At 40.2% G+C, this 72,089-nt stretch overlaps 2 protein-coding genes and 1 long non-coding RNA gene across 4 annotated transcripts; 1 reads left to right on the top strand and 2 right to left on the bottom strand.

Annotated features, from left to right (window-relative positions):
• Positions 1 to 27,173: 27,173 nt before the first annotated feature.
• On the bottom strand, positions 27,174 to 32,376 carry LOC103474362 (pou2af1). The gene is made up of 5 exons (XM_081614858.1): positions 32,277 to 32,376; positions 30,589 to 30,686; positions 30,159 to 30,201; positions 29,418 to 29,701; positions 27,174 to 28,122 (listed from the first exon to the last, which is right to left on the bottom strand). Exons 1-5 carry the CDS (start codon positions 32,281 to 32,283, stop codon positions 27,775 to 27,777), a joined length of 780 nt encoding a protein of 259 aa, XP_081470984.1. The 5' UTR covers positions 32,284 to 32,376; the 3' UTR covers positions 27,174 to 27,774.
• LOC145554665 (uncharacterized) lies at positions 28,117 to 33,183 on the top strand. Its single transcript, XR_014090648.1, has 3 exons — positions 28,117 to 28,591; positions 30,999 to 31,123; positions 32,234 to 33,183. It is a non-coding gene; the product is annotated as an uncharacterized LOC145554665 (long non-coding RNA).
• A 4,384-nt stretch (positions 33,184 to 37,567) lies between these two features.
• Positions 37,568 to 57,897, bottom strand: pou2af2a (POU class 2 homeobox associating factor 2a). 2 transcript variants are annotated; one of them, XM_081614806.1, is made up of 5 exons: positions 57,276 to 57,897; positions 56,192 to 56,292; positions 45,177 to 45,216; positions 44,764 to 45,044; positions 37,568 to 40,593 (listed from the first exon to the last, which is right to left on the bottom strand). In XM_081614806.1, the coding sequence occupies exons 1-5, from the start codon at positions 57,283 to 57,285 to the stop codon at positions 40,159 to 40,161; spliced, it is 867 nt and encodes a 288-aa protein (XP_081470932.1). In that variant the 5' UTR covers positions 57,286 to 57,897; the 3' UTR covers positions 37,568 to 40,158. The 2 variants fall into 2 exon arrangements, with proteins under 2 accessions (XP_081470932.1, XP_081470931.1); XM_081614805.1 differs by lacking the exon at positions 57,276 to 57,897 and having other exon boundaries at positions 56,192 to 57,264.
• Between the last annotated feature and the right edge of the window lie 14,192 nt (positions 57,898 to 72,089).

The following is a 72,089-nucleotide window of genomic DNA, read 5'->3' as shown; positions in this document are numbered from 1 at the left end:
TCCAACTCCGGTGGATTCCCCTTCGGGACGTTCCGGGTCAGGAGACACAAGCCCGAACCCAACCGGAGAAAGAATACAACTGGACCAAAGTCGAAAGCTGCTCTTCCAGCCGTTTACAAACCTGTCCGCTCTCCAACAAAACCTAACCACCCAGTGGTCTGCTCAAGTTTTCCTCATCTTTGAACCAAGTAAGAAGTTACCTGATTAATTCCTGGAAAGTTCTCATCTTCCTACTCTAATCCTGTTTCTCCTGTTGGCAGTAAGACGACCCGGTCATCCGTTCCAGTATTCATCCCCTTATCCCTTTCCCTGGCTTCAATAAACTTATCATTGTTCATTTTATCTGTCTCTTCTGGTTGTGTTCTTGCATGTGGGTTCGAAAATTGAATACCACCATGACAGGTAGCTGTTTTTTTATTACAAATGTGCACAAAACTATGTCAATAATTCACAAATGTAAAAAATCAAAACAGTTTCTCTAATGCTGTTTCCATTAATTCAGAAACGTAACTAATGATTTTGAAGAAAGTAATAAAAACTATCTCTAATAAATGTTCCTGCTATGTTGTCTGGCTATTAGCAAATGGAGATAATTATGATCATTCAAGCTAATCTAAAACCAAAGGAACTTGATCTGATCTAACTTCACACTTATTCAATATATGCAAATATCTGGTTCCAGTTGTGTATATACAACTACAAGTCTTTGATTGTGCTTATGAGACAGACTCGGGGAATAAACTCTCAATTTTTTACAACCTGAAGGTAACAGTCCAGCATGTGTGGTGACTGCAGACATGTTGGTTGCCCTTCCTGAGCCGAGATCTACAAGTTTTTGATGGAGGGAATGTCAGCCTTGATGATCCTCTCTGCAGACCTGACTGTTTGGGTCTGCCCTGTTTAGTGGATGTGCTAAGCCACACAGTGCACTGGACAGACAGTGTAAATGATCATCAGCAGCTGATGTGCTGCTGGGCGCTCTTTAGAACACTGACTATGTGTGAGGACAAGCCAAGATCCTGAAATACAGTGGTTCCTAACCAGTAGTAATCCACAATAGACATGTCTATTATGGATTACTGCAACAACACTGCAGTGTTGTTCAGCATGGCAACACCTTCAGTTTGTAAAAATTTGCTCTCACAACTTCATTCAAGCTTTCTGCAAATTGCCCTCAGTGAAATCTGTTGAATTATTATTTATTTCAGACTCTTCAACTGATTACAGAGTGGGCTGTTATTGAAAGTATCCAATGCAAATTCTCTGTGGGGTCGAGCCTAAGCCACATGCCCTCACAATGACTCCCACCAGTTGAAACTAATTAATCTTGATGCTGTCCTCCCATGGCGATTGGTTCTTAACAGAACAGTTGAAAGTTTAGGGAATTGAAAGTTTGTGTTAAACAATAGTAAGTATCCAGGTGGAACACATTTATCGTCCTGACGCATGTGATGGTCTTTTCAGTTTGTGAAACAAAATCTGGATATTGTCATTTTATTGGCCTGGAACTGAACTTCAGGAACAGCTTCAACAGCCTTCTAGTTTTGTAATTCCTGCCAGATCTAATTAGTGACCAGATATTCTGAAGTGTTCATCTGTTGAATGTTTTGATCATGTCTGGTATCACAGTCTGTGTAAACAAAATGCAGGTTTCCAACTGAAAGCTCATCAATATTACAGCTGTTTCCATCTATGGGTAATTCTTCTATTATAAAAGTCGTTTCCAGATGAAAAAAGATTGTCTTTAATTTGTTTATATTCTCCTCCAACCACTGCTGAATTTTCAGTGAATTATGGAATGTTTAGAAAGGTTTTGAAAGAATCATATTGCTGCTTGAAGAACTGAGCCATAATGACAACCAAAGGTGTCATTATGGCTCAGTTCTAGTTCAAGTATACTTTATTGTTCTCAAGGAGCAAATTACTGCACAGGCAGCACAACAACATCAAAAACATACATACATACATACATACATACATACATACATACATACATACACGCGCAAACACACACACACACAATGACTGTCCATATCAGTCCTTACAATGATGCTGATATTAACCAGGCTAATACCAGCAGTCTCTTGGTCTGACAGTATTGCATTGTGTATCTGTCCAGAAAGCAAAAGGAATAACTCTGGTCACAAAGGATGGCAAGGATGAGCCAAGCTAATTCTTTAATGACCTGGAATTAAAGAGATTACTCAAATAATTGAGAGATAAGACAGGAAATTTACAGCAAAACTTGACAATACTTTACAAACAGATCTTTTGATGGGAAGTGACTGTGCCAACAGATAAAAGGAAATAAGAATGAATTCAATAAAATCAGAATAAAAACTGACATTAAAGGTACATAGGTACATGATAAAACTTGCGCACATTTGTAATGGAAATGCAGTTAGTAATGTATTAAGAGGTGCTATGCGAAGGGATTTATAAGCCTCTTTAACCCTTTATGGCAGTGGATCAGATGTCTTTGGAAAGTTTCTTTGCAAAGGAGAAAAGGCCCAGAGAAGAGACAGGAGAATGGATTTATCCCGGACCGGTAGGTGAGTCCCACATTACAAGCCGCTCTGCGTAACATGCGGCGACCGACTGCTAAGGAGGCAATGAAGCTTTAAACTGTTTCACAACATAGAGACCAAGCAGGCTGTGGATATAAGCAACACTTCGGGTGTTATTGTCTCTCACCACTCCCAGATGGGACCGTCTTGTTGCAGAGAAACAAGCTCAGGGCTCCGTTAGTCATTATCGTGAGTTAAAGTTCTCACCAAAGTAAAATGTTCATTTCTGTGACGCATCTGTATCTTATTTTGAAGGGATATATAAACGTTACCATAGCGACCAGAGGCAGAGCGTTTGGGCAGTGGTCGAGAGGAGATGAGTAGAGCTTGTGAGTCTTCAGTCTGGTTTAGACGGAAAGATTTAAGAATTGTCGGCCGATTCTCCAAACCTCTGTGACCACAGAGCTGATAAAAGTCCAACAGGTTCGATCGGTTCGTGTGTCCAAGGCAGGAGCAACACGAACCGATTCCAGTCACGAACATCCCGATTCCAGAGGATAATCCACAAAACTCCCAACATAGCGGGAATTTAGAATAACCAAACACGGATGATGATGTAGAAACAATAGTGATAGTTTGTGGAGTCATTTTAAGAGATAAAAGATGTAACAAAAAGAAAAGGTGATGGATAAAAGACGACGGGAGCAGCCGCTCTATTTGCTGCACTATGATTTGGAGGTGAATATGTTTTTTCATAGTTAACATTTTTAACTGAATAAACATAATAATGACCTTTAAATTTAATAATAAACATTTCCACATATCATCTCTGATATCCACCGGACTCTCAGTTGCACGATATGTCAGCTGTTTGGGATTCCCCTCTGTTCTTACGTCACCGCACTTTCTGATTGGCTACCTGTCACATTCAGCAGGTTGTTCTCGTTCCCAGACAAGAAAAACCCCACAGGCTGCGATAAAAACTCCAAGACAACCCAAATTGGGTATATTGAGGATTTTGTGGGAACACCAACACCGACCCTCCTCCTGATTCTGATTGGTTGTTTATGGTTGGAATGTTGCGCTACTTTAGCTAGCAATAGTAGCTCAGGGTCGAGGTGGAGGAGATAAATTTTTTCACAGATTATCTGTCTCATACATTGTCACACCATGGTGACAGCTTTAACAAATATGGAAAAACATATTTTTAAAATTAAAGTCATGTACAACAGTTTGAACAAAATGCAACTACATAGGATTTTTGAGAAGTCTGGATTGCTTTGTGTATTTTTCACGTTGTTGGTAGGGAGAGACATTTCACGTTCACCTTCATTGTTCCTCCTGTTCTACCTGTCCATATTCTCTGGCTCATAGGCTCATCGTCATCACTGTCTCATTGAAAAGTTGAAAGCTGCTTGTTTTCTTCTTCTCTAAAACCTAATTCATCCTCACTACCATAAAAAGGAGCTGTTGTTTGGTTTTCTTCCTAACCCTAACCCTAATGGAAGAAAAGAGAATCAAATGCACAAAATGCGTTATTATAGCAGACTAGATCAACATGCTGGGCTAGCAATACAATTGTAATCTTAATGGTACAGATTTGCCATATGGCAACATCAATATTTTAACAGTTTATCATTATTAAATTATTAAACACAGCGTAATAAATGACAGAATAGTGAACTTGCCTCATTTATTGTTGAGTATGTATTTTTTTCCCAGTAAAAAAATGTCAAAAATCCTTTTTTTCATTGTTTCTGAGGAGTGAACCGGCGAGGCGCTTCCCTGTAAAGAGGTCTGTAGAAAACAGTGTCAAATTTCCCTCCAGAAAGTTATGTGACAAATTTAAACACTGCTTTGCTTCTCTTAGGGTCTTATCACTCTTTCAGTGCACTACATTGTAAAATTGGAGGTACTGTCTGTATGTGGAGGAGCTTCAAGTGATTTGTTGCCAAATGGGAACATTATACCATTCCAAAACAAAGATCCCAAATGTGTGGAATGACAAGTTGAGTGAGTGGCATTGATAAAAATTGCAGAGACTTAACTGGCTTATATTGATTAAAATCACCATTGACCAATCCCGGAGCATCTGCCCCAATCCCCTGTAGCCGTTGCACCAATTGCCATATCAACATTTGCTTCAAGGAGAATGTAGACAAGGCACACAAATAGTTGGAAAAATTCCCTCAGGAGATAAAACAGGCAAAAGGACACTGATCAAAGTTCAATAATTATTGTATCATTGTATAACAACCAGAGTTGGGTAGTAACTAGTTGCATTTACAACTGCTTGAGCAACTTTTTTTAAAATGTACTTTTAGGAGTAATTTTACTAACTTGTACTTTTTACTTTTACTTGAGTCATTTTTGTTATGAAGTATCACTACTCTTAAGTAAAATTTCTTGGAATATCCACCCACTGTGAATAACTTCACTGAATGAAAAACAAACATTTTAACAAACAATTCACCAGACACAGACACACACCTGCAGTTTTTGTCAAAGCTTTACAAGTTTTTTTTATTGAAAGAAACTAATTTGGAAAAAATTTTCTTTGGTCTGATCTTGTCATGTTTTGTTACTTATATTAATTATTGTTGTTTTTGTCCTTAAAATTGCAAAGTGTCTACTTATTTAGGTCCATGTGATGTGCAATTTTTAAATATTAAATTATAAAATTGATCAGTTATTCAGTACTTGAGTAGACTTTTTCCCAACTACTTTTTTACTTGAGTCATTTATTGGATGGCTACTAATTAATTTTACTTGAGTAAAATATGTTGAAGTAGTGCTACTCTTACTTGGATACAATTTTAATGATAGCTACTGCAGTGTACGCAGAGCATTACAAGAACAAAGAACAGCTCTCAGTGACACTCCAGTCTTATCTTCTTAGTAAAGAAGATATCTTCTTAGTAAAGAAGATAAGTACTCTTATCCCACAAGTGGGATTTTTCTGATAACAATCAGAAAAATCTAGGCATTCAAAATGATTAAAACATATTTTTTTCTGATTCATTTGGTTCATATTTATCACCCAGCCCTTTATTTCCTAGTTGGGATAATGTCCTCAGGTTTTCAAGCTTTCCTCTTTTTTCCTCAAACCGTAATAATGGTGATAATGACCAACCATTCTATTGTAGTTTCATCAAACCTCTGACTTTATTTTCAAACTGCAGTCTGAGTTTTCATATTGGTTTTTCCTTGCTGAATGGCCTTTCTGCCCATGATTATTTGGAATTATCTCTGTTATCAGAAAGCATCTTCACAAGATCTTTTGCTTTTGTTCTGTAGTTTCCACAAAAACACACTGAGATACCTTTCTGAATGGTGTGATTGGCATTCTTGCGCTCCGTAAAGTTGTTTATAGATGTTTAAAAAAGTTCAGTGTTTCACCCTCAGGAATGAGGATGAACCAGACAAGAGGAATAGGCAAAGTATTGTTCCACCAGGTGTTGGCTAATTGTTTTTGGCTAGTATAGCATCTGTGTAAACAGTATACTATATTTCTAAATAAAAATGGATCATGACCAACAAGGTCAATGGACTAGTTCTCAGGACAAGTCTAGATACGACTCAAGAAGGAGTAGACAGACTAGAAGTTGCAGATGTGAGTGCCTTGTATTCACAGTGATTAATTATTTACATTACAATAAGGGGAAAAAAAAGAAACATTCAAATGGCCATATTAAAATAAAAGGAAATACACAAAGAAAGAAATAATTAACAAATCAAAAGAAAACAAATCAGTTCCACAGTTCCAGCAACAAGCCACACTATTCAGTTCATACACCCCCCTGATCTGGGGCGGTTCAACAGGATCGGGTGAGTTGTTTAGACGGCTTACTGCAGTTCATATGCTAACAAAAGTCAGATCAGAGTGGGAACAGTTTTGTTCATGGGCTGCAGGAAGTTTCCCACCAGCCTGGTGGGGAAACCAAATCTTAACACCTCAGGTGAAATATCCTTTTAGGCTCTTGAACCTGATTCTTCAGCTCGCCATCGAACCTGGCCTGTCCAATAAAGCAGGAAGAGTCTCAAATATATATTGTGCGGAGGTATTGACTAACGTGTCATATATATGGGACAACACTGTGACCAAACGTCTGGAATATAGTGATGTGACATATACAAATGATCTGATTCTTCTGAATGGTTCTTTACTAAGAAGATAAGACTGGAGTGTCACTGAGAGCTGTTCTTAGTTCTTGTAATGCTCTGTGTACACTGCAGTAGCTATCATTATTTTATTTGATTATATACATTAATATTTATTTAATTAGCAAATAAATAAAACACAAGAACGAAAGAGCCTGAGCTCTTTGATTGTTTTCGTTCAAAGTGGCAGCTGTAATGTCTGCCATGGTGTCAGACTACCTGTTTTCATGTAGCGGGAGAGAGGTGAGAACAGTCAAGGTGAGCGCCTGTGCTTGGTTACTTCTTGCTCCTTGGTCAGTGATCATAGTTGAGTATTATCTACCGTCAGGGCATTGCCTCAATTGCTATGTTTAATGGTGCAGAGAGGGGTGGTTTCTGAAATGAGCAATATGGGCAAATGGTAAATGGACTGAACTTATATAGCACTTTATCCAGTCATTTTGACCACTCAAAGTGCTTTACACTAGTCACATTCACCCATTCGCACTCACAAACGCTCACACATTTATACACCGATACGCAGATTGGTAGGCAATTTGGGGTTAAGTCCCTTGCCCAGGGGCACATCGACACGTGGCAGGAGGAAGATGGAATCAAACCTACAACCTTCCGATCGCAAGATAACTACTCTACCCACAGAGCCACAGTCGCCAAACACCCAGGGCGTTATCTTTTTAGGGATGGCACGAGACCACCGCGAATAGTAGCACAGAGATGGAATATTTTTTATTGGTTAAATTTATTTCATCTGTAAGTATTTAATATTTAGGTGTGTTTTTATGGGAATGTGGATCTTTCAGATCAATTTGAGAAGCAATTTTGATCATATTTCACATTTTTATCGTGTCATGTAGCGTGGGGCGCTGGTCTTGGCCTTGACTTGATTTCTGACCCTAAAAATCTTGGTCTTGTCTGGGTCTCAGGTTAGGTGGTCTTGACTACAACACTGGGAGCTAAGTCCAACAGGCATTTTGCACAGCTGAATGGTTGCCATACACATTAAAGGATTTCTCAAAAATGCATTAAAAAAATTAAGGCAACATTCCAGGTATGTTTTTGATGAGGGAATAACATGAGCTCAAAATAGTCGACTATACATCATACGGCCCTTTAATAAACATCTAAAAGCAGCATTTGGAATGTTTTTTTTTAAGAATATCTTGTTTTTTCACTTTAGCTTTGAAATAAGTCTTTGAAACAAGATGTTTTTCAAACATTTTAATACAAACAATGTTTACTGGTTGAACTCATTCAGGATGGTTTCTAAATGCAGCAGTTTGGGGATTTCTGCAGAATGTAAAATAAATCAGAATCTTTTCTTCTGAGGTCAGCATGCTTAAAGGTATTCATATGAAAATGAAATGGAATATGGAGCTTGTCACAGATTTGAAGGTGTATATACTCCTTTCACTGAATGAGAGAAAAAAATGATGGGATGAAAAATGCTGAAGTTCTTGCCTTCATTGTCTTCCCTTAAGAGCTGTCCATGTTAGTTTTCCACCATCTGTTCATCATTATTGCATTTGTGTATTTGTCAGTCTTCTACTTTTTGCCAGATTGTGAAACAGTTCTCCAAGTGGTTCCCTGGACTCAGCAAAGTCTGTCGCTGTACACAAGGATTCCACTTGATCTGCTTTTTTTTCAAAGTTCAAGAAAGTCAAAAAAGCAGACAGCTGATATGTCTCTTTTAACTGAACAAAGATTTTACCCAAACAACTTGTTATAAAGAGAAATGAAACCGATATAGATCTTGTCGTTGTTCATGGGTGGAAATAAAGATGCACTGTTATTACAGAAAACATGTTTTCTCTTGTCACTTTGTGTATTCTCGCTCACCTCTTTCTTGCTTTTGCACAGAGATTATCTCAGGTTTAATCTATAATAATAATAAAAAAATCACCCTTCGCAGGAGATGCACCGTCAGCAGCCAGTACAGCACTGAAACCAGAGAAGTCAAGCTCAGGCCTGTTTCTTCAGTTCAACACCCAGAAGAAAAAAAATTAAGGTGAAGTTTATTCTCAAACAGAAAAAAGACAGCTGAGATCAAGATAACAAGCCGCATCGGCGTAGCCAAAATAAGCGCAAGTGTTTTTTAACGTTCTCACATCATGGATATCGCTACAGTTATCACATTGGAGCGCCAAGACAGCTGCTGTGAAATTAAAGGGCAGGGACCTTGGCAATCTGATCCTCAGCTACAGAAGCTGGCTCTAGGGTCGTGGAATGCCCCTTTCTGGAGGGATGGGAGCCTGAGCTGGTATGTGAGATTGAGAGGTTTCAGCTAGAAATAGTCGGTCTCACCTCAATGCAAGGCTCTGGTTCTGGAATCAGTCTCCTTGAGAGGAGTTGGACACTCTTCCACTCTGGAGTTGCCCATGGAGAGAGGCTCTACTGTGCTCATCACATATTGTCCATAACAAACACCATGTTCAAGCATAAGGATGTCCATATGTGCTCTTGGTAACAGGACACCTTGGGCCACGATTCAGTGATCAACTTTGTCATTTCATCGGATCTGTGACCACCTGTTTTGGACACTCGGGTGAAGAGAGGTGCGGAGCTGTACACTGACCACTAGCTGGTGGTGACTTGGCTCTAGTGGTGGGTGAGGATGCCGGTCAGAGCTGGCAGGCCCAAATGTGTTATGGGCCTGTCAGCTCCCATCTGGGAACATCTGGCAGAGCCTCTCAAGAGACGGAGCTTTAACTCCCATCTGGGGATGGGATGCTGTCAGCCTGAAGAACTCCAGAAGCAGCTGATGGGTACAAGCAGTTCAAGCGGCCTGCGGCTCGGGTGGTTGCTGAGGTGTCTGAAGTGTAGAGAGATAAAAGAAATGGAGAGAGTACAGGGCCCTGTGGTGCTTTTGTGCTGCTGACCACCTGGTTAGACGCACAGTTATTCGTCTCACAAGCTATGATCCAGGTGATTGTTGAGGCCTCCACCTGTGTCTTCTGATGACAGTGAGATTGTTGGAGCAGGTGTATGATGGAATCATCAACTCCAGGGTGATAAGCAAACTGCAGGGGGTCTTGATATGGGCTTGTCTGCTTATCCGGGTAGGCCACAGGAGTCATTCCAGGACCTTCATGATGCACAGAGTTCCTCAAGGGTCTTGATGTTGTTAGGGCTGTGTTGGTTGGCACGACTCTGCAATATTGCATGGACATTGGGGGCATTTCCCCTGGATTGGAAGACAAGAGTGCTGGTGCCTCTATTCAAAAAGGAGGACTGCAGAGTGTGTTTCAATTACAGAGGGGTCACACTCATAATCCTCCCTGGCAAGGTCTACTCAGAGGTCCTGGAGAGCAGGGATCCATTGGATAGTTGAACCTCGGATTCAGGAAGAGCATTGTGGTTCTCATCCTGGTCGTGGAACTCTGGACCAGCTCTACACCCTCAGATGGGTTCTGGAGGGTGCATGGGACTTTGCTGAACCAGTCTACATGTGTTTTGTGGACTTGGAGAAGGTTGAGGTGATAGAACTCATGACAGTAAAATGTTGGCTGTAGTTATCTGAGTTATCTGACTCGGGTGTTTACTGTGGTGTTCATCACTATTGTTTACATCCCGCCGGATGCTACTGGCAGCGAAGCATCGAAGGAGCTGAATGACACCATTAGCTCAGTGCACATGAAGCACCCGGAGGCGTTTTACATGATTGCGATGGAATTTAACCATGTGAAACTGATGGACACTCTGCCCAGTTTTTACCACCATGTCACCTTTCCCACACGCGGAGACAACACTCTGAACTGTGTGTACACCAACATTCACGGTGCAAACAAAGCTCTTCCTCGTCCCCATCTTGGCCTCTCCGACTGCATCTCCATCCTGCTGGCACCAGGGCTGATGAGACAGATCAGAACAATGAAGGTGTTTAAACTTTAAAAATTAGATAACTTTATGTTATTAAAGGTAAAGTGCAATCAGTAATACATTTATAACAAATTTATATCAGTAATGATTTATTGGTTAATGTCAAGTTGTCATAACAAAGACATTTTGAATAATGTCAACTTTGTATTAAAAGTGTCATGATTTACCGAATGACGCTTTATGACAACAGTCATAAATATTCATGAAGGCTCATTCATGTTCATGACAGGTGTTATGTCATGTTTATGACAGTGTCATGTCAGTCTTATTCACCCCCTTCAAATAAAGTGTTACCATGTAGGGCAAACCCCAACTTTATATACCACACTGCAAAAAGAAAAAAAAGATGAATGGAACTTGTTGCTCCACTGAGATTAACAGAGCAGTGCTATCTAAAATCAAACTGATTCATCCTTCACTTGAACAGTTTGACATGTAAATAGAACTTTCCTGTCACTTACTGCGACACACTGCAGTGTGTGTACGACTTGATAAGCTGCTCTTTCCATCATCAGTCTTGGGTGTGTATTGACCCCACATGCTGAAAACTGCCAAGAGTATAAACAACCCCTGATTTACTCAATGAAGGAACACTTTGGGATATGACAACACAAACCTGTCGGTGGTGCACCTATCAGTTGGAATTTACAGTGTGCTAATATGTTTACTTCTAAACAAAGAGCTATTGTGAGGTTGTGATAAAAGTTGGATACCAAGCATCCCAGGCTTGGTATCCAACAACTGGAACTGTTGAAGGAGGGGAAATTCAGAGAATTGTTGATCTTCTTGTTTAAAAATTAACGAGTTCAAAAAAGGCTTTGCGTCTAGACTCAAAGGACATAGCTTCATAAATCTGATAATGAACTTCAAAGGAGTGTCATAAATTTGTGTCCATATCCTTGTGTGCTTTCTTATCATTACCTTTTTACAGTGTATGCTTCAAAGAAACCTGTACAAGAGCTGCAATAAACACTTCTAGTCTTAAAAGGATCCACAACTAGTTGAACATGTTGGCCTGAATATGTTGCAATTTTCTTATTACCTAAAACAATTGCTGCTTGTGACATGCCAATACTCATAATTACTTCAAAAATGTATATCTTTTGTTATTTTTCACCCATGAAGGTCGCCATTTTTTCACCGATGGGTTGATGACGTCATTATGTCCATTCTGTACCGGAGTCTACAGAGTAAACACAGCAAGGCTAACTTTTCCAGAGTAGTTGTTTATTGACTGGTGCCATTTTAGATAATGCCACTGTGACACTGTCAGCTGTGATAAAAAAGAAAAAATAATAAAAATAAAAATTGAGGTGAATCTGGATAATTTTCCAAATGAAAGAAAGGAAAATGCAGCGCGAGAGCCGGAGTGGAAAACGACTTCCAAAGGACCTAATCTGGACCCTGGACATTTCTCCAGAACACTTTGAGTCATTTATACCAGAGGAACTTATGAAGGCTCTAACAGGTGATCGTTACCTTAACGAGCTAAAAATAAATGCCTTGCTGAGACGGGCAGAGCCGGTGTTCTGACTATCAGTCCTACCTTGTCAGATTTTCCTACCATAGCACAGATAGATAGCTAAGTCTATCTGTCAGCGCTACGCTTCCAAAACTGCTACTGTCATGTTTACAAACAGAAAACTATAGTGGGTTGTTAATGTTAAATATATTGGATAACATTATTTGAGTGTCGGGACTGAAGTGGAAGCTTAGGAGTTATGCTTAGCTTAGCATTGGAACAATTTATATACACAACAAAATCACAAGAAGATCACTTCCTCATCTGAATATCCTAACCGTTTAAAATAAAAAGCTGTAGATGTACACTAATCCTTTCACTACAATAGCCTACCTTTTAAAAAATATTTTAAATATATAGGTATTTGTAATAATATAACTGTTGGAAACTGGAGTCTTGGCCTTGTGGGGTGTGTTTCTGCTTTTTTCCACCAGGAGGAGCCAGCAGGATGCTGCCCAGAGGGCCCAAACTGACCTAGCTGAAGCACTCAGGAGAACCATAGCTGAACAACACACTCTCATTCAATCCCATGAATCAACATTAAGAATTCTGGGTAACCAACAAAAAGAAACTAGCCAGCGTTTGGATAAATTGGCTAACCTCTTCCAAAGGACCCTTCAACAGGCTATTGCTGGCATCATCCGTCCTTCCTCTTCTCACTTAGGGGCAGGGTTCTTTTTTGTGGGGAAGAAAGATGGTTCCCTCAGACCTTGTTTGATTATAAAGGTCTAAATCAAATAACCATTAAGAATAAATATCCCTTACCTCTTCTTTCTTCAGCATTAGAACTTGTTCATAGTGCAACTGTTTTTTCCAAGCTTGACTTATCAAAGAGAAGTGGAGTTTTGAAGACTACTGAGTCCTTTGTGACGATGGAGGATCTTCACATCCCAGAGGACCATCTTCTCTTTCCAGGGGATGAGAATGTACCCAACTCCGGAACTGGACCAACCAATCGACTTTATGTTCCTCCCTCTGTCCGAGCCCGTCTCATCCATTGGATTCACACTGCCAAGTTTTCTGCTCGTCCTGGTACAAGTCGCATCATAACCTTTATCAATCGTCATTTCTGGTGGCCCTCTCTTCACAGGGATGTAAAAGAATACGTACTCATCTGTCCTACCTGCACTCTTAACAAATCATCTCATCAACCTCTGGCTGGTCTTCTTCAACCACAACCCACACCAAAGCACCCCTGGTCACATATCACTATCGACTTCAGTACCGGACTTCCCGTCTCAAGAGGTATGACCACTATTTTCACAATCACTGACCGTTTTTCCAAAACCTATCATCTGATCCCTCTCGGGAAACTCCCCACAGCCTTTCAAACAGCACCACTACTCATCAAACATGTTTTCCACTTACATGGAATCCCTCAAGAAATCCTTTCTGACCGAGGTCCTCAGTTCACGTCACAGGTTTGGAGACATTTCTGTTCAGCCCTAGAAGCAAAGGTTACATTAATTTCTGGTTATCACCCTCAGTCAAACGGCTAAACAGAAAGGATGAATCAAGAACTTTTTAGGCTACCAACCTCCACTACTTCTATCTGATGAAAGAAAAATCACAGTCACTTCAGTTCAACATCACATTCGCCCCTGCAGAAACATCTGGAATAAGACCATCTCTGCACTCAACCGAACTGCTGAACAGAACAAACACTATGCTGATCGGAAGAGAACATGCGCTCCACAATACGCTCCTGGACAAAAGCTTTCTGCTTGAGATATCCCTTTGAAATCCATGTCAAGGAAACTTTCTCCCAGGTTCATCGGCCCTTATGGAATAGAATCAGTTATCAATCCATCTGCAGTCCTACTCCACCTTCCATCTTCTCTCTGCATCTATCCCACATTCCATGTTTCCCAAATAAAACCAGTCCAGACCAGAACAGACCTTGTGAAGGTAAGGTAATTTTATTTATATAGCACATTTTCAGCAACAAGGCATTTACCCTTGAGATTAGGGTAAATGGTAACATTTACCCTAATCTCAAGAGGTATGACCACCTCATACCTCACAAAGACATGAGTGAAGGCGGTGACATCTCAGGGCCATGAAACTACGTTGCTCAGCCTCCCGGCAGAAGTCTGATAGAGGTGTTGTTTATCGAGGAATGATGTCCTTGGGAGCGCTCAGTTACACAGCTCCATGAAAACAGGAGGGGGTGAGGTGGGAAGAGCGTTGTGTTTACATATCTAAGTATCTAAGAGGAGAATATGCAGCCCTTCCAAGGCCACAAGGGGAAAGCCAATTCAGAGACAGAATGTCTTAGATCGGGAAGATTATAAATTTCAATCTTCCCTAAAGTCTCACCGATACATCTCAGTTCCCAATCATCCAAATTAGTTTGATCGTTCCACTGAGCCGAAACTAGCAACTTCTCCAAGATCGATTCCATCCCATTAGTGAGTTTTAGAGTTGTCAGCTGGGCTGCGAGTCTCAGCAAGACTCACATCCAACTTGCGTCTCTGTCCACACCAACAGTCTGAGTGTTTGCTAGTTCGGCCAAGTCCGTCACAAATTTGTGGACAAGCCAGGAATCCACAAGCTCCAAACAGCAGAAATCCTGTTATCATGAATAAAACCAGGGTGAATCCTGCCAGGTGTGTCCCTGCAGGACAAGAGGGCTCTCCTGTGCCCAGACTTCTCGTCGAAAATTTGACCAATTGCATTGAGAGACTGTTTGACCAGATCCATAATTTGTAAATCTGAAGGATGTGCAAAGAGAGGCTCCAAAAATATAGAAAAAGACGGGACAAAAACAGAGCAAGCAGGGCAGGCATGGGCAGGGAGGGAGCAGAGGTGTCCGCCTTCAACGAGAGCAAGAGAGAAGCCTTGCCTGTGGGGTGTGTTTCTGCTTTTTTCCACCAGGAGGAGCCAGCAGGATGCTGCCCAGAGGGCCCAAACTGACCTAGCTGAAGCACTCAGGAGAACCATAGCTGAACAACTCACTCATTCAATCCCATGAATCAACATTAAGAATTCTGGGTAACCAACAAAAAGAAACTAACCAGCGTTTGGATAAATTGGCTAACCTCTTCCAAAGAACCCTTCAACAGGCTCCTGCTCCAGCTCCAGCTTACCTGCATGTAATCGGCATCATCTACTTGAGAATAAGAGGAGAGGGCAGCCAGAACTCCAGCGCTTGAGTGTTTACCTGTAATGGTACTCAGAGCCCCTCTAAGCTTAGCTTTTTGATCTGTTCTCAGTGTTCTGAATCTGACCTTTCCTCTGACCTCCTTGCAGGATTCCCTCATGGCTCCTTGGTAGATATCCACAGAGCTGCCCGAGTGCCTCAGTCCAGTTACCAAAGACCACCTCAAGAAGATCCCTCCAGTTGTTCATCCATACTGGCGAATACCCGCTCCCCATCCTCCAGTCTGACGATTAACTGTCCACCTTCCAACGTACTACGACCATCTACCTCCAGTGACCTCCTACTCCTCAAATCATCTGAACCTGGACCGGACGCCTCTAAACCGCACAAGCAACCCAAGCTCCCGTGAACCAACCACTCCCCCCTGGAGGAACATCCTCATCACACTCAGTAAGCTGAACCAGTCGTCAGTCATTTTCTTTGAAAACAGTTTTCTTACTTCACTGCTCTCTCAGCCTCCAGAACTAAGATGATCCAGACCCCATGGTCCCACAGCAAGAAAACTCTCCACACACATTCATTGTTCAGCTCCAAAAGAAACTTTTATTTTACTGATTCTCATTCTCCTGTATGTGTTTTTGCATGTGGGTCAAGTGAGTTGCTACCAACATGACAGAAACCGTATCAGACAGGGGAAACAGGGTTTTATTGGAATTAAATTACATGCAGACAAATACATATCACCGCAACTCTTTTTTGCGCATTAATACATTGTATGTCTGTTATTAAATGCAGCACAGCCACAATGTGTCCACCAAACTGTGCAGGCCACTTTGCACCTGAAATGATAGGATATGCTTAATATACACTAATATTACACGGCTATTACAACTTCAATCTCACATAGTATCGCTACCAATATCTTTTTAGCAAGGTTTAGTAAGAAAAAAAAGAGTGTAATTAAACTAAAATATTTTAAAATGTAGGGACAAAATAGCCCTCAAAAAAACATATTTTGTCCTGATTAACCGCCAAATAACTTGTTTACAGTAGTAGACATTACAGACGGCAAACTAATGTCATTTAAAAATATATTTACAAGCTGCCTGTCATGTAAACTAAAAACATCAAGTAAAACAGCAGCTTAATGCAAGCCAGGTATAAAATAAAATAAAGTTTACCGTAATCTTCAATGAAATAAAATACATGAAACAAAACTTCCACAGGTACATATTTATAAGAAATCTACTGAGTAAGCAGTATGTGATGTAACATCGATGTGCGCATGTGCATTACCACAAGGTAGGATGGATTTATGGGTAGCACAGATAAACATTATACCGATCTTGTGCGAAATTCTGTTCTCCTGTGTCGGGAGCGCATTGCAGCCAGAGAGGTGGATCCGGCGGATCTGACCATTTTCACGGAGCTTCTGATCGATTTCTCAGTAAAAACAACTCATTATCATGTCAAGGTTGTAACATTCATTTTAATTGGCAGTTATTGTTTTAAAAAGAAGCAATAACAAAATGGTAAAATAAATAAACGAGGTCTTGTGTAGAGATCTTCTTACGCTGTTTTGTGTTATTTTAAATGCCAGGAGAATCTGTCTTTTTCCAACTTTTGTCACTTAAGCCTGACAAATAAAAGTCAGTCACCAAACACAGGTTTCCAACACGTTGTGTGTATTTAGAATGTTTCATTGCTGATAAGAGGATGGAAATGGATGACAGCAGGACACCAAAAATTAAGACTTCCTGAAAAGAAGAGAGTCTAGACCAGGGGTGAGCAACTCCAGGTCTGGAGGGTCTCCTGTAACTTTTAGATGCGTCTCAACTTCAACACACCTGAGTCAAATAATGAGGTTGTTAGCAGGACTCAGGAGAACCTGACTGCACTGAGGAGGAGATTCAGCTGTTGGATTCAAGTGTGTTGGACCAGAGAGACATTAAGAGTTGCAGGACAACGGACCTCCAGGGCCTGGATTGCCCACCCCTGGTCTAGACTTTCTGGTAAATCTCATTCTAATTAAAATATGAGAGATTACTGGATTAAAGAAATTTCTAATATACTACATGCTGTCTTTGAGAATTTGGAAACAGTTGCTCTTTATTCCCAGCAGCAGCAAAACACCAGCTGCTACGGCCAACTCTTCCTCTTCCTCTGTTTGCTCCTCCTCATCTTCATCACCTTCATTTCTATGTTCCAATCGATTTCAATGTGCCTGTGTTCTGTCAGATCATCAGATGCTGTCAGAATAGCCTACATGCAGTGAGTACCATGTGTGGGCATGCGCATTAAAGGGTCTGACCTTTTAGAGGAGATGTCAGTTCAGCATACACCACAAGTTATGACGAAAATAAGTCAGTAAAATATTTTAAATGCACTTTGAAACCACGACAATGTATGATAAGTATAGCAGGTCGTTAGCAGGACTCTGGCTGCAGCTGCAGTCAGCTACAACACACGCAGCGTCTAAAACTGGCCTCCCTGTTGCTTAATGATGGTCTAACTAGCTAATCGCTAAGTGGGGATGTCATACAGCTGTTAATAACAAAGTGTATGACGATGTAACTTCTACGTCATGATGTTGTGTTGCTGATTAAATAAAATCATAAGGTAATGACGGCGTATACTTGTCTGACAGATACAGCTGTTAGTTTGTACTAAGTGTATGTTGATCTGACAAAACATTGGTTCAAATGAAAAAGGCTTAATAACGTTTCTCATCTCTGTTTTGGCTGGAGGAGTCAGGCAGTTGGACCATTACACGTCATTTACCCAGAATGCATATTTTATTCAAATTTATAAAAACTACATAACCCACAGTATTATTACTGTATTGTTTTTACATCTAAGATAAATATTTATCAAATAAGGTCTATTTTTATAACTAATTGTTGTAAAGACCATTGTAATAGTGAATGTTAATATTTGTCATTTGTATTGTTTTGTGTCTCAATATGACCACCTGCTTTATGATGTATTTTTTGTTTAGTGAAAATATGAAGCACTTTATTGATTCAAAATACATTTTAAACTTGTATAAAATACAAATTATATTATTTTTATATAATAAAAACTAGCAACACTGGTGGATGATATAAATCATTTAAAAATAGTTTCTTAATACATCAGTAAACCCCAAACTGCATGTGTCTTTGTTGCGTTCAGTATTTCGCCGGCACAGCGGGATCATTCATGGAACTGGTGTAGAACTTTATTCCAGAGAGGACTTGAATCTTGCCTGGGGTCTTTCTGAGTCAGATTTACTTGTTTTTATTAAGCGTGGCTTGACTCCAAGCACCACAGCCTTCTTCTACAATCCCAAAACATTTTATTGGCATAAAAAAATGAAGTCGATGATGTAAATCCAGTTCTAAGGAAGGCGTTGGAGAGATGTCATTTTAATACCCACGTTATTTGGAAGCTTTGTCTCAGCATATCCTGTGGCCTTGGCTGACCTCTAGGTTTAAGCTAACACTGAAAATTCATACTTGTGTTTCAGTGATTCTTGAGAATAGGGACAAAATGGGTTTTAATTTTCCCATATTTTTTTTGTTATCTCTCAACCTTATGTATACAAATATGGCAAATAATGTTCTGGAAATGTAAAGATGCTAAGGTACAGGCTCCCAGTTGCAACATTTTTTTAAAAAATTAAATTTTTAATTGACCTGATCCAGAACGTTGCCATCACCATCTGACAAAAATAAATATAAAATAATTTTTAATGACCCTAATAGTGATATTTTTACTCATTTTACAGACAAATGCTTCTCAAGAAACAAAATAAATATTATTTTAAACCAAAAACAGCAAAAAGTCCATCTGACGGAGTTGACACAGAACTGAAGGTGACAAACTAGTGAGTAAAAAGAAGAACTTGATACATGTGAAGTAATGCAATTTATGTAAAATACATTAAAATGAATTAATTGCACATTTAAGTGAGATTTGACAACAATTTCAGTGAAAGAGTCAGAACAACTCTGACGGAGTTGACGAAAAGCCAAACTACCTCAATTTATATGATGTTATTCTGAATGAGGCCATATTGTAGCTCATCAGGTCCATGAAATCTTTACATTATACTAAAATGAAGCTTTTATTTCACAAAATTTCATCAAAGTTGTGTAAATTGTCAATTATGGAGTTGATACATCATGGTTGTGACAAACAACTTAGGAATAAAACAGAAGAAAAAACTAAAGAATAACATAAGCTAACCAGAGCTAACTAGCCCTCTTAGCAAAGGGACAGAAAGGAAGTGGTCATGGGGTCCTCAGAAGTTCTGGTGCCCCCAATAATGCCTGATTTTTTTACATTCTTTTCATTTCTGACGGTGTTGACAAAAACTAGGGACAAATTTCAATGGAGTTGGAAAATATCTAAAAATGATTTTTAATTCAATTTATTGATACCTTTATAATTATTTATATGAGTAATTATACTTAATTGTCATAATATATAATTTTAGTATTTCTTTAATTGTTTTAAACTATTATAATGTATTGAGTTCTGCTCCTGGACAAGGGATTTTACAGACATCATCCACCGACTACAATGATTAAAATAAAAAAATATTCTGCAAACACCAGGAAAATATACATTGTTGTGATCACATGACCCAGGTTAGTTTAGTCAGATATTTGAAAAAATTATATTTTGTGTATGTTTTCAGCCTTTTTGCAATTGGTTCTATTTAAAGATCCTACTTTTCAAATAAATCAATAAAACTGGGGTGCCTGCTCCAGAAATCCTTTCTGCAGAGCAAAATTGTCCTAGCAGGTGTTGGCAACCAGCTAGGACAACTGTAGGGTCCTTACAGCACCCTACAGATCTGTGGTACACTGTGTGTCCATTTAGCCATCTCAAGTTGCTCCACCAGCTTTAATATGTCAGACAACAAGGCCCTGCAGAGGATAGTGAGGGAACTTGTTCCATGCTTCTACTGTTTCTGTAAACTAGTCTGCTTCAAGGTGTGAAAAGACTGAACTGCCATGAACATCATGTACCTTACATAGAATTGTTTTCTGTTTTGTTTCCTTCTTTGTGATTTCTATTCTCTCTCTACATCATATTCATATAAAGTATCTACTTGTTTGCACACTTGAGTGGCATTTCAAAAGTACATCTGTGATGCAACATAATGACATTGTCTGGCTCACAAGTTGATATGCAGTGATGTTGGCACAAGCAGGGGCCAACATTGGATTCTTCATAGGATCAAGAAGATTATGGACAACCCTGACCATCCTCTTCACGAGACTATCTTGGGAAGGCAGAGAATCTTCAGTCAGAGGCTTCTTCAGAGTCAGTGCAGTACAGAGATCTTTGAAGATGGTGACAGCCATCACCATCTTCAATAACTCTTTGAAGAAGCTACAACAATCCTTTTGGAATTAATACAGTATTTTTGAATTTCAATTCGAACCCCAAACTGTTCCCCCAGAATTGATAGCATTCAGTTATACAAAATGTTTTAGTGTGAAGAAGCAGCAGGGACGGCTGGTGGTTTGGTAGGGCTAAGCCCTCCCTGACATTTACAAAAAGTTGTTAAAACAACTTAAAAATTTAAGTTGCAAGCAGCCTCGAACGGCCGTCGCAGCTCAGCGCTGCTCCAGCCTCGTGGTGACCGCAGACAATCTTGCGTCGTTCCCGCACCTGTCCGTTAGGTGATATACACTGATGTGATCGGCAGCACTCCCTGATGATGCACCAAAAATCTGGTGCAGATCAGCACCAGGAGAGGTGAGGAGTGATCTGACTGCCTGCCGTGAATCCAGGAACTTGTCAATAATTCTTCAGCAAAGGCGGAGAGGGACTTGGGCAACCAGTGGGTAAGATTCACAGCGACACAAGGGGGAAACCAGAAAGCCAGGAACTCGGGCTACTCCATGGGTAAAATCCAAGATGCCACAAGGAAACACCTGAGAGAGAGGCGACAGGAAAATATTACTTGAAATAATCTCAGAAAAACTTCAAAGTTAATACGGTAGCATGGCAGGAGAGGGAGGTGAAATGCAGTAGTTTCCCAGAAAAAAACGGGAGCCTTGACAGGTATGTTCAAATATGGTGAAAAGAAGGATGCATTTGAAGGAGTATTCGAATTCAGACAGGCCTTATTGCAGCGCTATGATGTAGTGGGCCTACAAATCCGGCCTTCGGAGGATGCAGCTTTTGAATTCGGACACGGCTTTAGTCTCTGCTCAGACTATCTGCTCGCTTATGAAACATTAGCTGTGTCCGAATTCAGGGTCTGCATCCTTCGAAGGACATATTTGTAGGCCAATTATGTCATAGCGTGGCGATAAGCCCTGTCCGAATTCAAAGACTCGTTCAAATGCGTCCTTTTTTCCAGATCAAGTTGACTCAACTTGATCTTTGAATCAAGTTGAATTAAGACTCCCAACAAAGACTTTGGATGCTGAAACTGAATTAAGTGTGATTCAACAAAGAGTTAACTTATGGTGTGTATAGAGTTGCCACCCGTCCCTTAAAATACGGAATCGTCCCGTATTTGGCTGTTAAATGTTGCGTCCTGTATTGAACCGATACAGGACGCGATTTGTTCCGTATTCTATAAATGTCCGATAGACACGCCTATCACACACACATATCAAGACTAAGTGCAACAATAATGACCAAATAAAACACAGGAAATATTAAGGTCAGCTAAATTCTCGTGGTGGGAGCTAAAGGACCCCTGAACGCTACGGACCGACGCTGTTGTCACGGTTGCCTAGAGACGGACACTACGCAGCCGCGGTGAGGTGCTATCAACCCGCATCTTTTTACAACATCCTCGACCCGACTGTTCACCGTCCTTAGAAGCAAAACCTCTCATAAAGATACAGATGTGTGAGGGAAGACGCAAATCCCAGGCTGAATAATGTTAGTGAGGATGAACACAAGCAATAAAAAAAGATAATTAAAAAATGTGTCGCAGTTTGCTGTATGATACTAGACAGAATAGATCAGCAGAGGAACTGCAGACCCTGATATGGTAACATTTTACTATGATTAAGTTTCTTATTGTGCTTTTAGTAGACTATATTGATTTCATTATTTGCTTTTTTAATAATTTCAGGCAAAATAATACAAATGATAATTTAAAGAACAAGTCATACAAATAGATTAACAGTCAATACATAAATATTTACTACTTTAAAATGTTTGTTAGGGCTTTCTGTAGGTTTTATTTTGAAATGTTTATATATTTTATGAATTTATTATTCAGTGGTAATTTAATGTATTATTAATGTACCAGACGGCGGTGTTGGTGTTCCTGCTAAATCCTCAATATACCCAATTTGGGTTGTCTTAGCCTTTTTATCGCAGCCTGTGGGGTTTTTCCTGTCTGGGAACGAGAATACAACCTGCTGAATGTGACAGGTAGCCAATCAAAAGCGCGGTGACGTAAGAACAGAGGGGAATCCCAAACAGCTGACATATCACGCAACTGAGTCCGGTGGATATCAGAGATCATATGTGGAAATGTTTATTATTATATGTAAAGGTCATTATTATATATGTTTATTATGTTTATTCAGTTAAAAATGTTAAAAAACATATTCACCTCCAAATCATAGTGCAGCAAATAGAGCGGCTGCTCCCGTCTCTTTTATCCACCGCATTTTCTTTTTGTTACGTCTTTTATCTCTTAAAATGACTCCAAAAACTATCACTATTGTTTCTACATCATCATCCGTGTTTGGTTATTCTAAATTCCTGCCATGTTGGGAGTTTTGTGGATTTTCTTCTGGAATCGGGATGTTCGTGACTGGAATCGGTTCGTGTTGCTCCTGCCTTGGACACACGAACCGATTGAACCTGTTGGACTTTTATCAGCTCTGTGGTCACAGAGGTTTGGAGAATCGGCCGACAATCTGAAATCTTTCCGTCTAAACCAGACTGAAGACTCACAAGCTCTACTCATCTCCTCTCGACCACTGCCCAAATGCTCTGACTCTGGTCGCTATGGTACATACCCCTTCAAAATAAGATACAGATGCGCCACAAAAACGAACATTTTACTTTCGTGAACATTTTAACTCACGATAATGACTAACGGAGCCCTGAGCTTGTATCTCTGCAACGAGACGTCCCATCTGGGAGTGATGAGAGACAATAACACCCGAAGTGTTGCTTATATCCACAGCCTGCTTGGTCTCTACGTGGTGAAACAGCTTGAAGCTTCATTGCCTCATTAGCAGCCGGTCGCCGCACGTTACGCAGAGCGGCTTGTAATGTGGGACTCACCTAGCGGTCCAGGATAAATCCATTCTCCTGTCTCTTCTCTGGGCCTTTTCTCCTTTGCAAAGAAACTTTCCAAAGACATCTGAAATGTTTCTTACTCATTTTGCTGCTTGTGGGCTCAGTGTTGGTGCGCAAGTAACCGAGAGAATCCGATTAAAAGATTTTCAAAATAAAAGATCCTCCAGACTCAAATAATACATAAAACAGAAATATTTCACTATTTCTTGCACGGCCCGGTAGCAATTGGTCCACGGACCGGTACCGGTCCACGGACCGGGGGTTGGGGACCACTGCTCTAACCGACCTCTATGCATGAATGATTGCTCAATAGATCACTTTTTAAAGACAAAAAACACTTCCATAAATAACGTCTATCACTGCAGCAGACATCCCACCCCATAGGACGACGCGCCCTTATTTGGATTTCTGAAAGGTGGCAACCCTAGCTGTGAATATTTCTGCAGCCAAGTTAATGCACTCTTATATTGTTACATATTTTCTTCCTATGTTTATTTTGTTCAGCTTAATTGCACAGGATAAATGACAGATTTATTTTTAAAGGCAAACAAACGATCAGACCAAAAAGCAGAATAAATTTGACATTCAGAAAAAAAAATCCATAATAAATGTATTTTTAAAGATGTGGGTTTTAAGTGTCATGCAAGAACCACAGATTTTTCCTGTTTATAAAAAGATCTTTTAGAAATATATTCTTAAGAAAAGTGGTGAATTTATTTCTTAAATGAGGCTCAGTGGCTCATTTGACAGCTCAAAACAAACTTTTCATTCACCTTTTCTGCTTTGACCCATTTTTCTAATCTAGTCCTGTTTTGAATGATTGACAGCAATAGATCCTGCAGATCAGTAACTAACAGAACAATGCTCTGTGGTACCTTTGCCTGTAAAATGAATTTATGATTTTTTTTTATGGAGGTTTTTCTATGAGGAAAAGATCATAAAAACTTTTTTTTTCATTCTGGTCAACATGCTGAAATGTTACAAGGAAATAAAAGCCAACAGAGTTGTTTTCTTGGCTCAGCTTGGGTGTTTTTTCACTCTAAGTCAGCAGTCCTGAGTCTCCAGTGGGGGATTTCCACAAGTTTCGGCTTAGCAGGAACAGACAAGACGATTGCCAACAGGATTTATGGAGCACATGCTGAACACACTCACTTATCCACCCTGAGAGCTTTGCTGTCTGACACACTCATTTTAGTTACAGAGCTTGGGAGAAGGCATGAAATGCTGCCATAACCCCAACCAAACCCCATCATTTTACACTCACTAAAGATTTGTTTTCATTTGTTTTTGTTGAGGCATTTAAATACCAGGAAAAACTTCTTTTGTTCAGAGGTTGGTCTACCTGACACCAAAAGGTCAAGTACATACTTGACACTGCAAAGAGTTAAAGGTTTCAGTTTTCCAAACTTGATGAAACTTGTCATTTTAATGAAGAGAGATGTTTCCCTCCAAACATTCGCTTTTGGTACTGATCTGTTGGAATAAGCTGAAAGGAGGCATGAGACAGTTATTTTTTTCTTTTTCTTTTCAGAACTGCACAGGTGTTTTTAGTTAAAATAATTTGCAAAGTAAAGTTGAACAGTTATACAGCAAGAGAAACATAAATCAATCTATCTATCTATCTATCTATCTATCTATCTATCTATCTATCTATCTATCTATCTATCTATCTATCTATCTATCTATCTATCTATCTATCTATCTATCTATCTATCTATCTATCTATCTATCTAACACTGAGTGATTGGAATTATGTTGTACAAAGTAGTAATTAGCAAACTTGTCTTTTGGATTCTTGTTAATAGCAACCCTAACAGTAATGTCAAAATGTTTGACATTATGTATGTGTTCACTTTTGTTAATGTGTTCACTTTTGTTAATGTGTTCACTTTTGTTAATGTGTTCACTTTTGGATGCCTTCATTGGTGATCTAACTCCTCTCAGTTTAAGACACGCCCCCTGACCACGCCCCCTGGCCACGCCCCCTGACCACGCCCAGTCTCTCTACTGACTAATCTGATTGCTCTGCTGTTCCAGCTGCTTTTTCTTCCCTTTGTAAAGATGGTAGTTTCCCTCCAGACCAGCACATGGCAAAAACTGCTGCCACCATTTTGTCAGCACTACTGTCACATTTATCAGTGATGGTGAAATGAAGCTTCATGATGCACTGAGACTTTCCATCAAACTGTTTGACACACCATGGTGCTTCATCTGCTCAACTGCAACATCAAGTGGACAATAAATCCACAACAGGCAAAGTGAAAATTCAATTCTGTTTAAAGCTTTAAATTGAAGAACAAGTGACTTTTGTGAAGTCAACAAATAAATCCTGAATATTTTCTTTTTATGGTACAAAGGCTGGATCAAAAGGAAAACTGAAAACAAATTGAGGATGTGGGCTTGTTACTTTGTAACCATTCCTATATCACAAGAGACAACATTTGATTACAATTAATATTTATTTTGTGGGTCAGAGGAAGGTGTGATGTTTGTATGGAAGAGGTCAGGAGAGGATGACGATGAGCTTGTTCCTGAGCTGAACCTGTTGCAAAATGTGTTCAACTCATTTGCTCTGTCCAGACTCTGAATAATCGATCTGACCCTCCTTTTGCTTGAAGCCTGTAATCTTCTTCATCCCTGACCACACATCTGATATTGTTCCTCTGCAGTTTGTTCTCCAGATTCTTGCTGTTTCTAATCATGACTTTGAGCTGCTTCTGTATACTCCTCAATAACTCCCTGTCTCGTTCCCTAAAGGCTCTTTTTTTTCTTGTTTAAAAGTTCCTTTAGTTCCTGGTTCCTGGTGATCCAGAGTTTGCCATTCAGGAAGCATCTTACTGTTCTGGTGTGGATGGTTTATATAGTCTAGTGAGTCACACACTCACTGATGTCATCTCCATGTGGCTGGCACAGAGTAGTCCACTACTGCAGCAGTTTTTACATATATGACCTTATTATTCTTTAAAAGAATCAAACCAAAGTGGAAGCCATCAGGTTTCCCTCCATCCTCCACTCTGTGTGCTGATCTGATCCATTACTGAGCAGAAAGGACTAAAAGGTGTTGGTGACTGTGAGTGAGCTGAACTCTAAAGAAAATAATTCTCACTCTAAGCAATGACTATTTTTGTGTTTTACAAAATTTGAGTACATTTGCTTCATAGATGTAAGTCATAAGTACATTTTGTTGATGGATCCAATAGCTACCTTGATTTGTAGCCAAAGTAGCTGCTGGATGTTACAGTGCAGATTATTTTATTGCATTTTAATGACAGATTTCTATGGCAGATTATTTCACTTGTAACAAGACATTAAAAGCTAAATAATCTGCCAGTGCAACTATTACATTTTCATCAATAATAAGTTATTGTTTACTTAAAACAAGCTTCCATAACTTGCTGAAAAGTTACTTGTAAGTCAGTTTTGTCTTATTTCAAGTGTACTAAAATATTTTCACAAGAAACTAGACCAGAACTACTTGGTAGGACTTTGTTTTTGCAGATGTGCAAGAGTATTTATGCTACTTAAACTTTCTCACATTTTGTTACTTTTTAACATGATACAGAGCAGTTTTCAAATCTTTTATATATATAGAAATCTGAATAATTTGCTATACATTTGTATTCAAACCTCCTGAGCCAATACTTTTCAGTCTCAAATTTTTTCTGTTTTCTTTGTTCTTTGCTAAAAAAAGCAAAGAAAATTAGAAATCCACTCAATACACGTGTTTAATACATGTAACCTATTTTTTTTATTGTGAATAATAACAAATCATGAGTACTACAATAAATCAAGGTTGTAAAAAACAATTATAGAAAAATATCTGTCTGTATCCATTAAACAATCATCAGCCACTCCAGTGCAGCGGTCAGAGAACAAACCGTCCAGCTGAGTCCCATTTACAGAGCAAAGACACAGAATCTTACCAAGTCATTTTGTTCTAGTTTCTATTGCAAATATCACAATATACTTGCAATAAGACAAAACTAACTTTAAAGTAACTTTTCAGCAACAGATGCTTTAAGTATTTCATTTCTTAATACTGATGAAAAATCTACCAGTAGATTATTTCACTTACAACATGGAAAAATGTCATGTTAAAAGTGAAATAATCTGCCAATGGAACTAGTACTTTTTCATCAACATTATGAAATTATTCACTTGAAACAATGTCATATTTTTGCTGAAAAGTTCATTTGAAGTTGGTTTTGTCTTATTGCAAGTATACTAGGATATCTGCATTAGAAACAGGACAAAAAATACTTGGTGAGATTTTGTGTTTTTGCAGTGTGCAAACAGATACAATGTAATCCTGCTGGGACTCCTCATCATAGAATATTGTAACACATTTCAGAGCCCAGAGGGAAATCCTTCCTGAAGTAGCTCTCCTCCACAGGCTGGATGTAGGGATAGTCTGTGGGGGGGCAGTAGGGGGCGTACTCATCGAGGGGGGCGCTCTCCAGCTGGGCTGGCCAGCAGCCGGCCACACTGTCCTGATGGGGGCTGCAGTACTGATAGGGGTAGCGTTTTGAGAGGAAGCCGTGGAAACTGGACTCCATCCTGGTGGGTGAGTCATAGCAAGACGAGGAAGAAGAGGAAAAGGAGTCCTGCGGGGAGTAGCTGTTGGGATCCAGGGGGGTGTAGAGTGTCAGGGACTCTGATGAGGAGCAGGCCGCCTGGAAGAGGGGAGGGAACGACCAGCAGATGTAGAGCGTTAGTCTGAGTAGAAGTTGTCACGGAAACAGGACACAGTGAGAAAGAGTGAGAATTTAACTCTGAGAGTGGGATGGATCCAAGTCTGGCTCAGAAAATGTTTGGCACACCACAGATTAGTGAAAATCACCCTGCAGCCTTTACTTACAGTTTATTGTAAATTGTGTTAATTATTGGAGATAAAATTTATACATTTACTTTTAATAAGGTCTGAAATATTGTTAAAAAGTGAAAGAATCAAGATTTTTCCTACATTTGTCTTCCTCAGACACACATCTCTTTTACAATGTTATTTTTTATGTTAGGTTTTCGAGGCTCTAATGATCTTTATTGGTCAGTTGACAGACAGGAAAGTTTGTCATGAGAGAGTGAAGACGTGGAAGTCATCGCACCAGGACTCGAACCTGTGACAGCAACATAAAGGACTGAGGTGTAAGTCACGCTTTACCCCTTTGCCACTGCCCCACCATGAATATGTTATTTTTAATAAGAGCAGAGAATCATTTTTCTTTATGTTTACTGTCTCATTTCTTATTTTCACATATTTTTGTCTCTGCATGAATCTGTTTGTCTTCAACTTGCAGTTGGTCCCACCGTGGATATTTCTGTTCTGTTTTTATGCAATCAGAAAATGTCTGCATGAAAATGTCTCATAAAGTGTAATTGTACAGCGGTGAAGGTTTGTAATGATGCATTTGGGCTGAATATTAGTTTGACTACAATTAGAGGCCAAAACTATAGAAACAAAGATTTATTTCCAACATATTAAAATAACAAATGGCATTCTAACTAACATAATAATAATAATAATAATAATAATAATAATAATAATAATAATAATAATAATAATAATAATAATAATAATAATAAGATTTTATATATGTTTAATGTGGTTTTTTTGTTCATTTTAGTTTTATGATTAATATTAGCGTTTTATTCAATTAATTTAGGAATGTTGGTTGTTGTTTTGTTAGCTTGTTTCTTTGTCTTTTAAGCACACTAGTCACATTTGATTGTCTAAAATGTGTTTTTTTCTGTTTTTGCAACAATATACTGAAGTCATTTACTGAAAGTTTCTGATGACTGAACTGAATAATGTTTTACTTGATGGTCGTTTTGTCTCGTTCATTTTGCGATAAACTGATGTGAAATGTGGAGTCACACAAAAGTTGTAAATAAAAATAAAAGTGACGCGTTTTAACTTTGGATTTGCTAAAAATACAAGAGATGCTTTTCATGGAGGAAGACTGAGACTCACCGTCCCCTGGCCGTAGTAGTCCACGTCTGAGGACATCGCGTGACTCCAGGGCAGCGGGGAGGAAGTGGGCAGAGGAGGCAGGGAGTTGTAGTCCACGGCTCCTCTGGAACTGAAACTGCAGTCGTTGCTGGGCAACATCAAGTCCCCGAACTGCTGCTGGGGGTCGCTGAACGCGCTCGCCTGCATGTTCAGGCTGCACGAGCTCTTAGTGACAGGGAGGAAGGGCGCGCGCAGCTGCGGGGCTCGCGAGCTCATGTCGGCAGGAGGAGGGTCCTCGTGACGACCTAATGAGATCAGATTTTTAAAAAGTGAGATTAGTGTAATAAAATGCAGATTAATCAACAGTAACATGAGACAGAGCGGCGGCTGTCCTGTCTTCCCTGCTGTCTGCGCTCTAACACCGTCAACTCCGGTTGTCATGGCGGCAGCAGCAACTAACCCTCTGGAGCGCTGCGGCTTAGAGCTGACAATAATTTACTGCAGCTGCATTCCGACAAGCCCGGCCCGGCCCGGCCCAGGCTTTCATCTGGGAGCTGTGCTCCGCGGGGTCAGGGCGGGTCAGGGCAGGTTGCTGCCTGCCTGTCAGCACCGGGACAAGCAGCGCGCCGCCCGGAACCTGAGATCGAGCTGCGGATCCTGTAACTGCGGCCTGTAGGCCGGACTGCACATTTTATAGAGACTGACTGAAACAGTCAAATGAATGCAGCTCTAAAATGTTCTGAACTTTGATGTTTCACTTACTTTGGGGCACAGATGGACAAAGTTCCTTTTGCTCCAAGTAAACCTGGAGATGGTTGGATCACATGGAGGAGGAGGAAACAGACAGTTAGTTTTGTACATGTCGTCACTTTCCTTAAATAATTGTCTTTATTTAGTTAGATTTTCCCCTAAATCCTGTTCTGGCAAAAAAAGATGCAGCGATTTCATTTGTTTGCAATAAATAAATATCAAATCCATTTTTTAGCAAAAAATGAAAAATAAATACAATCACTTCATTCCAGGAAGGTGACAATATTTATTACTGCTAAACATTTTAACATTTTCCAGATTTGCTTTCTGCCGCAAGGGCAGTTGGTGATTTACTGGGTCAGGTTCTGCAGGGGCAGAAGCATGGTGTGTGTGTGTGTGTGTGTGTGTGTGGTGGTGTGTGTGTGTGTGTGTGTGTGTTTACCGGGTGGCGTTTCCTGCTGGCCTCCTTCGCTCTGTGCCTCTGCAGCAGCTCTTTAACGGTGGTCTTCACCCGGACGCCCTGATACACTCGTGGCTTTTCTGCACAGAAACCCACCGGACCGAGTCAGAACTGTTCTGTTCACCAAACACTCTGAGTCTCACAAACACACATCCGCCGCTCGGAAACACTTTGTGAAATGAAACATCTAAACGCTCACAGCCATTAAATAAAGCAAATTAAAATCCGCGTGTTGTGTTAAATATTTTATTTCGTTTAATAATATTATTATTATTATTATTATTATTATTATTATTATTATTATTATTATTATTATTATTATTAACAACAACATGTTTGCAGGTACATTTGAAATGATTTGTATTTCTGAACGTTTTCTCTGCCGCCTGCAGCGCCGCGTTTCCTCTGAGTTTCAGGCTGCGGCGCTTTTGTGGTCTGTTGAATCCAAACTCCGCGCAGACCAGGAAGAGAAGAAAAGAAAGGAAAGAAAGGAAACCGGCACAAAAATACCACCACAGTAAGTACTTATGTCTACGATAATCGCGCGCGGAATGGATTAATTACTGACTTTAACATATTTATTTCCGTTAAATCATGTTGTTAATTTGTATAACTGATCTTAAAAACGCTTTGGAAAGACTTAATAAACCTAAAAATATATACTATAAATGTTTAGTCGGGCTCTGCAGAAGTTTAAAAGGACATGAATGTTCTGGGTGTGTCGACAGAAAAAACTCCGGAATCTTCTTCAGCTTCATGATGATCAGATGTTTTGTGGAAAAACGTTGCAGTCATTTCATGTCGGGTTTGTTTACAATTCAAACCCAAATCAATTCTCCTCCAGAATCACGTATTTTATTTCCATCCCCGCTTTTCCCCTTCTTTGAATGAATGACAGTTTAAACCGACGACGTTTGTCCAACGGATCATTTACAGGATTTATAAAACAAAACTAATGACGACGCTTAGAAAGCGCTAAAGAACGTCGCACATATGCGCGTAATTTGGCCCCAAAGGCGCAAATTAATGGATTGGTGAAGAAATTTGATAAGACACGAAAGGCTCGGGTTCAAAACCTCCTCTGATAAATATTCATATAGTTAAATGCTTCTCTTTGATTTGTTTTAAACGTGGGGAAATAGTGGGCTAAAACGACACGCAGACACATCCCACTCTAACGCCCTGTTACGCACAAGCAGTTCGGGCAGAGCGCCGAAGTCTTAAATCTTAGCTCCACTGGCAAATCACCTTGATCAAAAATGTGTGCAAAAAAACTCATGTACGTGACCCGGAGCGCGTCAACGAAACGCTCAGGGTGAACTAAACTAAAACGTCCTGTAAAATTGATAAATGTCGGTTAAGCTCTCAGGAGCTGAAAGTCTGCAGGACACATCCAGCTTCCACAGGGAGGCAGGTGGCAATTAAATATAACACTCCCCAAAAAAGGCTGAAAAAAACATGTTTTCACATTCAGGAATTATTGTAAACGTGCATAAAAGTGAACATCTAGAAGGAAAAACAGCCGTTTTCTCCTCACTCCAACATGTCCTTTCTTTCTCTCGCAAAACATCTATTTCCATAACCAACATTAGCATTTCTTTCTTTTTCTCCCCTTTCTTTCTAACAGGACAGAAGCCAAAAAAAGAGAATCTTCAAATAGAATTACTCACCAGACATGATGGCTGAGATGAGGAGAGGATCCCTGGAGAAGATCTTTGGATCTCCACAACGTTCTGTTCTGCCTCAGCAAAATGGCCAAGAACCAAATTTCTATAAAAGTCTCCAAAAACAACAAGTCTGATGAGTTCCAGCGGGATCAGAGCATACAACAATATTGTAATAAAGCTGGGCAGATATTAGTTTGAGATTTTCTCCCTCCATGCCTACTATTTAAAACCCCTAGAACTCAATGATTTGACAATGATTTGATTGCGCGTTACTTACAATTTGAATATTCAGAAGCAACGCTCTCAAATCAATTTTTCTATAAAAATAACTACCCAAGGACTTTGCAAAAGCCCCACTTTAATGTAATATAACTGTATTTTATGCTTTGGTGAGAAAAAAACACACTTTTATCAATTTTATGCTCCTTTTGGCATATCAGAGCATCACAGCCCTTATTACACACACCAGCTATATGACGCTGTTTGCGCACATTTAAAGGAGAATTTCACCCCAAATCTGACCTCGCATATCCACTGATGGACCACGCGCACAAGAAATGTGTGAAATGTTCGTTTTTAAAGGTTTTATGGGAAAGAAAAACGCACAAAAGTGTAATAGAAGGGGGCGGGGCAAACGGCAGCAGCCATCTTTGCCATCGGAGGCCTTGAGCTGCAGCAGCAAGTGGGTCCAGAGTTCTGACCTGCTGCGGCTCCGAGCTGCTCTGAACTCACTTCAACAAATATTACATTTGTGTTTGTTTGCTTTTTCATTTTCGCGGAGGAACTGAAGCCTGTGAACAAACCAGATCACATATTAAGAAACTTATGATAAAGTTGATCCAATAAAATCACAAAAACATGCAAGTAAAAATATTGTTCATTAAATAACTGTTGATGTGCTTAACATTTAGAACGTGTTTTGTGTTTAATAAAATAGCACATTCTTATTATTTTAAAATTTTTAGTGGTTTCTAATAATTTTGTTTAATTTTCCCTGCTGTTAAAATATGAAACAGCCAATTTATTTCATATAGTACATATTTTAATTATCATAATCCCCACCTCTTCAACTGGATATTTATTTTGTTTTAGTCAACATGAAGAAATTTTACACCATCATGATATGAGAGGAAGAATTTATATATATATATATATATATATATATATATATATATAATTTAACACCATCTTTTTGCCTCCAGTTTTGATCATAAAGTCTCGTCCCCTCACAGTCCCAGCTCTCTCTCTCTCTCTCTCTCTCTCTCTCTCTCTCTCTCTCTCTCTCTCTCTCTCTCTCTCTCTCTCTCTCTCTCTCTCTCTCTCTCTCTCTCTCTCTCTCTCCGCCCACCTTTTGCTCCTCTGGTGACACAGTGGCGCCATCTCGCGGTGACATGCTTGAACCTTTGCCGAGTTATTAGAGCATAAATGGTAATAATGCAGCAGATTAAAATATTATTTTCTCCTAATACTGTATATAAATTCCCTTCATCATGTCAAACCTTCCTTAACTTTTGGACTCTTTTTAACGTTAGACATGAAAATAAATGAGTTTGAGGATCTGAGTTTTATAAGAGCAGTTTACAGTTCAGAGCTATTATTATTATTATTATTATTATTATTATTATTATTATTATTATTATTATTATTATTATTATTATTATTAATTATTGTTTCATCACATTTTTAACATGAACAACTTCTAGTTTTTGATAAATATCTACTGAAGAGACTCTGTTGTCCTTTTTAAGGTTCTTAAAGATAAACATTTGTAAAAAGAATAACTGAGTTAATAACTGCTGTAGTTTTCATCACATCTGTATTTATAATAATAAACTGAACTGTTGAAGTTTGAGCTGCAGGTTGAGACAACAACTCTCTCCATGTCGTCTCTTACAGGAACTAAGGGACCTGCTAATAACTTGTTGCCATGGCGATCCTCCAGGGTTCTTGGTCAGATCATGCATCAAGGGTTAACAGAGACCAGCAAACTATTATGTGGTCATAATGTTTCCTCTGAACTCTTCAAATATATTTGCATGAAAGGTGTTGGAGTTTATCCGTTCTGCCTTTAGGTTCAAGAAGAGTCAGTGAGTTGAATTCATGAATAACTAAATAATAACTAAACTGCAGCGTTGGACCATCATCATGTTTTCCTCATGGGTCAAGACAGTAAAATGACCCCTAACAACAGTTTCCTTTTGTGGGCTTGTGAGCCCTAAAGAGGGCGTTCCTAGTGCGTCACTTCCTGTAACCTTAGCTCTGCACGCAAGTACACTGTGTGTGTGTGTGTGTGTGTGTGTGTGTGTGTGTGTGTTTATACGAGCAGCTAAAAGAAACAGAGGAAAACAGAATTATTCGCTCCCCATGAAGGACAGACAGTCATGGATGTTGAGGATTTTCTTAACTGACCACTATAGGACTTCGGTCAGAAAGGCCCGCTGGTCATCAGGGTGTTTATCGTCAATGACTGCAGCACCAGTTTCAACAGCAAACAGATCAACAGATGAACGTCAAGAAGAAATAAACGGAATTAACCTCCTTCCAATAAAAGGAACCACTTAAAAAAAAAAGCATAGGCATGAGTCATGAAGACCTCAGATGATCTTGGACCGGCTTTGTGACTGATGATGATTAATTAAATTGTTGTGGTTTTAAACTGTGGAGTTATTAAATGAATACAATCTTCTCTAATTTATTGACTGAAAATTCACTTCAGTTCAATAAGTTATAATGTTTAAAAAGAGGAAATGAGGGATCTATGTAGAAAGAATACAAATTATACAAGCAATTGTTTTAAATAAATTGCATTCCTGGTCTTTTTATTAACATGTCTAACTTGGGTTAAAGGTAAAAGTATTCTTTTGGAAGTTGGACAGAGGCTACATCAAGACATCACTGACATCACAAAACTGTATAAAATCATCAAAAAGTTATTTCTTTTCAAACCACAACATTTTTTAATTCCAAGCAAATTATTTTGGGAAATCTCATCAGATTTCCTAAAATAATCTGCTGGGATTATTTTGAATCCAAAACCTGCTACCCTATCCCTAACCTGATAATGGCTGAAACACCATGAGACCCCGAGGTGGACTACTGACAACATGTCCTTAATTAATATTTATTTAATAATTAAGTTTAATAAGACAACTTTATCACACCAATTTACCTCGAGTTACCCTGGACTCCACACCTCTCATGGCAGATTGCCCTTCTGAAGGTTTACAATGACTACGTACTAAACTACTGCTAGAATTCACTGTCTTTTGGGTTCTGCACTGTAAAAACGTGCTTTCCTTACTGCTCAACTTAGTACCTTTAGATATTTGGGGATGGGTTCATTGCCTTTTTTGACATTCAGATTAATTAGCTGAGATTTAACCACCCAGTTGACAGACGAGGTGGGGACAGTTATCGAGAGAGCTTGAATCCATAACCTTACCAAACCACCCTGCAAAGATGATCCTATTGAACTTTTCCACATTTTGTCACGTTATAATTACAAACTTTAATGTATTTTACTAGGATTTAGTAATACCAACACAAAGCAATGCACATCTGCAAAATGGGAGGAAAATTATACAGGCACTAGTCATTAAATTAGAATATCATGAAAAAGTTGATCTAAATCAGTAATTCCATTGAAAAAATAAAATATATTCATTCGTTACACACAGACTGATATATTTGAAATGTTTATTTCTTTTAGTGTTGATGATTGATAACTAATGAAAACTCCAAATTCAGTACATCAGAAAATTAGAATATTGTTAAAAGGTTCAATATTGAAGACCTCTGGTGTCACACACTAATCAGCTAATTAACTCAAAACACATGCAAAGGCTTTTAGATGGTTCTGTAGGCTACAGAGTGATGGGAATGACTACTGACTTGAAAGTTGTCCAAAAGATGACCTTTGACACCTTGCACAAGAGGGTAAGACATAAACATCAAGAAGCTGGCTGTGGACAGAGCTCTGTGTCCGAGCACATTCATAGAAAAGATGCGGTAGGAAAAAAATGGACAACCAGTCGGGATAACTGCACCTCGGAGGGGATTGTGAAACAAACCCATTTAAAAATATGAGTAAGATTCACAAAGAGTGGACTGCAGCTGGAGTCAGAGCTTCAAGACTCACCACACACAGATAAGACATGGGTTTCAGCTGTCACATTCCTTTTGTCAAGCCTCTTGATCAAGAGACGGCATCAGAAGCACTTTGCCTAAAGACAGAAAGGACTCTGGACTGCTGCCGAGTGATCCAAAGTTATGTTCTCTGATGAAAGTACATTTTGGAAATTAAGGTCCCGAAGTCTGGAGGAAGAGAGGAGCAGCACCGAATCCATATTGCTTGAGGTCCAGTCAAAGTTTCCAAAGTCAGTGATGGTTTGGGTTGCCATGTCATCTGCTGGTGTCGGTCCTCTGTGTTTTCTGAGGTCTAAGGTCAACGCAACCATCTACCAGGAAGTTTTAGAGCACTTCATGGTTCCTGCTGTTGACCAGCTTTATGGAGATACAGATTGAATTTTCCAACAGGACTTAGCACCTGCACACAGAGCCAAAGCTACCAGTACCTGGTTTATCCCTATTCTTAATTAACCACCAAACTCACCTGATCTTAACTCCATAGAAAATCTATGGGCTATTGTGAAGAGGAAGATGTGATACACCAGACCCAACAATGCAGAAGAGCTGAAGGTCACCATCAGAGCAGCCTGGACTCTCATAACGTCTGAGCAGTGCCACAGAATGATCAGCTCCACGTCACGCCACATTGCTGCAGTAATCTGGGGAAACGGAGCCCCAACTGAGTACTGAACATGCTCACACTTTTCATGTTCATACATGACCAACATTTCTAAGAATCCTTTTTTTGTTTTGATCTTAAGTAATATTCTAATTTTATAAGATATTGAACTTGGAGTTTTCATTAGTTGTGAGTTATAATGATCAACATTACAACAAATGTGCACTGAATGAATACAATATACAAGCTTCAGTTTTTGACTGGAATTGCTGACGTAAGTCATAGTTGACATGATATTCTAATTTTATGACCAGCACCTGTAAACTCAGCTGTTTCTTAAATGCCTCAGAGGTTTGCTTGAGGACATTTGAGAAGAAAAAGCTCCACGCAGACCCAGGAATACAGCAGACAGGTCAGAGTTAGGCTCGAAAACATGCCAAGCTTTGAAAATCCAGTGATTATTGAGAATAAAGATAACAGGTCCTATGGATAAAGCACAAAATTTTAATAAAATATACACAAAATATCTGACTAAACCAACCTGGGTCATGTGATCACAACAATGTATATTTTCCAGTTATTTGCTGATTTTTTATTTTATTTTAAACATTGTAGCCGGTGGATGATGCCTGTAAAATCCCTTGTCCAGGAGCAGAACTCAATACATTATAATAGTTTAAAACAATTAAAGAAATACTAAAATTATATATTATGACAATTAAGTATAATTACTCATATAAATAATTATAAAGGTATCAATAAATTGAATTAAAAATCATTTTTATATATTTTCCAACTCCATTGAAATTTGTCCCTAGTTTTTGTCAACACAGTCAGAAATGAAAAGAATGTAAAAAATCAGGCATTATTGGGGGCACCAGAACTTCTGAGGACCCCATGACCACTTCCTTTCTGTTCCTTTGCTAAGAGGGCTAGTTAGCTCTGGTTAGCTTATGTTATTCTTTAGTTTTTTCTTCTGTTTTATTCCTAAGCTGTTTGTCACAACCATGTTGTATCAACTCCATAATTGACAATTTACACAACTTTGATGAAATTTTGTGAAATAAAAGCTTAATTTTGGTATAATGTAAAGATTTCATGGACCTGATGAGCTACAATATGGCCTCCTTCAGAATAACATCATATAAATTGAGGTAGTTTGGCTTTTTGTCAACTCCGTCAGAGTTTTTGTGACTTTCAGTGAAATTGTTGTCAAAACTCACTTAAATGTGCAATTAATTCATTTTAATGTATTTTATATAAATTGCATTACTTGACATGTACCAAGTTTTTCATTTTACTCATCACTAGTTTGTCACCTTCAGTTCTGTGTCAACTCCGTCAGATGGACTTTTTGTTGTTTTTTGTTTAAATAATATTTATTTTGTTTCTTGAGAAGCATTTGTCTGTAAAATGAGTAAAAATATCACTAATAGGGTCATCAAAAATGATTTTATATTTATTTTTGTCAGATGGTGATGACAAAGTTCTGGGTCAGGTCGATTAAAAATGTAATTTTTAATTAAATGTTGCAGCTGGGAGCCTGCACCTTAGTAGCATCTTTACATTTCCAAAACATTATTTGTCATATTTGCATACATAAGGTTGAGAAATAACAAAAAAAAAAAAAAAGGGGAAATTTAAAACCCATTTTGTCCCTATTCTCAAGAATCACTAATCTGTCTATTCCATCATCTGAACATAGAAGATGGCACAGGCGCAACCCTACAAATTTTTTGTCGTCTACCTAAACTGGATTTATTAGTTGTTCCCTCCACAAGGAACAGAGGTAAGAAAGACAGAAAGTATGAAGTTCTGTTGGTAGTTTTGTAGGCTACACAATGTGCAGCAGAATACTAACTACAAACACATTCATGTATCAATCATTCCATCTATTCTGTGAAAAGACGTTTGAATAGATGGAAGCTCCCAATCTACCTGAGCTTGAGCTACTGTGGAAAAAACAGGGACGAAACAAATCGGTTTCTAGCACAAAGCTGGAAAACTGCAGCACCGAGGCACTGACTCAGGCCAGCTGAACTCACAAACCAGTAGACGCTTTTCAGAGTTTCACAAATATGAATTTAACACTAAAGACCTGTTGTCATCTGATCTTCTGGTTCCCTTCTACTCTGCATCCCCAGAGTCAGAATCAAAGATGGAGAAGCAACATTCAGCTTCTATACTCCACTAATCTTGAACAAACTTCAGAAAACTGCAAAAAAAAAATCAGAAAACTGAAAATCTGCAGAAACACTGAGCTCCTTTACATCATAGCTAAAGCCCATCTGGCTAGTGTTGCCTTTGAGTCACAATGACTCAAAGGCAACATTGAATGGAATATTGATCAGTCTACATGATGTATATTTGATGATGTAATGTTCATTGTTTCATATTTGGTTATTGTATTTTGTTTTATGGTGTAAAACACTTTGAATCATAATGACTGGAACCCTTGCTGCTTAAATGTGCTATGCAAATAAACTTGACTTCAAACTCAACTTATGTACTAGTTTGTGTAAACCTAGCACATAAAATTCCATGAAGTAAAAAAAAAAAGGTAACAAGTTGGACAGTGTTAGTTTATAACCAAAAAATACCTTCCTGTTTGCTTTATCAGGTCAAAAAGAGACTTAAAAACGAGAAGCAAAGCAGAGACTTTGTTCACGTCTCTGTAGGAGGACAGTGGAGTAGTTTGTAGATGGAACATACTTCATCTGTAAATGCATTTTATTTGTGTCAGTTTCAGGTTCAGTGGCCATTTTCTCCAATCTTTTTTACATATAATACAAGCTTGAAAAATAGACAAAATTAAAAAAAGATAATAATAATAATAATAATAATAATAATAATAATAATAATAATAATAAAAACCCTTTTATTTTCTTCTTTGCAGTAAGTAAATGTGATCCTCCTACCACATCGTTTTGGCCAACTTAGTCAACCAATTACTACTCTGTTGCTATTAAAGTACAAATATTAGCTGTTGAATAAAACAATGATGATGAATGTCCAAAAAAAACCCAACACACACGTCTCTGACATTTTATGTCAAGGTCAGTGCTTTTCATGGGAAAAGTCTGTGAAATTTCATTCATTTGGACATGCTGACCTCTCAGTCTTGGTTGGTCGCTCAGGTCAGTAGGCCCTCCGGAGTTCATAGGGGGACCAGGGGCTCACCCCGTCCTCCTTAGCCCATGAAGAGTGGGCCTCGGTGCCAGCTGGGAGGCTACTGTGACCCTCCGCCATGTCCTCTGACACCATCTTGGACACCAGGTCGCTGACGGGGCTGCTCATGTACGGGGGGCAGGGAAAGGAGGAGGGCACAGAGTAGGTGCCGCCAGAAGTCAAAGGGTGGTAGTGGACGTCCTCCAGTGAATGCAGGGTGTACGGCTGGCTGCTGGAGACAGGCCCCATGGAGGAGCCGCGGCTGGGGGAACGGTAGTGGGACGGGCTCCCAGAGGGCTCCGGGCTGGCTATGGAGGGTGGGACGCTGACAGAACCCAGGCTGTCCGGACAGAGGCCCTCCACCTGGGACACTGGCTCAGGTCCCGACTGGTCCCATGAGTCACGCTAAAGCAGGAAAACATGAACAAAGAGGAAGAACGTTTCAGTTATTCATTTCCTCATCAGATAGCATCCTGATCTTCAGCCATCACAAAAGGTCTTCTGTCACGGCATCATCTATTTTGTGATCACTTTTTTTTCACAGCGTCTACTTTTACGGAACATTGTATGTTTTCCCAAAACACATTTTAGCACTTTTAAAAAGAGGACTACATTCATGCTGCGTTTGATATTATAACTTTCATTACAGCATCCATGAACATGGTGGAGAGAACCAACCAGCCTCAAGAGTTTGAAAATGAAAGATGACTTCAAATTATTAGGTTTAACAAAATTTGGCATTAAAATCATGTTAAAGAATAATCTGACTGGAACAAACTCAAGTACTAGAACATCAAGCTAACGTTGCAGTTCTTTTGATGACCACTAGTGTAGTTTACATTCCATCATTTCATAAGTAAAATGAGCTAACATCAAACTTAGCTTTGTCCAAGATGGAACTCAGAAAACTAGAGGAAACTGCAAATTGTTGTGCTCAGAGGTCAGGCTAACACTGTTAGCAGGTCAAGGCAGTGACAATGTGGTACTCAGAGTTTGACGCATTTAAACATTAAAGGAGCAGGTTTAAAAACAGATCTTTGTAAACCTGTAAGTATTGTAAGTGTTATATATATATATATATGCAGCTAATTTAATGAGACACAGACTGTCAGGAGTGCAAATAGAAGTTCAGTACTGCAACCATACACCTTTCAGATCATAGTCAGCAAAAAAACATGCAACTACCAACTATTTATTACATTGTTTGTGGCACAGTTGGTAGCACTGATGCCTTGCAGCAAGAAGGTTCTAGGTTTGATTCCCGGCCCCGGTCTTTCTGCATGGAGTCTCCATGTTCTCCCTGTGCATGGTGGGTTTTCTCCAGGTACTCCAGTTTCCTCCCACAGTCCAGAAACATGACTGTCAGGTTAATTGGCCTCTCCAAATTCTCCCTAGGTGTGAGTGTGTGTGTGTGTGTGCATGGTTGTGTGTCTCTGTGTTGCCCTGCAACAGACTGGAGACCTGTCCAGGGTGACCCGCCTCTTGCCTGGAACGTTAGCTGGAGAGGCACCAGCACCTCCCGACTCCACTGAGGGACAAGGGTGTTAGAAAATGGATGGATGTTTCCCATCATACAAGTTGATGTGTATACAGTACAGATCTTTAGGAATTTCAGAGACGCATCTGAGTTTGCAGAAGCATTTTGGCATAGCTAACAACATGCAACTTTCACCTGAGTAAGAGCTTTTCTCCAGAGTAACCCTCCATACAGCACTGCAGGCTGCATGTAGCAACTACAGCTGCTGTGTTCTGTCATCAGCATCAGATTCGGCTGACCAATATACTTCTCAGATCAGACGAAAGCTACACTTAATGTCTCTCCTCTCTGATGTCAAACACATTTTGCAAAGTGTGTTTGAGTGTCCCATACTGGTCATAGTGATTACAGGTGCTTTTACATCACCCCCGTTTAGTCTGCTTTAATCTAACAGTCTGGTTGTTTTGAGGAGATGTGAATGTGCAACTGAGACCAAAAAGGTAAACTCTGGTCTGCCTACAAACCCGTTTCATTTTAGTTGGAAGTGAACTCTGATGTGGTTCAAATTCATATGTGAACGCCAAGCAGACCAGACACCACCCCAAAAGCAGGAAGCAAACCTACCCAGGATATTCTGGATAAATGCAACCAAAACAAACAGTCTAGAGCTAGACTCATCGAAGACAAAATAGAAATCCTCCAACCACTATGTTATTTATATTTGGTGAAGAAGGAAGTTGTGCTCAGTGTCTTCTTCACTTCTTCAGAGGGTTTTTATTTTGCTTTCTTCAGTATTTTCCTTCAGTGGTTCTTGGTGCAAAGCCACCACAGGTGAGGGGGTGAACTGTGGCCTGTTTGACACTGCAGTGTGAAACCAAACCACTGCTACATTGGTGCATTGATTTAACCCACAACCCCCTTATGTGTCGCCCCCTTCCATGTGTGGATCATTCAGGAATTATGTGTAAACACATGTAAATCCCAAAACCTGTAATGATCTTAAAGGGGCCAAACCATACCTCCCCTATAACAGTTGGCAGCCATTTTGGACTTCTGAATTTGGAGTTTGTGAGGAAGCTCCAACTTTCCCAGTCAGAATTCCAATATTCCAATTTCTGAATGAAACAATAAAACTTTTCAGCCTTTAAATGGATCTGACAGTCACAAGGAGCATTTCCAAAACTGGAACCTTTTCCAGGAACCAGTCTAGTTTTCTGGGGTCAATTATTATTGTCCCATGCAACTCCTCTATATTTACCAGGGTACTTATACCCTGGTAAATATACCTCTGTACTACCTGCAGAGGTAATATTGTTCCTTTTTCCAGCAACATTGTGTTTTAAATGGAGCATTTTGAATTAGATGAATAATTTCAACATCATGCTTTAAGGTTACCTTAAATGCTACATTTAGTGTGTGTGACTATCACTAGCATGCTGTGTTGGAGCACATGTTTTAAGACGATATCTCAATGTACTCTTTCCTCAGGTTAAATATAAAGAGTAGCCAAGTGTACTCAGGCATTCATTTTGAAAATTTCAGTAAGCTTGATTTTAAAAGGTCACACCAATCATGCTTAACAGTAGTTTTGTTATACACATTTTATAAGGGTCAAATATGCAATTAGCCGTTGTGTAAAACATAAATGGTTTTGTTTTGTAGGCTATGTGTGGGTCTTATTTTGAAAGTCCAGTGTGGTTCAACATGTGCAATGACAATCCTGGAATCTTTGTCTTGAGCCAATATCCCACTGATCTTTTATCACCTTAATATGGAGACAGTATGAAATTTGCTGATTTGTTCTTTAGAAAATCAGTATAATTCAACAACCACCGTTACATGGGATTGGTGTGGTCATGTAAAATTAAGCTTACTGAAAATTTCAAAGTAAAAGCCTCATTGTTCCTAGCTGTTGTGTAAAATCTTTTATTTGGTGGGGTGTGTGAACCAGCAGCAGGTTTCACAGATAACTTTTGCAAAAAATGCTTTTAAAGATATAAACTGAAAACACTTTCCATCCAGGACCTTCACTAAAACATTTTTCCCATACTTCCCTCTTGCCGCTTACAGCACAGTGCTTGTGTCCATTCCAGGTGAGAAAGTGGGTGTAGACATGTGCAGATAATAAATCTCCTACAGTCACCACACAGTGTTGTATTATGTTGAATATCCTGTTGCTAGGGAAGAGAGGGAAGTACCTGCCACCAAAACCAGAACATTACCATTGATGTGTGATTGAAAATGATGTGATGAGTAATAACTGAGGGACAGAACATTCAAAGTTAAAGCTTTTGTGTCAATCCATACATCAGTGTCTAGAAGCTGAAAAGTGTGGAATGCCCATCTGTCAAACCATGTTTACCTTTAGGTGTTTTGGGGTATAATCAGACAGAGCAAGCTTAGGCAGATTGGATGGAGAGTATCAATGAAGATCATTTCCCCATACATTCTCAAATAAATTTAAGCCTGGACTTTGACTAGGACATTAAAATCAAAAATATGCTTTGATCTAAACCAGATCAAAACATTTTGTCATGTGGGTCAATGTCGACCAGGTAAAAGTACTCTGCCTCAAAAATTCAACATTGCATGTTTTTAATGCAAGTAAAGCAGACAGAGTATCACAGAACCTGGATCCGTGAATTATTGTACACCTGAATGATGCCAGACATCTTGCAGGTTTGCCTTAAAGCAAAGGTTCTTTTGAGTCGATTGTTTCCTATTTTGGTTTGGGATCAAAATTCGTTCAAGTAAAAGTGGTTGAATGCTTTTGGTCTGCAGCTGCTCGTGATCAAATGTAATGTAAGAAAAATAAAAGTGGTGAGCACCACATAAATGCTTTCATGTTTGCGATTTTAGAAGAAAAATCAGGCTCTAAAAAAAATTCAAGAATTGTGAAGCATCAGGCGCCTTGGATGGGAGCCACAGTTGTACCATTCTCGAATTGGCGCTCTATGAACGAAAACAAAATTGTGGGTGCGCAAGAAAATGAAAACCATGTATTTTCTTTCCACTTCATAATTATATACAAATATGTATCACCTTGTCAGCAAAAGTTCAAGGGATATAAAAACTCTGCAAAGTTCTCAGAATCCTACCAGAAATAAATGCGGTGAATCTCCGTTGAAAGTTGGCAACAGGGAGGAAATGGTTGACGAGGGCAGGAAGGAGCTGCCAGAGCTGGAGAAGGTGGCTGCGCTACGGTAGTCACCAAAGGTTTCTGGGTAGTAGCTGTCGATGAGAGAGGAGTAGCTGCTCATAGAGGAGGGTTGTGTGGAAGAATAGACATCGGAAGGAAACTGCTTGGTGGATGTGCAAAAGTCTGCGTCGGATATGAAGGGACGCCTCATGCTGTAGTAGCTGGGCAGCATGTGTGATCCTGCATGACGTAAGAAAACATGTGTCATATGATATATAAAAATAATGTGCTGGGATTGTTGGAGCCAAAAATTTGGGACTGGTAAAAGTCTAGAGATTTAATGTTGAAGATCTGTGTTACTTTGAGACATACCTGGCATCTGGACAAACGAAGGTGGAGTAGTCGATCCTCCCTGTGAGGAAGAAGTAGCGCTTTAATTCAGGGTTTCCCCGAGTTTATTATAAACCAGGCTTTACTTGCCACCCCACCCCCAGGCTAAGCATTCTTTATTTTAAAAAGGGTTTTTAATATACTAGCAACAGTGACAGTAAAGACAGAGTAAGCTAGAGGTTTGACTGATTGAATGGGAAGTGAGAGGGTCAGCAGGAATTGTGCCGTCCATGCACCTGTCTGTTGGCTTCACATCAGTGTTATTTATGATGCCTGCTCATGTACATCAGATTTTTGTAACTATTAACGTTTTTAACATAAAAGTAATAGAATGTTGGGCTGCTGGTGGGCTGCCCTAGCGCCCCTAGCAAAGGGCTTCTCAGGTTTTCTGGAGGAAACCCTACAGTATTTGAACTATGAATGAAAATCTGAAATAATCCATTATTATCACACCTGTGTTTAAAATGATTTTCAGATTATTAGTTTATCAAGAGCTTCCCTCAAGAAGAAAACTTTTAAATTTAGGTTGAAATCATATGATTTTGTCATTGAATTCTTTGAGCAGAGAGGAACAAAAAAAATTCTGCAGCACGCAAGTTGCACTGGTGGTTTCAATTTCTGCTTTAGGTTTAGTTTACAGCTCTTTAGCTATTGCAGTTTCTGATTTTTAAATAATCATGCAGCTACAATACATTTGGCCAACTCCTCAACAGCAGCCAAAGAGGAGAGGGAATGATACTCTGGAGATTATGTCATTTCCAGATGTTGCTGTAATATGACCGTGTCCCTGGACTACAAGAGGATCTTTGGATCAGATCTGCTGGATCCTGTTCTCAGACTGCATGAGGCCGTGATGCATGACGGTTGATTTCTCACAAAACAATATGTTGGTGTTGTAACACCAACAATGTTTGGTTAGGGTTAGCTAACCCCCTAACCCTAACCCTAACCCAACCCTGCCAACAGCTGACAGTGATAAAGACGAGAAAAGCAGAGAATCTGGTCAGAGTGCTGAGCTGCTGTTCTGCACCGACAGTACAAAACACCAGAACTGCATCATATTGGTTTGGTTTGAGGTGAATTTTATTTTTCGTTTGAATTTAAAAATAATAAAGTTCATGATCTGAGTCTTTATCATTATGTTTGGGCCCGGAACAGTTTTTATAAGACAAAATAAAATATCTGGGCTCATTTAGTCCATCACAACCAGAACCTTGAGGTTCTCCGTTGCTGAGTGTCGCTGCAAATCAGCGGAGAAATGACCGCAGCTGCTGCGCTCCAGACCGTAATATGGAGAATCTCCCCAATGGACCAGAACCGAATCACATATTAACCTGTCATACAGAGGAACTCCCACTAGAAAGTGTCGCAAGATGTCCTTTCGGAGCTCGGGTAACTGTTGTGCTGTTCGTGACTGTACTTTAATAATCAGACCAAGTTTAGTTTGTGGCAGCAACAGGTGTGTCTTGAACGTGCTCCCAAACAAAGGCGGTAGTTTTCATTGCATACTGACAGATAAGGAAACAACAAGAATTTGGCTAAAACTTCTAAACTTGAACAGAGAACCCAGAAATGCTTTATTTGTGTTCATTTCATTGTGTGGACAAAAAGCCAAGGGAAGAAAATCCGCATCTCCGAAGCAACTGAGTCAATGAAGTAACTAACTATGCTAGTGCAGGTAGAGTTGCCACCGGTCCGAGAAGGACCTCGCTGCAGCAAACAGGAAGGGGCGGGACGGACGGCTGTCAGTCTCTTACCTTCTTTGGAAATGGGACCATTGCATTCCGGAAGTGAAGGAGACACTATTTCCTATATTATCCGCGGTCTCCTGTTTTATTTTTATTTTTAAATCTGTGATATAGCTTCATCTTTAGGAAGGAGTTTCACTCTCAGCATGTATTTGAACTTCTTTTATTTACTTCAGTGCAGCTCAGTTTTTAACAAAATCCGTAGCTTTCGGTGTACTTCTAAATCTGCTCCTTAGTCGCATCTTTTCGGGCCTGCTACTGCCTCTAGTGGCGTGGTGGTGGTAACACAACTAATATAAATACATTACTAAATCAGAATACCAAAGTCTTTATTTATTATTAATTCTCGCATAACTGGAACCGCAAAAGATAAAGTCCCTCACAAAACACCAAACCTTTTAATTTTATTAAGGAAGTAGAGCTAATTAAATGACATAAAACCTGAAAGTGGTTCCAGTTTCACTCGTTGGCCAACCTGTTGAAACGATGGCAAATTTTAAATACCTTGGATCATTCCAGTACAGTCAGCTCAACTTTGCTGAAAACACTGACTACATTTTTAAGAAACGTCACTTTATCTTTTAATAAGACCCAGTGATCTTGGGGTTACCTAACAAGTAACATTAGCTCATATTACCTCTGGTTAAGTAATGTTAACATTTTAACAATGAGTTAAAAAGTTAAAACTTAAAAATTTTACTTAAGTTTTAAATGAGAGACCATGGATAATATAGGAAATGGCGCCCCCTTCACTTCCGGAGTGCAATGGTCCCATTTCCAAATAAGGTAAGAGACTGACAGTGGTCCGTCCCGCCCCTTCCTGTTTGCTGCAGCAAGGTCTACTTGCCGCAGCTCTCAGCCGCGTCCCCCCACCCCCCTTTTAATATATAGGGACTGGTCCCTTATTTTAATTTCTGAAAGGTGGCAACCCTAAGTGTGGGTTGTTGTTTGCAGCCGCTTCTTCAAGTCGCCATCCCTCCCCGCATTAGCTGTAGGTAGCGGTAAAACAATACTGCCGCATTTAAGCTGTGATAGCTGGAGTTCCCACATATTTTATATTCTAAAACCTCTGTGGAATCTGGTTAGCGAGTTGCTAGCATATAAACAAATGGCGGTTCCGGTTAGCAGCGGAAGTCGCGCCCATAAAGCCTCATGGGGGCTAGGAATAAGGTGGATACCCGGATTTCTTTTTCAGTGGAGACTTGACAGTATGAAAAATTGCTACAACCCAAACAGAATAAAAATGCTTTCAATATGATTGGAACATGCTGCCAAAAAAAACACAAGTATGTTTTCTTACATTTACTTTTTTTCATTTGTATTTTTTTTCTACATTTTCTAACCAAAAAGGACAGATCATTTGTAGAGTTTCTATTTCTTAGCAGTCCCATTCGTGCAGAGCTAAAGACATGCAGACACCCTGTTCCGCTCGCACAGGACAGAAAATGACAGAGCCTCTTGTTTTGCATAGTGCTAACATGAAAGAGTTGATATTAAGCCCATGTTGGCTAGGGCACACGCAAATTTTGAGGGCAGAATTTGAATGTGATTTGCCAGCGCCAAGACTTCCTCATGTGGCCCAGGTACGGCTCACTGCATCTCTGAAGGCTGCGTATGGAAATCAGCTCGCTCAAGCTCAGTCAGATAATGTGTTTCAATCAGGTGGGGGGAGGAGGGGGCGTGAGGTGGTTGATGGTTGGAGGTGGAATAATGGGAGGGACTTATCCTGGTTTCCAAAAAGAAAAATCTTCATTACTATTCAAAATAGGATATGTATTATATTACACAAATAAATTCAGCTAAATTTGAAAATACAATTTTGAAATCAATATTTCATAAAAGTTCAGTGAACTTTAAGTGAACTTTGAGTTATCCATTACTATCCATTTAATTTATCCATTTGTGATGTTTCACTTTTTCGACATATTCTAATAAGTACTCCAAATGTACAGTTTTTTAAGTGAAGACCAATCACACCCTGGAAAATTCTTACTGACTAGCTAACCTTTGCCAACACTGTTCATGTTTTAAATTGTAAAGGTAAATGCATACAATTTCCTGAATCCAGTTTTTATTTTTGCTTTGCTTGAGCTCATAAATGTAGCTTTAAAGCAGAATGTCTCAGTGCACCTGGATGCAAATTGTCAGACGGGAGAAAGCTGCTAAAGTGGGATGATGTGAGATGTTTTTACTCCTGCTGTACCGGTTCATGTTCCAGCATGAGCTGGATTACTCTGTGGTCAGAGCTAGCTTTACTCTCTCAATGGCCTTTTTATTCTCTGAGATAAAACCTGGCATTGGTTAACATAGGACGGGAACGGCTATCGTTACTATGTGCCTGTGGTCATTGGCTCCCTAAGCAACATTCACAACCAGACATGTAAATACTGCATTGACAAGCACATAAAGTGCTTCCAAAATTGTAAATAACATCTCTTTTTTATTTAAACAGATGTTACATAAAGTTACACATTTGATTTTTTTTTAATATTTTGTTTTCAAAAATAACACCATAACACAAGGTTAATCCAATAAAATTGACTAAAACAGTCTCAAAGTGAGACTACTGCATTTATCTAGTCTTATATATAAGACAGAGATAAATGTAAGAGGTGACATTGAAGTAATTACAAACTAGTCATCATAAACCATCAGATACTTGATACAAATGTCTGATCCCTTTTATTACCAACTTTTGCCATATCCAAAACTGACAATTCTAATTCTCAAGGTGGTTTAGGGAAAGATCACATAATTGCAGCAAAATCAGATTTAGATTTAGAAATGAAATATAGTTTGCATAAGTCATTTTGATCCTTTAGCGCTTTAATGTTTGTTTGTCTCCCAGATGAAGGAGCTACTGCTGCCATTAACGCTCTAACTTTTCCTTAATATTTAAAGTACTAGTGGTTCAGTGTATCTGTGTTTTTGTATTTCTGCTCTGTCTCAAACTCCCAGTTGGTCTCTGCTGGAGGTTTCTTCAAGTTAAAATACAGTTCTCTTCTGCTCTGTCGCTACATGCAGCCTGGAACATTAAAGACAATCAACTCATATGTGTTTGTTAAAGAAGCTTAGAACTTTTTCACAATGATCTTTTGAGCAGTTGACAAATAGATACAGCTAAATTAACTTTTCTAATTAGGAGAAGCAGAAAACAAGATACAACAATGATACAAAAGACAAACTAAGAACTGCTAAAAGAGGCCATTTAATAATGTTTACATTTATCAAAACATAAAGGTTTGTTAAGAGTTCAGCTGTTCATATTTACAGATTTCTTAACGCAAGAGGGGAAAACCCAAGTCATCCAAAATGTTCTTCAGGTTATTCACATTATTGTGGTAATGAAACTTGTTTCTACTTAATGGTTTAAGTGTTTCTCATCTTTCACAATGTTATTCATGGTGAAACAGACCGCGGTAGCTCCTAGCATGTTTATGGTCTTTTGCAGTAGACGGTTACATAGTGCAGCTGAAACAGTTATTGAATTTTACAGAGTTCAAAGCGAAGTGGACATGACTGGTTATTTAGTTATCAGACGGTGATAACTAAATTACAAGGCTTAACACACACAAATCATGACAACAGTATACAAAGAGAGAGGTTGAATAAGCTAACGCTAGCAGCCATTTCTGCCTGTGAAAAGATCCTGAGTAGGACAAGTTACACAAGTATGGAAGGCTTTTTCTAACCATGTGCTGAGTTAGCTAGTCCTTGCGAAAAGAAACGTAAAGCTATGTGTGTTTTAAGTGAAGTGTTACTGGAATATTACAGCAACTTTGTATAACTATGTTTGAGCAGACGATTGTTCAGAAACTCTGGGTGGAGAAATATCTTTATTGCTGCAAGACATAGTTGCTATCATGTATTACTGAAAATAGGAAATTTAAGTTAATATCTCAAGAGACAAAACTTGCTTGAATTTTTTTCTGACTTCTAAGTTAGATATGCTTGTGACTATTTTATTGCTATATCCTCCTGACTACCAGGAAAAAAATATTGTCGAATCACCATTTTTTTAAAATCCCAGTGTTTGTAAGGTAATAAAAGGTTTTATGCTCTTACTTTGTCTCTTCCCATAAAATGTGATATTATTGATAAATGCCATTTTTATGAATTAGAGAAAGGTATGTACAAAAGTCCCACCCCTTCACATGTGGTATCATTGAAAGCCCTTAATGTCCTCTCAAGATACCATCCATCCATCCATCCATTTTCTTACACTCTTGTCCCTCAGTGGGGTCAGGAGGGTTGCTGGTGCCTCTCCAGCTAACATTCTGGGCAAGAGGCGGGGTCACCCTGGACAGGTCACCAGTCTGTCGCACGGCAACACAGAGACACACAAACATGCACACACACACTCACACCTAGGGGCAATTTAGACAGACCAATTAACCTGACAGTCATGTTTCTGGACTGTGGGAGGAAACCGGAGTACCTGGAGAAAACCCACCATGCACAGGGAGAACATGGAGACTCCATGCAGAAAGACCGGGGCCGGGAATCGAACCCAGAACCTTCTTGCTGCAAGGCAACAGCTCTACCAACTGCACCACTGTGCAGCCTTCTCCAGATACCAAAAGGAATTAATTCAGTAGAATGCAGGGGGTGGGAGATATTCAAGTTTAGAAATGTCCTCTACAGAGGACAAAAATGAACTGCTGGTAGTCAGGATGATATTAAATAGAATGAAATAATGGCAATGATAAAAATGAAAAGTCAATTTTGTCATGATGAGGTGTTCGAAAACTGGACCCAAATGCAGAGGGGCTTAGACATCAAGTAGTAGACGATAGCTTTAATAAAAAAAGAATGACCATTAACATTCTTTTTGGTCATTCTTATATAATGACCTGGTGAATACCAGGCAGATTGCAGGCAATTCATCAGGCAATCTGCAAAAGCCTTAAACCAGAAGCACTAGGAGCATGATGAGGAGGATAAAGTAGGAACCAGACTACACAAAAGGGAAACAAAGAAAATTCAATCTGCAAGCAGCGCCGAACGGCCCTGCAGCTCGGCGCCGCTCCGGCCTCATGGCGACAGCGGGGGATCCAGCACCGCCGTCCGCTCAGAAAACGGATCTAACATTAGAGAATGACTAGACTTAAGAAACATAATAAACTAGAGTAACTAAGAATAACTATAAAAAAGTAAATATAATAAGGACTAAAGAAAAGTAAAACAGAAACAAGACTGATCTAATTAAAGAGAATAATCAATATAGAACAAAATTATCAGAGCGCAAAAACAATCCAAGATCCTAAGAAATTTGGAACAAAAATAAATTGGTAAAATTTTCTTTTAGAAGCTCATGGGAGGCAATTGTTTTCTAAGTGCACAATTTTTCACACACCTGAAGAAAACTGAGTGTCTGTTTTCACTGCCCTTGTTTTGAAGTGGTGTGTTTTTTTCCCTTGGGTTAAAATTTATATTTTGATTGTTTTATTTATTTTAAAAGTGTATTTGTTGATCGATAAACGATTAATTGGAAATTTAGGTTAAAATTCTGTTTAAAATTACAGCACTCATTAACTTTTACTTTCCAAAATTAGACAACTGCAGAGATAAAGTTTTTCTTTTATAATTTGCTTATAAACTGTAAGCAAATTTAATAACAGGAAGTTGGTTGTAACTAGTTGTTTCAGTCCTATGAGTTCATCTAGAAATCAGAATTTGACCATTGAATAAAACGTGTTTGAATCCCTGGAGGAAGGCCTCAAATGCACCAGGTCATGTTTAGTTTGAGGCCATCTATGAAAAGTCTGACATAATGATATGATTTCAAATCCTGGCAAGTTGGTCAGTTTTCTTGGTAGACTGATCTCCCAAAGAGAAAAGGTCCTGCGGCTGAAGCTTCACTTATTTGTGGGTTACAATGTTTCAGAGCTTTTCTTATGTGTGTGATACACACATCACATGAGTTAAGTTTATTTGTTGAAAAAAAAAGTAATTTAGGCCAAATTTAAGTTAAAATTCCTTGTGAAATTGGAGCAATCGTGGTGCTTTACAGTCCAAAATGACGCAACTCTAAAGTGGCTTCTCTTTTGCTTATAAATTACAAGCATATTTCTAATGCCTGAATAAGATGACAGGTTGTCAGTGGTTGTCTTAAACATTTGAATGATGTCAATTATGTATGTTGACTTGCTACTCATTTCATTAATACAAAATATATGACAAGAACAGTGAGTAAATATCTACAGCTAAAGAACAAACAGCTAATCTTTTTTTTAAAAGTGTATAATTTTAGTGTCCAGTAGCTTTAAATGTTGCTAAAGTTGCTAAAGAAGTTTTGTTTGTCTTGCAGCCATAGAAATCTGCAATAAATGACTCATGACTAAGGACTGAAACAGGAAATAGAAACAAGTCTTAACCAAATAAATAGTGACTGTATGACGTTTTATTGTTTTACTCAAATTAACTTTTCTTAAAGCAAAACTGAATTAAGTGAAAAGAAAGTTGGATTTGCTGCCTATTAGATTTGCATATTAATATTTCTGAAGCTGGGAATATGACAGCTGTGTCAGATTGCTGTTGTTGCCTTCAGCAATCTGAAAACCTTGTTCAGCAACAGACGTAAAGTCACTGACCCTCTGGATGAAGCATCTAGCCTGCTGCTCTGTGGCGTTTGGTCCTGGGCTGGAATCTTATGAACATGGAGTTCAGCTTTCAACACACAATCAGAAATAGTGCACACCTCCCCCACACCACAGTGGATCCTGTTTTGGCATCACTCATAAAACAAAAATGGAAACGCTACACCTGTCCATTAAAATAATACATTTGTAAAATATGAGTCAGAATTTAAAGCAGCTGTATTTTCTTTTTCGTAAAACCATATGCAAAGCAGAACAGGTTTTTAATCACCATGTTTTGTATAGGAAGAACTGCATCCTTCCAAGCTCACCGGTCTGAATGACACAATTCACATCAAGCTCAGTGGCCCCCAATTTAAAGTAGAAAAAAATACAAGTTTCCATGTCTAACAAATGTATGATTACTACAAAAAGGCTAATGCTTCCTTTATGCTCATTGCAAATATTGTTACATGTCAAGAAAATAAAGGAAATAGCATATCTGCTCATTATGATAACTGTTGATTTATCTATTTTTTTTACACGTTATACGGTGGTTGAGAGTGCACAAAAATGTTCATGAGGAACATATCTGCTAATGTTCACTTCATGTGTAAATATTTGACTCTTCTTGGATATCTTGGAAATTTTCATTCAAAAGGTTGTGAGTAGTTTTGTTACCTCCAGTAAATAACACGTTTATCTCTTTATCTTATTATGAGTCTAGTTTAGTTGGTGGTGAAGCTTAAAGATATTGGCTCTTCTGATTGTGGGCAAGATTTATAAGAACTTCTACCATCTTTAAAGTTTGCTCTCCAAAGTATCAGACAGGCTCATTTGAAAACCTTTGAACTGCTGCCAACTTTGCATTGGTTGGTTTTTTATATGGAAGTTTATAAAATAATGTTCCCATAAGCCTCTCTGACTATTTGGAACTGGAGATAGCAGAAGGTTTTGGTCTTAGCCAGGCTTGAACAGTTAGCTTCAGCCTGTGTGGCTATCTAAAGTGGCTACATAGAGATTTTAGAGAGATATTCCTGTATTATCATTAACCATAAAACTATGGTCAAAACTGAAAGTATGAAAATAACTTTGCTTCAAGAAAACACAGCAATTTTGAGAAAATTCCCATTTTTTGATAGTTTTTGCGCAAGGATCAGGTTTTTTTTTGGCAGTATTGAATTAGATGTGTTTTACAAAAATTACAATGGAAACACTTTTTCCGCAACAGACGAGCCACATGATCAACAGTCAGATGTTACTGCTGGATCAGAAGATGACAGGAAGTAGTGACAGGATGGTGATTTGTTTTTTTGGTTTTTTGGACAATGTGCAGAGCTTTCACAGCATCAGACAGTTCGTATCATATTGTATTCTGTAAAATGGATGACTGTAATTCCTCCAAAATTCCAGATACGTAGGTAGGTATAAGGGGCTTGTTGTTCTAATGCCTGAATAACATGACAAATATAGCACTACTGCCATGACTGAATTGTAAATATGATCTCACATAACTGTTTGCATCCATTTTAATGAATTTAGTGAAATTGTGTTTTTTCGACATGAGCAGACTATAGACAAAAATTCAGCATAGAACAGTGTTCCCTGTGCATGTTTCACTTTACAGGCTCCTTTGCCTCAGTGTAACCTGTTTGCATAAAATCCTTTTAGCTCTGGTACAGCAGAACTCACAACAACCCACAACTTCCATCCACTGAAGTTATGAACCTCTGCAGAAATTTCCAGAGCAGAAAGTGAAGGTATGTTTTCTCCTACAGTTTTATGGTCTTATTGTATCCCATGCTATCTCCTAACCGGCTGAGCCGTAAGCAGCCTGCATATCTATAGAGTGGACATACCACCATTAGACCAATGAGTGAATACTGTCCCATAAAAGCCTTTTGACAGGCAGTTTGTGGTAATGAAAAGCCAGTCTTGCTTGTGCATGCAGGCATCCAAGACACAACCAAATTTGTCTGTATATTCAAGCTAGTGTGTGTGTGTGTGTGTGTGTGTGTGTGTGTGTGTGTGTGTGTGTGTGTGTGTGTGTGTGTGTGTGTGTGTGTGTGTGTGTGTGTGTGTGTGTGTGTGTTTTACCAGTGTGTGTGCTTGACAACAATAGGAGGTTTGTCTGGAGCCTGTTCATGACTGAGGACAATATCGGCTGGCAGGTGTGTGTTGATCAAACTTTGCATAGGCAACCTCCTGCATTGGCCTTTTCTCTGTCTGCCCTGCGCCCCCCCACCCCCACCCCCACCTCCACCCCCATCTCAAGCTCCAGCTTCAGGGAGCTTTTTATTTTTTTGAAGATCACGGCCATTGCCTTCGCATGCATTGTGTCAATGTTCTTTTGTGAGGTGAGGATAGGACTCTGTGCTTTGTCTTTATCCACACACTGTGCTCAACTATTTACAGATGGTCTTTATGAGGCCTTGAGGGCAGCAGAAACAGGGGGGAGGCAAGTACAGGTGGTCAATGGATCAACCATTGACTTATTAGTGTACAAAACAACAGTAAATGTAAACAGGGAGAGGATAATATTTGAAGGCAGTGCTGTAAGTGTGTCATCAACAGAATGTCAACTGTGGCTACGGTATTTGGTTTGGGTGAAGGATGATGAGGGCGACAGACAGCACAGGAGGGTACAATAGCAAAAACAGTTGGTGCTTACAGTATATCTGGGCCCGCTTGTCTGTCGGGATCGCTTCTCAGCCAGCAGGTCTTTCACTGTGTGTTTAACCCGAACACCCTGGTACACTCTTTTTGAATATTCTGAAGAGTAGAGACAACAACAAAAAACGGACACTGAGAGATTTGGTCTCATCTAGAAAACGTTCATCCTCCTGCACAACTTCATTAAAATTTTCATCCATTCCCACAAAAGTGCGTTCATTTGAATACATCACAGTTTTATGCATATAGGTGAATGACTCTTTGGGATTGTGTGTGTAAATGTCATGGAAATTGCCCTTGGTCTGGTTGTTGCAAATGGTCAACTAAAATGAAGCAATTAGCTGGAAACACTCGATTTCAACCAGGCAGAAAGAAAAGGTTGGAAGGTATGGCATTATAAAACATGCATGTTTTTCTTTTATTAATGAAAAGAAAATATGCATGTTACGCATGTTAATGAAAAAACATGCATTTTGATAGAAATGAGAAGTCCCATATATTTATTAATCAAGTCATTTTTGGTATTGGATTTTATAAATCTCACGTTGGTGCTGGTGTGATTTGGGGACATTCCTGGGAAGCAAAGGTCTAAACTCAATGAAAATGCAAACTTTATTATGCAAACGGAAATTGCATGCAAAAAACTGTATGTAAAAGACCCCAGCTTTTTGAATGGATATTTTAGATAAGCTCCAAATCTGCCCAGCAAAGAGATTCTTGAAAATGAAAATAAATTTTTTTATCTGGATTTCAATTTTTTTTTTTTTTTTGCATTATTCTGAGTGAAAAGAAAGTCAGGGTTTTACTCAATTTTCAAAACAATCACAACTTAGAATTACATTTGTGCAATTAGACATAAACAGTTCCTGACCGTAGGTTTCCTCATGTTCGCTCTCTGCAGAGATAAACATGATCTAACAAGTTTCGGGGTACTAACTGTCACATACAGTCATGAAAATCACAGCATGCTGGCACAACAACAAACAGCAGAGAATTTAGATTTCTTCATAACGACACTGATTTTCATAACATTTCTTTCAGGAAAAGCAAGATGGGCATATGCATGAATGAAAAAGTCTTACCTGTGTCCATGATGCAGCCAAACGGTGTATCATGTACTCACACACACTCATACACACACCCACAGAAGCTGTTCTGTTCTCTCTCAGCTGTATTTGCCTACAGTGGCTCAGTGCAGGAGTGCAGCACCATACTGACTGGCGTGCCACTCAGAGAGCTATAACCACTCAGTAAAGAGGGCAGGGACACATGGCACCTCAAGCTGCAGTCATCAGGAGGCAGGTTTTCAAAATGACCTTTTATCTATTTGTTTAAATGCAAATATAAGGGGGGACGTTTTTTAGACTATTTGCATCCACAGTCAAGATTAGGGTTTGGAAGCATTGGGAAAAATGAAAGAAAACCTGGACTCCTTTGGCCTGTACTCCTTGTCTGAATTCAAAAAACCATATATAAAGGATATATTGTTTCCACGTTTCTGATTTTGAGTTGCGGGAGCTTCTGAGCGCCACAGGTCTTGTGGCACAGAAGTTGATCTTCTTTTACTTTGAGCTTTTGCATCTGCGGAGAAGGTACAAAATATTCTACCCAGACTATATCGCTATCTACTAGAGATGTGCCGATCAGGTTTTTTCCTGCCGATACCGATACCGATCACCCATGAGGGACGATCACCGATACCGATCACATAATTATTATTATTATTTATTTTTTTATCATAAACACTACCGGTTACATTGTGTGGAAAAAGGAACCATGAATTTACCTAAATTTAGACAAAAACTTGTTTTTAATAACTTTTTCCAAGAAGAAAAAAATCAAAACAAGCATTGTGCAAATTGTACTGTTATCAGTAATACTATCTTTAACAGACTGATAACATATGGAGGCTCTGAAGAGGCTAAATAATGTAAAGAGCCAAAATAAAACCTCAACATTGCCAAAAAATTCAAGTATAAAACTTAACATTCAAAGGCAAATACAGGATCAATTACAATAAACAATCCTGAGTTACTGAATGAAAACTTCCTGATAGCATGGTGGCTAGCTGATTACTGCTAGTTCTGAGTGGCTGTTTCTGACTGAGCGGAGTAATTATGCAGAACAGGGAGGAGGTCGATTATTTTTTTAGAGATTAACTGTCTCATGTTAGGACAGCGAAAGTTTTAATACGTATGTAAAATGTATTTTTCTAGGTTAGATGCTGCAGCTTTAAACAGAGGTTCGGTGTGAGAGTCACTACCAGGTGGAGCAGAAGCGGCGCTCCGTCTGTCAAATATTACTACCTGTAGCGTAGCAGCGGTTCAACAGCGAGAGCAGAACCAGCGTCTTACATCGCAGCTCGAAGACTTAAATAATTTTGCGGGTTATTTGTTTAGCTTTCTGACCGTCATGCTAATCCTGGTGAGTGTTTGTAGCTGTGCGCTGCTTTACCTGCTATCTGATCCTCCATATGTCTTTTTTACTGCAGTGAGCCTCGATGTAGCCAAACTCCGTCAAGTATGGCATCGTTTTTATGTCGTATTAGCTTCGTCGTGTTGATGCATTTTGACCTGCTTCAATTTTCCGTCGCAACACGCAAACTTCCCCATTCACTCAGTGCGTTATAGTTCCACATCGCTTACGTTTTGTTGCTGCGCGTTTGTGCAATGTGAAGGAAAGAGGAGACCAGCTGCACAGGCAGGCTGAGAAATGAGATGCAGGTGATCGGTATCGGCAACAAGAGCCAATGATCGGCGATCACCGATCATGCACTTTTTCACAAAAATCGGCCGATTATGATCAGTGACCGATCAAGCAGCACACCTCTACTATCTACCGTATATACATCTAATAAAAACTTTGTTCTTGGCAAACACATACATTTTTGATAACTCTTTTGCAAAAATGAACCTTATTATGGCATTTTCCTCTGAAAGGAGTTTTCTTTTTTTAGATTTGTATAAAACACTTTGAGCAAAGTAAAAACAAATGCGTTACCTCAAGCTTTTGTTGAGTGTCTGTAATAGCTGGTGGCATGCTTTGCTAAAAAGTTTATGTCTGCTGCTGCAACAAACTCACGAAAGGTTTTTTCACTTGTTTTCCGACTCAAACCACAGAACTTTGCCTTCAGACTAAAACTTGTGCTGTCTATTAATCTGCGAAATATATAGGTGGAAATTTACATGCGTTTCCCATTGCACGCTGAGCCTGGTTACATTTTTACACACATGATTTTGTAGTGACAGAGAAACCAGTGAGACGAACTAGCTGAACATTAAAGTGGAACTACCGTATTTTCCGCACTATACGGCGCACCTTCAATAAATGGCCTATTTTAAAACTTTTTTCATCTATAAGGCGCATAGAATAGATGCTACGGTTGCCACCTGTCCCGTATTGAACCTTTATGGGACAGGGGTCCCCGAGTACTTTATATCAGTGGTCCCCAACCCCCGGTCCGTGGACCAATTGGTACCGGGCCGCGCAAGAAATAGTGAAATATTTCTGTTTTATGTATTATTTGAGTCTGGAGGATCTTTTATTTTGAAAATCCTTTAATCGGATTCTCTCGGTTACTTGCGCGCCAACATTGAGCCCACAAGCAGCAAAATGAGTAAGAAACATTTCAGATGTCTTTGGAAAGTTTCTTTGCAAAGGAGAAAAGGCCCAGAGAAGAGACAGGAGAATGGATTTATCCCGGACCGGTAGGTGAGTCCCACATTACAAGCCGCTCTGCGTAACATGCGGCAACCGGCTGCTAATGAGGCAATGAAGCTTCAAACTGTTTCACCACGTAGAGACCAAGCAGGCTGTGGATATAAGCAACACTTCAGGTGTTATTGTCTCTCATCTCTCCCTGATGGAACCGTCTCGTTGCAGAGAAACAAGCTCAGGGCTCCGTTAGTCATTATCGTGAGTTAAAATTTTCACGAAAGTAAAATGTTCGTTTTTGTGGCGCATCTGTATCTTATTTTGAAGGGATATGTAAACGTTACCATAGCGACCAGAGTCAGAGCGTTTGGGCTGTGGTCGAGAGGAGATGAGTAGAGCTTGTGAGTCTTCAGTCTGGTTTAGACGGAAAGATTTCAGATTGTCGGCCGATTCTCCAAACCTCTGTGATCACAGAGCTGATAAAAGTCCAACAGGTTCGATTGGTTCGTGTGTCCAAGGCAGGAGCAACACGAACCGATTCCAGTCACGAACATCGCGATTCCAGAGGATAATCCAGTAAAAACCCCAACATAGCAGGAATTTAGAATAACCAAACACGGATGATGATGTAGAAACAATAGTGATAGTTTGTGGAGTCGTTTTAAGAGATAAAAGACGTAACAAAAAGAAAGACGATGGGAGCAGCCGCTCTATTTGCTGCACTATGATTTGGAGGTGAATATGTTTTTTCATAGTTAACATTTTTAACTGAATAAACATAAACATATAATAATGACCTTTAGATTTAATAAAAAATATTTCCACATATCATCTCCGATATCCACCAGACTCAGTTGCGTGATATGTCAGCTGTTTGGGATTCCCCTCTGTTCTGACGTCACCGCGCTTTTGATTGGCTACCTGTCACATTCAGCAGGTTGTATTCTCGTTCCCAGACAGGAAAAACCCCACAGGCTGCGATAAAAACTCCAAGACAACCCAAATTGGGTATATTCAGGATTTAGCGGGAACAACCCCCCCCCTATATTTCGCTATATGCTATCAGTGATGGACAAAGTACTCAGCACTAGCACTTGAGTAAATGTGTTGATATTAATGGTCAAATCTTACTCAACTAAAAGTAAAAGCTTCTTGGTGAAAAGTACAGAAGTACTTCCTTTTCAAAATACATAAGCATTCAAATGTACATATACAACTGCAATGTAAATGCAAGTAGCAGATGAGTCAGAATTTCTTTCTGTCACCTCCTGAAGATTAGCACTGATGGTAACTCCAGACTCTGGTGAAATGACATGTGCTCCCATGCTCCTGAAACCACTTTTGTAATATCTTCCTGGCACTGCCATCTTAGAATATATCCATGCCATCAGTGAAGAAGAGTAATCGGCAGCAACCACTATAAGGCAGACACTAGGCATGTTGGGTATATCAGGTCATGCACATCTTCCAATGATGTCCCATCACTGTGGAATATGTTACATCTGGACTCATTAAGCCACATGACCTTCTTCCATTGCCCCAGTCCAATGTTTATGCTCATTAGTAAACTAGAGCATTTTCCCCCAATTATCCTCACTGACAAATGGTAAATAGTCTGAACTTATTTAATGCTTTTCTAGTCATTTTGACTACTCAACGTGTTTTACACCAGTGGTCCCCAACCTTTTTTATCACCGCAGTCCGGTCCAGGCTTAGCAATGTTACTGCGGCCGGGGGGAATGGAGGGGTGTGGGGGGTGAACCGTCAGACAAGGCTTCTGCATGTTGGTGTGTCCACTAAAGCCTAGTTCACATGGCACAATTTTCAATTTTTTGCCCTGATTTTACCAGTGACATGCGGTGAGGTTCATAGCTGGTGATGCACTGGCTTAGTCAGATTTACAAATATAGACCCCCGGCATGCTACTCTTTACATACGGATATTTTGCACATGCGCACAATGCTGGAGGGCAAAAAGACTATTCTTTCACATGCCATCCAGAGCTACACTGCCGTGGTAGAATAATTCCGTTAACTCAATGAAACTTGGAAATGTAGGTATTATTAATTTAGTGCTATGCTCCACAGCAAAGAGAAAAACTGAAGTACAACTCAAAACCACTTCTTTCTCATCCTCTATCGCCAAGCTACACGCAGACTCGTTGCCACAGCAACTGACAACAACGTCACCTTATGTTTCAGGATTCAACACCAAAAAACACTCAAATATTTCCCACACAGAGCAGAACATTCAGTCTGCTGTAGTAATATGGTTTTAGGCTTAATGTTTATTTTACAATTATTAATAAGTTATTAAGTTATCGCTGTGGTAGATTATAGCTACCGCTGCTAAGCTAACAGCAGTTTGTGGGTTATGCGTCTTTTCTGCATTCTTTACACATACAAACTGTAGCCCACAAAAGGCACATTTCATTAGAAAACAAAAAAGTTATTGCTGTCTTACTTCTACTTATAAATGAAGTCCATGCACTCATTCTGCACAAAAATATAAATTCAGCCAAAGCCACGTCTATCCTAGACACAAGTTGAGAAAAGAGGGAAAGGAAAGCAGAAAAGGCCGTTTCTTGCAGGACATCCACAAAGCCTGTCTTTTCTTGTACACCACCCTGTTTGAAAAGAGCGATAGCGTAGTTTGAAGCCAACTGTTAGCTCCGGTGTTGGTCTTCCATTAGGTATTATTTTCTGAATCGACTAAAAATTCACTTTAGAAAACTGTTTAAGTGTAAAAATGTAGTCATCTATGTTGACGTTGGAAGAGAGGAGAAAACAAATCTATCGCTGGTTTTGCTGCACTTGACATATTTACTGTAGCTCACTGTTTCTTACTCTGCAGACGTGGAGTCACAAGACCAGTGTCTGGGAGCATGAGCGCCCCCTGCCTCATGACAAGTAGGCAGGTAGTATACTCATGGCAAGACAACTACCTGCCTCACCTTGAAATTTCCAAAAACTGAAACGGAATGCCTGCTTGGATCAAAGCTTGTGCACGACCGCATTTTCAGCTCAACCGTCGTAGGATCAATAAGAACAAAGTGTCTGCTGGTGTAAGTATTATTGCTTTGCTTTCTTTGTGTTTAGTGAATGAAAAAAATAAAGTCAATAATAAACACATCCATTATGAAAACCTTTAAGCCAAGTACAGCATAATGGCAGTACCGATATAACTTCTACACCTTGAAGCCTGTCTGTTACAGCTTTACGTTAGCTGAACAGATCAATATGCAATGTGTACCGTATCTGACATACATTAAGATTTTATTTTACCTGAAAAGGCTTTTTACTAAACTGGAATCATGTTAGCCACGCTAATTGTGTTAGCCTCCGAGGACCATGCATCAGGCCTAGGCACATACGAACATTTGCCAACAGAAATCACCTTCAAAACCATGAATGTCCGACTTACCCAGCCTTGCAAGAACAACAGGCATCAGTGATCTTGTCCACAGCAATAGTTATGCTGAGGGTCTGAGGATCTGCTGTTTTTCTCATCAACCGGTAGCATTTGGCTGTGACATGCACAATGTTGGAGGCATCGCATGGCTCAAACATCTTGATGTCGTCCAAAAAAGATGATATGAACTTGTTGGTTCCCTTGTCGTGGCTGATATTTTGTGAAAATCCGGGAGAAATGCTAAACTAATCGACTCAGAAATACTCTGCAGAGAGTCAGTCGAAATGAAATTACACATAGAAACTAAGCACCGCGAGGCTTTGTTTGTGAGACATGAAGTCACGTGAGACTTTCGAGGGGCGTTTCTGGGTGGAGCTTGGTAAGGTCCATTGTCTTGTTACTGTTTTCCTTATTTTCAGTTCTTGATAGTGTTTCTAGTTAGGATTATTCTTTAGATACCTTTCGTTCAGTTATTCTTGCATGTCTAGAGTTTAGGTTTACCTTTCTTTAGTAGTTCCAGTTAAGTTATTAAGTCTTTCTAGCTTCCCCCCTGTAGTGTTTCTAGTTTTCTTATTTTGTCACTTTAGGTTTAATTAGTCTTTCTGTCCATCTTTCTTTAGACATTCTAGCTAGGTTATTTCTTTGTTTACATCTTCTAGTTACTTTAGCTCTATTTTCCTTAGTTCAGCCTTATTTCTATTTCGGGTTTCCTCAGTTTTCCCCTCATGTTCTTTTTGCTTTCTAGTTATTTTACTGTCTCTATCTTAGTGTCTCTTAGTACTAGATTTATTCCAAGCTCACTTGTTACACTTTTATGTTCCCCTATAGACAGGGGTGAAAGTAGTTTTAAATTCCTGGTGGTACTATGACAAAAAAAATAAAATATTATATATATATATATATATATAAATATATTATATATATATATATATATATATATATTGCTTCTTTGTGTGCTTTGGAGTTTCTGAGCTGATTAATTTTTTTGTGAAGCGATAAAAGCTGGTAGCTCTTGAATTGCTACAAAATAATGCTGGATTTTCTCTCAGCCCACTGGCTGCAAGGTTGACACCTTGAGATGCCATGAGACCTAAATCCTGAACATCATGGCATGGAGAGCATCCCAGTTTTCCATGTCTGGCATATAACCATTCATTTTAGCTTTTAAACTGGTTCTATTGATCCTGTGTCCAGACAGAGATAATCAGCAGCCCAGCATCATGACCTGTTTGTTCTGAAGATCCTGCAGCTTCCACTTCTCTTCCTAACATGGCGCCTCCTCACCCTGACTCTCATACTGACAGGAGGAACCACAGAGCTCTGTTAGGTTAAAGCTCATCTTCTGAAGTTGGGATATTTTTCCTCCAACAGGTTCCAGAGTAATCACCTCAAACCAGATGTTGGACTAGATTTTATTTCACTGTCATTTATGGTTCCAGAACCAGAGCCATGCGCCTCACCTCGACGCATGGCTCTGGTTCTGGAACCAGTCTCCTTGAGAGGGGCTGGACGTACTTCCACTCTGGAGTTGCCCACGGTGAGAGGCGCCGGGCTGGAGTGGGCATACTTGTTGCCCCCCATTTGGGCGCCTGTACGTTGGGGTTCACCCCGGTGAACGAGAGGGTAGCCTCCCTCCGCCTACGGGTGGGGGGACGGGTTCTGACTGTTGTTTGTGCTTACGGGCCGAACGGCAGTTCAGATTACCCACCCTTCTTGGAGTCCTTAGAGGGGGTACTGGAGAGTGCCCCTCCTGGGGACTCCCTTGTTCTACTGGGAGACTTCAACGCTCACGTGGGCAATGACAGTGAGACCTGGAGAGGCGTGGTTGGGAGGAACGGCCCCCCGATCTGAACTCGAGTGGTGTTCTGTTGTTGGACTTCTGTGCTCGTCACGGATTGTCCATCACGAACACCATGTTCAGGCATAAGGGCGTCCATATGTGCACTTGGCACCAGGACGCCCTAGGCCGCAGTTCGATGATTGACTTTGTCATCGTCTCATCGGATTTGCGGCCGTATGTCTTGGACACTCGGGTGAAGAGAGGTGCGGAGCTGTCCACTGACCACTACCTGGTGACGAGTTGGCTCCGGTGGTGGGGAGGAAGCCGGTCAGACCTGGCAGGCCCAAATGTAGTGAGGGTCTGCTGGGAACGTCTGGCGGAGTCCCCTGTGAGACGGAGCTTCAACTCTCATCTCCGGCAGAACTTCGAACACGTTCCGGGGGAGGTGGGGGACATTGAGTCTGAGTGGACCATGTTCCGTACCTCCATTGCCGAGGCGGCCTATCGGAGCTGCGGCCGCAAGGTTGTTGGTGCCTGTCGCGGCGGCAACCCTCGAACCCGTTGGTGGACACCTTCGGTGAGGGATGCTGTCAAGCTGAAGAAGGAGTCCTACCGGGCCTTTTTGGCCTGTGGGACTCCAGAAGCAGCTGATGGGTACCGGCGGGCGAAACGGCATGCGGCTCGGGTTGTCGCTGAGGCAAAAACTCGGGCGTGGGAGGAGTTTGGAGAGGCCATGGAGACAGACTTCCGTACGGCTTCGAGGCGATTCTGGTCCACCATCCGGCGTCTCAGGAGGGGGAAGCAGTGCAGCACCAACACTGTTTATAGTGGGGATGGTGCGCTGCTGACCTCAACTCGGGACGTTGTGGGCCGGTGGGCGGAATACTTCGAAGACCTCCTCAATCCCACCAACATGCCTTCTGTTGAGGAAGCTGAGCATGGGGACTCTGGGTTGGGCTCTCCAATCTCTGGGGACGAGGTCGCCGAGGTGGTCAAAAAGCTCCTCGGTGGCAGGGCCCCGGGGTGGATGAGATCCGCCCGGAGTTCCTTAAGGCTCTGGATGTTGCGGGGTTGTGTTGGCTAACGCGACTCTGCAATATCGCATGGACATCGGGGGCAGTTCCCCTGGACTGGCAGACTGGGGTGGTGGTCCCCCTGTTTAAAAAGGGGGACCGGAGGGTGTGCTCCAATTACAGGGGGATCACACTCTTAAGCCTCCCTGGTAAGGTCTATTCAGGGGTCCTGGAGAGGAGGGTCCGTCGGATAGTCGAACCTCGGATTCAGGAAGAGCAGTGTGGTTTTCGTCCTGGTCGTGGAACACTGCTCTACACCCCTCACCCGGGGTCCTGGAGGGTGCATGGGAGTTCGCCCAACCAGTCTACATGTGTTTTGTGGACTTCGAGAAGGCGTTCGACCGTGTCCCTCGGGGGCCCTGTGGGGGGTACTCCGGGAGTATGGGGTACCGGGCCCTTTGATACGGGCTGTCAGGTCCCTGTATGACCGGTGTCAGAGTCTGGTCCGCATTGCCGGCAGTAAGTCGGGCTCGTTTCCGGTGAGAGTTGGACTCCGCCAAGGCTGCCCTTTGTCACCGATTCTGTTCATTACTTTTATGGACAGAATTTCTAGGCGCAGCCGAGGTGTTGAGGGGATCCGTTTTGGTGGCCTTAGGATCGCATCTCTGCTTTTTTTCAGATGATGTGGTCCTGATGGCTTCATCGGAACGTGATCTGCAGCTCTCACTGGAGCGGTTCGCAGCCGAGTGTGAAGCGGCCGGGATGAGGCTCAGTGCCTCCAAATCCGAGGCCATGGTCTTGAGCCGGAAAAGGGTAGAGTGCCTTCTCCGGGTCAGGGGGGTCGTCCTGCCTCAAGTGGAGGAGTTTAAGTATCTGGGGATCTTGTTCACGAATGAGGGAAGAAGGGAGCGGGAGATCGACAGGCGGATTGGGGCAGCGTCTACTGTGAAGCGGGCGCTGTACCGGTCCGTCGTGGTGAAGAGAGAGCTGAGCCAAAAAGCGAAGCTCTCGATTTACCGGTCGATCTACGTTCCCACCCTCATCTATGGTCATGAGCTTTGGGTCATGACCGAAAGAACGAGATCACGGGTACAAGCGGCCGAAATGGGTTTCCTCCGCAGGGTGGCTGGGCTCTCCCTTAGAGAGAGAAGCTCGGTCATCCGGGAGGGACTCAGAGTAGAGCCGCTGCTCCTCCACGTCGAGAGGAGCCAGTTGAGGTGGCTCGGGCATCTGGTAAGGATGCCTCCTGGACGCCTCCCTGGTGAGGTGTTCCGGGCACGTCCCACCGGGGGAGGCCTCGGGGAAGACCCAGGACACGCTGGAGGGATTACGTCTCTCGGCTGGCCTGGGAACGCCTTGGGATTCCCCCGGAGGAGCTGGAAGAAGTGGCTGGGGAGAGGGAAGTCTGGGCCTCCCTTCTGAAGCTGCTGCCCCCGCGACCCGACCCCGGATAAGCGGAAGAAAATGGAGGGATGGATGTCATTTATGAATTTTAGAGCCTCATTTTCAACTGTGGAGCTATAAAGGTTGAAAAAGGTTATTATTTTGGAGAAAATCTCATCAACATCAATAGTTCCACTAAATAAGAGGCAAAAAAAAATTGTTTGATATAAAGGAAAAGCCTCTCAGTCTCTGAGCCCGACAGCACCAAACTATCTTTTTATATTAAACAATTCATTTAATTTCACATAATTATGGCGGTAGAAGCCATTTGTTTGTTAAATACTTAATGAAACATATTTACTGTGTTTGATGTTTGTTGTAAATGACAATAATCACAAAGAACGAGATAATTAGTCCAAGTTTGTCGTTTATTGAACTTTCAGAAACTACAGCGGCTGTGATGGGCCAAGACAAAGGTAAACAAAGGTAAAATAACTGAACAGGTGATCAACTCAAAACCACCCGCACCTTTTTACTCTCTCTCTCTCTCTCTCTCTCTCTCTCTGTCGCTTAAGCACACCTGTTGCCGTGGCAACTGCCATGAGCCGAGCTCCTCTAGCCGAGCAGGGACTACGTTAAAAACATAACATTCAGTCCGTTATGATATCAGGTTTTCAGGCTTGATATTTATTTTGCATCATTAATAAGCTCCCTGAACACAGCGGTGGTTGATTGGTTCATTTTAACTCCTGCTCTGCTGGTTATTTTGGTATGGAACCGAAACGCACAGAATTGCGCAACACCTTGTTGAAACAATAATCACTGAGATTATTATTGTTGTTGGGTCATTAATTTGAACATGTTTTGTTGATTTTTTGTTCTTTAATAAAGTTATGAACGTTATAAGCCAATCAGAGGAGGACCTGCTGGTCTCAGCCTCCTGGCTGCGTTCAGTTTGTCACCTGATGCTGAGATCGACACAAATCCTTCCACGATCCACGTGTCGCACCGCTGCTCTAGTAAAGCACGAACAGTTCAGAAACAATATAAAATGGGAAAAAAAGTTATTAACTGATTAAGTTGTATTTTGGATTGTTCTTGAAAAACTAATCAGTCACGGATGATTAGTGGGTGAACTCGCGGCTGCACAGTGAACCCATTAATTTTTTTTACAGCATACAGCAGCTCCTCTCTTGCAGGTACTGCGTACCCCCGCTAAATATTTTAGGGGTACGTAGTACCCTACCGTACCCCTTTACTTTCACCCCTGCCTGTAGATCCTTGTAGTTTCTCTGCCATTTCCTCCCCGCCCCTCAGCTTGGCTCCTGCTTATCACTCTCAACTGCAATCAATTAAGCTCATCAGCCCTGGTTTTGTCTAGCTCTCTACCTCCCAGTATTTTAGCCTCTCATTCACTTCCATTCCTCATTAGATCCTCATATTCACGTACCTCAGTCCTCTGTGCTTCCCTGTTTTCTCCTTGTGCCTCCAGGTTTGATGTTAATTTTGGATTTACTTTTTTCCTACCTTGAATTTTGTATTTTTGTATGCGTCCATCATTATTTCTACCATTCATCATTAAATCATCTAAGAAGTCAGTAGCTGCCTCATCTTCTCTGCATTTGGGTCTACTTCAACAACCAACATCCTAATATCAAAATGGCTTGAAAGAAATTTGACTTTGTAATTTAATACCTTGAAATTGCTGCTGGATAATCTGAAGGAGTTGAGTGGGGGAGTCACAGAGGAGGGCTGCTCTGTGAGGCGGAAAGCTTGGAAGCTTTTACGTTTCTGAGGAGGAGCCGCGCCTCGAAGGCAGAGCTAGGTCCAACCAGGCGTTTCGCACAGGTGAATGGTGATTAAAGGATTTCTCAACCATGTATGAAAGAATCAAGTAGTGATGGGCAGATGAGGCCTCACTGGGTGTGTGACACATTTCCCAAACTGTGTCGACACTGTGCTGAGACTGTGTTGCTTTGTCACTTACAGTGACATCTGCTGGATTTAGAAAGTTATTGCAGGCAAATTCAATAAAGACGGGTGTGTTAACCAGCCCCCCCCCCTTCATGCCGGCACATTGATGCCTCTTCAATAGCTTCCATTGACTAAAAATCAGTGTGTAATTGTTGTACTAAACTGTATATATGAAGCACATGTATTTTTATTCCATTTGACCCGTTTTATTCCCTGTCAGTGGGTCACATGACATATGAGCTATTAAACACCATATTTTTTTTTATATAAAATAACGTAAGAAAAGTAAAATTAATATACATTTTTTAATATAATTCTGACAGCACATGTATAAATAAAAGAAAGGAAAAACAAAACATATACATTTCTTGATGACAACAAATGTGTAAGGACAAGGAAAAACTAAATATAGATTTATGCTTTTATTTCTTATTATGTTAGTTTTGATCCTCCATACTTTTAGCTTCTCATCTCTTTGCACATTAGTATACAGGGCATCATGTTGGAATGCAAGGAGAGAGCAAACATGGCATGATACAAGTTATACAACATACAAGTCTGATGCTGCTTTACACAAGGTTGTGGTAGAACCTGATATTTAGGTAAATAACGGCCATGTTTCGTTCAAGCCAGTTTACATGGGCCTGTTTAAAAAGAGACGCTCCTAAAAGACTTTTGTTTTCTGGACAAAAGACTTTGCAACGTGTGTTACTCTAAAGGGAGAAAAACTGGATGCATGAGCCAGGTTTTATGGATAGAGCTGGTTCAATGTTTCCATCTATGACCATAGAGTGAATGGCTCTGTGTGGTTACTTTTGGTTTTAGTGGAGAGAAAGCTCTACAGGTCTTTTCACTTGAACACAAAAGTACAATCCAAAGACAACAAGAAAAGGCAAACAATAATGGGCAAAGACATATACTGTTGACCAAGCATTCACTTAGCAAAGCCTAAACCACAAAAAAACTAACATCACTGCCAAAGCCATGGAGCTAGTGTATTGGAGGGTAAAATATGGATGTTTTGTAAATGTTCCCATTCTGACTTTAACAGTTTCCTTCTTGTCTTCTTGTCCGTTATTCCACACACTTTGATGTCAGTTTGGCCTGAAGATAAATTAGAAGAGGTTAGATGAGATGATTTTTATAGAAGGCTTAACGTACTGAGTATCTTCTTAAGCTTTTTGCAGTAAAAGTGCGGGAACCACCCAGCAAAAATCTAAATGAGCTTCCTGGTGGGTGGTTGATTTACTAGTTCTAACGCAAAGCTTGAACTTATTTCTGTTTTGGTATTTGGATTGCTTTAGGTTCTGTATTACTGTCTTTTAGATTGGTTTGTACGGGTTCATTAATTCATTTCTGTGTTTTGTTTGTAAATATAACATGCAGACTGAACCACTCATGCTGAATATCAGTGAATTTTAAAGTGTTTGCATTTAAATACGGTGATGAAATCCAACAACAGTTTGACATATTTAATTAAAGGAATGCTTGATGCTTTCAGCGTCTTCCTAGAGAGAGGAAGTCAATAACCAACATCTTTCTTCAGAGATTTTCAACTAGTAAAGTCCAAAAGTATTTTTTACATTTTAAAGGGGTCTTGATCTTTTTTGAGTTATATATCATATTATAATGTCATTCCCTCATCAAACACATTCCCAAAGTGCTGTTTGCTAACACACCGTATGCAGTAATGCATGTTTGAGAAATCCTTAAATGTGCCTTAGCTGCCATTCAGAAGTGCCTTAACTCTCACCAAGCTCCACCCAATTACCCACAGCTCCTCCTTGGACAGCGCCCTCCTCCACTCGGCTCCTCCAGATTAGCTGCTGGAAATGCTAATGGAGCTATAACACCGGTACTGTGAAACCACTACCAACACCGAACGAAGTTCAGACCCTGTATCCCCACTATAAACAGTGTTGGTGCTGCACTGCTTCCCCCTCCTGAGATGCCGGATGGTGGACCAGAATCGCCTCGAAGCCGACTGTCTGTGGTTCAGCATCAGTTGTGCTGTGTAGAATCTGGTGCTGTGATACGGGTTAGGGTTAGACTCATGGAGTCCAGATCCACTGAAATCGCTGAGGAGATCTCGAGAAGGACACATAGGGGTTGCGGAGGAGGAAACAAACAGTGGGGGAGAGCGAAAAGGAAGAAACAACAGAGGCTTATGGAGAAGAGAAGTTATAATCCGTTTCTCCCCTCTGTTACCATGGGCAACATTAGATCGATGGCTAATAAGATCTAACGTTAGCCAACGTTAACGTTAGATCTTGATGGATGATCTAACATTGATGGATGAATTAACATTGCTGTCCAGTAGCCAGAAGGAATACTGGGAATTTAGTTTAATGTGTTTTACGGAGACATTGGCTGCACCAGGACATTCCTGATGCCAATGTTACCATCAATGTTACCCAAGATTTCTCGCGGCGCCCCTGCCCGTGAAAATTCCTATCTTGTCGTGGTGACTGTTTACATTCCTCCCTCTGCTGACCCCATGGTGGCCTGTGAGGTCATCCACTCCACTGTAGCTCGCTTGCATACTAAACATCCAACTGCATTCATGGTTGTCTCAGGTGATTTTAATCAATCAATCAGATTTTATTTGTATAGCACATTTCAGCAGCAAGGCATTTCAAGGTGCTTTACATAATTAAAAAAAAAATAAATAAAAACAGCAT

This window comes from Poecilia reticulata, chromosome 13 (assembly GCF_904066995.2).
Source record: "Poecilia reticulata chromosome 13, P_reticulata-male-v2, whole genome shotgun sequence".
Taxonomy (NCBI): Eukaryota; Metazoa; Chordata; class Actinopteri; order Cyprinodontiformes; family Poeciliidae; genus Poecilia; species Poecilia reticulata.
Note: the sequence above shows the minus strand (reverse complement) of the source record. Positions and strands in the feature narration are given on the sequence as shown.

What these genes read in the sequence shown, in the direction of transcription:
- LOC103474362 (XM_081614858.1), bottom strand. An exon ending in CCAGCAGGAAACGCCACCCG is followed by an intron (nt 30,202 to 30,588) that starts GTAAACACACAC and finishes AACCATCTCCAG; the next exon opens with GTTTACTTGGAGCAAAAGGA. An exon ending in ACTACTACGGCCAGGGGACG is followed by an intron (nt 28,123 to 29,417) that starts GTGAGTCTCAGT and finishes CCCCTCTTCCAG; the next exon opens with GCGGCCTGCTCCTCATCAGA.
- pou2af2a (XM_081614805.1), bottom strand. Translation starts at nt 56,344, where the DNA reads ATGAGACCAAATCTCTCAGTGTCCGTTTTTTGTTGTTGTCTCTACTCT. An exon ending in CAAGCGGGCCCAGATATACT is followed by an intron (nt 45,217 to 56,191) that starts GTAAGCACCAAC and finishes TCTTCCTCACAG; the next exon opens with GGAGGATCGACTACTCCACC. An exon ending in TTCGTTTGTCCAGATGCCAG is followed by an intron (nt 45,045 to 45,176) that starts GTATGTCTCAAA and finishes TACGTCATGCAG; the next exon opens with GATCACACATGCTGCCCAGC.